Consider the following 62,371-nt stretch of genomic DNA (forward strand, 5'->3'; position numbering starts at 1 on the left):
CTCCCGCTCCCGCCGCCGCCGCCGCCGCGCGCGATTCTCTCGCTGTCACTTAGGGAGGCTCAGCGCGATTTGCGGCCTAATCCCCCGGGATCGCTCGGCCGCCGCTCCCCGAGGGGCCGCCAGATTGTTCCCTTCATAATTGATTGACTCTATTTGCCGGATTGGGACTTCAAAGCGCCAGCGGCGCGGGGGCGCCTGGGAAGGAGCGGGGCCCGCGGCGGGTCGGCGGGCTGGGCCGGGCGAGGCCCCTGCCCGGCGGGCGCCTTCCACCCCGCAGCCCCGTCCTCGGGCCCGGGAGGCTGGAGCACGAAATGGGCCAGCGATGGTCGTGACGACGGCGACGCGGACGGCGCGGATGGCGTCGTGACCGCGGCTGCTGGCGAGGTCTGGGCCCGGCGCGGTGCTCGGCGCTTCTTGAGCCCGCGCTTCAAACCCGCCCCAACCTCGGAGCCTGCAGAGTATTAACATCTCCCCATTTTACAGGCGAGGAAGCGGCTTCAGAGAGCGCTCTTCCTTCTCGGAACACCGTCTGTGGGCGGCGCTGTTTTCGGTTCTGGGGATCCAGCTGGAGCCAGACTGACCCTGTCTCTGCCTCCAAACGGAACTTTATTCTAGTGAAGGAGGCAGGTGGCCACGCAAGACACAAGTCAGGAAATACATGAAGAGAAAACAAGGCAAAGGGCTGTGCGAGTGCCTGGGGAAGGAAATTAGACTGAGTGCTCAAGGAAAGCTGCTTCTTCAGGAGGGGCTGTTTCACCTGAAACCTGAAACCAAGCGCGTGAAGAGCTGGGGGACCGGCCTGGAGCCGAGGGGAAGGCCCCGGGGCAAGGGCACGCCCTTAGCAGGTAGTAAAGCCGACGGGAACCCTCCAGAGTCGAGAGGCTGAATCCCATTCCCTTTTCCACCTGCCCAGCCTAGACTAAGCACCATCTTCAGCACAGGCTGAGCCCCTAGCAGAAAAGTCCAGACCCACTAGCACAGGCACCTGTCCAGCTCTACACGGCCCAGTGCTCGCTCCTCCTGGATTGGCCTATCAGTGCCGGAGCCCCTGTGCTTCCAGATCCCATTGATCAAAGACTGCCTTGGTGGGCAGCCCTGCACCCAGAGCCTTTTGGGGCCTGCTGCTTCCTCCACTCCTGAGGAGACAGGGGCAGGGCAGGGGGTGGAGCTGGAGGGGCCCCATACCCTGCCCAGCCATAGCCCAGCTCCCAGGAATCCCTAGCCCAGACTCGGGAATCCCCAGAAACGCTTAATTAATTCTTGATTACCCACTGTCTCTGCAGCTGCCATTAGCCACCGCCCCAGCCTGGGCCCAGTTAGGCCATGTAATTAAATTAGCGTAGGGAGAACACTTCCAGGCTGGAGCAAGGTATTCCTCCTGCTGAGCCTCCTAGAAGTTGGGGGGGCGGGGGTGCCGAGGAGGAAGGCTCAGAAACACCAAGGGGAGCATACAGGGTCACACAGTGGGGCTAGAACTGGGGCTGCAGTGGAACGCCTCGAAATTAGTTCTGGCCCCCCTCATCCCACCTCTCTTGAGACCTCTACTCTCAGCACATATTTTAAACCTTAAGTGTCTTTAAAATGACAAGAGATTTGCTGCTGTCCTTAATTAAATTTATGCCAATTCACGGAGCTTTTGGAGAGATGGATTTGGGACAGGGAAGGGGAGAGCCCGATTTCCATGGGGTAGGAAGCAGGAGACAAGGGGTTTGAATCACAGAGGCACCTCCCACCTTCAGATCAAAGGGGTGGGGCAGAAGGAGGTGAGAGCAGGAGGGTGGTGACAGGGGAGGGAGAGGAGGGGGACGTTAGAAAATTGAGGCTCTGGCCACAGGAGCTCCCTTAGGGGAAGGTGGGCCATCCCTTTCTTTTTTTACAAGAGAGACCAGAGAAAGTAGCCTAAAAGAACGTCCTGAGGGTGGAAATGGAAGCCATAAACCAAGGCAGAAGGGGCTAGGGAATTGGGGCCTACACACAGTGAGGAACACCTCGCTGGAGTCTCTCCGGCCACATCCCAGGAGCCAGGCTTCCCTCCCTGCATCCTTCCCTCCCTCATCCTGGGATGTGCTGGCTGACAGCCCTCCCTCCCCCAAACCCAGCTCCTTGTCACTTCAGAAAATCAGAAATAAGCCTTAGTGATTAGAGGGAGACGTGAGTGAGATGGGGCTTAGAGGCCCAGGCTCAGGGAGGTGTTAAGAGGCGAGTGGGACTCAGAGTATTAGGGGGGCAGAGCTAATAGCTTCTCTGGATGCCCCTCCCCCCAGGACTGTAGTACTCAGGGGAGGAGGGGGAAGGAGAGGGGGAAGGCGAGAGATGGGAAGATGTGGTGAAGAGAATGGAAAGAAGATGTGGAAGAGGAGGAGGCAGGGAAAGAGAGGAGCTGAAGGAGGGAGAGGGGAAGGCGGCGGTGGAATGGAGAAGGAGGGAGTGAGACACGGAAGTAAAGGTGAAGAGAAAAAGTAGGTGAGGAGAGAGAAGTACAAATTAAACAAGATGTCATGGTCCCTATTTGGTTGAGAAAAAAAAAAAATGTTATAAAGCTAATACCCAGTGTTGATGAGAGTAGGGACATGGACACTTGGGGTTCACATTGGCACAGCCTTGGAGGGTCTGGCGGCGGAGGGCATTTTGGCAATAATCATCAAAATTTTAAATATGCGTTCCCGGAGGCTGAGCAATTCCACATCTGGGCATCTGTCCCACAGCCACACTGGCCCGTGTGCAGGGCGGTAGAAGGACAGAGATAGTTGCTGCCAGGATGCGGTGCACTGAGCAAGGACCGAATGCATGCATCATGGTTCAGCCGTCCCGTGGAAGACTAGGTACCCAGGAAGAAGGAGGAGCTAGATCTGCGGGCACTGACACTGGAAAGACACAGCTCGTGTGTTGTTCAGCCACCAGAGCAGGTCATTAAACAATAGGAATAGGAGGGTCCCAACTGGGAATGTTAAAAAAAAAAAAGCACTTAAAACTATGTGGGGGATGTGTGTGTGTAAATGTATATATACAATCGAATGTCTGGAAGGAAGGAGAACCTCCAATTACTGTAACGGGGATTTATGGGGTAGGGATGGGGGAGCATTTACCTTTTCACTTTGTATTCTTTTGCATTATGTTTTTTAAGTTGTTTTTTTTATTTGTCAGAGAGGGAGATAGTGAGAGAGAGCACAAGCAGGGGGAGCAGCAGAGGCAGAGGGAGAAGCAGGCTCCCCGTGGAGCAAGGAGGCCAATGCGGGGCTTAATCCCAGGAACCGGGATCATGACCTGAGCCAAAGGCAGACGCTTAACCGACTGAGCCACCCAGGTGTCCCTGAATTGTTTTTAGAATTAGTTTTTTTTTCGAACCATGTATTAGTTATGTACACTTAAGAATAATGATTTTCTAAGAGGGGTGAGGAAGGAAAGGCGGGCAGGGGAAAGGAAGGGAAGAAGGTGGTTAGGGCCAGCGGGAGAGCGGTGGGAAGCAGGCTGGCCGGGGCTGGAGTAGTGGTGCATGGTGGGGGGTGTTTGGCCTCTAGGAAGGAGGGTGCCTCCCAATCAGGCAGCACCCCAAAGTGCCCAAACACATTACTTACCCCTGTCCCCACCACAGAAAATCTGGCTGAGGCCTGAGTAATTGAAGGCTAATTGGGTTTTAGGCTTGTTAATGCTCCTGCAGATGTTTGCACGGAGGAGAGCCAGTCGATCCGGATAAATGACTCCCCGTGGGACTCCAGTGCAGGAAGAGACACTAAGGAGAAAGGGAGGAGGAAGCAGAGTTTTTCAGCTCACTCCAGCAGGGTGAGGGGTGTGGGAGGGGGTACTGTGCCCAGGAAAGCTGAGGAGCCCTTGGACTTTGTGGAGGGAGAAGCTGGTCCAGGGAAGTTCAGGCCCTAGTCCGGGCAGGATTCTGACAAGCAGCAGGGAGGGAACCCGGGACTGGTGACCCCAGCCAGAACCCTACACACTGCAGCACGGGGGTGCCTGTCTCCAAAGGGATGTAGAGGGTAAGTCTACCTGTGATAGGCATGGGGGAACCACTAGAGCTTCTGCCCACACCCAGGAGCAAGTGATTTGACTCACAAGGAAATGGGGTCCCTTTCAGAACTAGATCCTGGGCTGTGCGGAAGGGCACCCTGTGACCCAGGCCCTTCATACCCTCTGAAGCATCGTGTACCTCCAGGCCTACCCCACAGCCCTCCCTCCCACAGTTCCCATCACTGCATCCTGCTCCAGAGCCTTTCAGCAAGGAGGCAGCTTGCCTGCTGGGCTGGAGGGTCTCTGAGGCTCCCCATTCTCTGACCAGTGGACATCGTTGGCTTCTGGCTATTGAGCCTTTTGGGGGCTCCTGACTCTAGCATAAACGTGCAGGCAGCAGGGACAGGGCCAGAGGAATGGTTGCCTCTCTGGGTCTCCCTGAAGAGACCAGCTGACGCCAGAGCCCCCAGGAAGGGCAGCCAGGCCCAGGCAGCCAAGGAAGAGAGGGAGACTCTTAGAGAACATGAAGAGGTTTTGTTCTGCAAAGTTCCTGCTGTGGGGGGAGCTCCGTGTGCTACTTGGGAGCTGGAAATCCCGACTCTGGAGGAACCCATGGTGAGGCCCTTCCCCCCGTAATCCCCACCCTCCATAATCCCCTTCTCTCCTCCAGGGGCCAGAAATACAGGATGTGCTTTTAAAGGATCAGCTGCACATTTGTTTTCTCCTCCTCCTTCACCCCCTCCTCCTCAGGCCTGACTCGGGACTCAGGCCCCTGTGACAAGGCAGGGAAACGTTTAATGAGTTTGTACCCCCGAGAGCGCGGTGACTGACAGCCGCCCCGGGGGTCACCACTCTTCCTGTCCTGGAAGAGGATGCAGCAGCTGCCGGGCTCTGCGTGTGCGTGTGCGTGCACTCCTGTGCTCCCCGTGCATGCGCACCTGGGGCTCGGGCCGAGGGACCGGCCAGGACCACCCTTCCTGAGAACAGAAGCTGCTTCGAGGGTGTGGGGAAGGGGGAGGGACTTGGGGGACTGCTTGGGGTCCTGTCCAGGGGTGCCTCTAGCCACAAACCTCAACCCTCCACCTGGTCTCCTCAGGTCACCTTCCACACACTCCACATAGGCCAGGCTGGTGGGAGGGAGGCCTGAGGCTGCCCACAGTGGGGTTTGAAGGAATTGGGGGGCATGGTCGATGTGAAGGCCTGAGTCTGCATGGGTAATGAGGCCAGGGACCGGCTTGTCAATAGCATTTAAGTACTTTTCTCCCATTTTCAGGCCAGACTGAATTATTTATTCGTTTCTGGTCAATCGCTAGTAATGTTATTAGCATTTGTCTATCAGAGGTAGGAGACAGAGTGGGAGTGCTCCCCTGCAACTGACCCCCGCATCCCAAACTGACTCTCAGAGGTCAATCCCTCCAGTTCCAGTTCCCTGCCCCTGCTCTCAAGTTACCCTAGGACCAGAATTTCTCAGAGGCCCTGCATCCAGAATGTTCTCTATCCCCACGTGTCACGGCGTCAAGCCTCATGGAGCTCGGGAGCCAGGTAGTGGGCGTCCTTCCTATTCTTCTCATGCACACCTGGGTCATTAGTTTAGAAAGTCAGTCCTCCCGCATTCAGGCATCACCCCAGCTGGCTGGGCCCTTGGAAGGCAAGCCAGGCCTGGCAAAGGAAGCTGTGGATGGACAGTGTAGTGGAAGGCCCTGAGAGCAGGCCGTCGGTGTAGGGTCCTGCCTCTTCTCTTGGTCCACAGCCTGCTCTGCTTCCTCCAACTCAGCGCTTAACATGCTGTCCTCCCTTCCTTCCCCCTCAGACCAGGACCCAAGTCAGAGTTCTACTTCTCCCCTCAGTCTAGGCTCACAGGAAGCGACCTGCCTCCCCCCTCAGATTAAACTCTCAGACCAGGGTTCCTTCTCTTTCCTCAGTCAGCTCTCCAGACAGGGGAGCTTGCCTCCTCTTTCAGGCCAACACCCCAGGCTGAGTCTCCAGGGCAAGACCTCCCTCCCCGCTCAGTCCACAAGACTGCCTACACCAGTGAAACAAGAGGCCCCCTCCCCCGCAGGATTCATCCTCAGGGAAGGGACTGCTGGTCCTTGCCTAGCTGAGCTGTGGGCCTCTAGTTCAGGAGCTCCTAAATTCAGGACCTTCAGTGACCAACCTAATCTTCCGTCCTCAACCTTGTGACTTAAGAAAGCCAGCGAAGGGTGAGACTTCCTAAGGAGATCGGGGAGAGAATGTGCAAGGGGCTTGCTGAGGCTTGCTCTGGGGAAGAAGCCTCGGAAGCAGTGGGAACAGGACTGGACAGAGGGAGAGGGCCAACCCCCGGTGCAGTTGCAACAGTGGCCTCAGCCAGTCCCATGGGAAGCTTGAGGTAAGGGGCCAGAACTTGACTCCTGCGCTGACCAAGCATCCCGCCGCCTACCCCGAGGGAAAGGGCACAACTTTGGGTGAGGCAACTGAGGCCCAGGCCCCAGTGAGGAAGCTGACCACGAGCCACGAGTAGCCAAGCCTCGGCAGCTGCAGGAATGAGGAGGCAGGGCCTGCAGCATCCACTGTGGACTTTTCCAGCACGGGATGGATGGGGCAGGAGGAGTCTCGCTGGGATGGCTCAGTTTGTGGAGATGTGGGTAGTTATAAAAGTTGGGAGGGTGGCTACACAAGGCAGTTTGGATGGGCACAGCAGGATGAAAAGGTTTGGGGTCACAGAGAGGGCTGGGGTAGTGTGAGGGACAGGGCAGAGATGGCGCAGGCGGGGACACCAGTGGACCAAATTTTGGAAGACAGAGGTGGTGAGGGGGTCTTCATGCTGCTCCTGCCTGGCTCGGCCAGGGCTTGTGAGCTGGCCAGGTCTAGGCAGCTGGAGTAGAAGGAAGGCCCCTCCTCAGCACGGTAGGCTCCTCAGTCACTAAGCAGGATTAGCCTCCTCTTCCTCAGGAGGAGGGGCTCCGCTCCGGCATCAGCTACCAGCTCTGGCCCTAATCCCCTTCGCTTTCTAATCCACCCACGACTTTCTTAGGCATTAACGTTGGGCTCTCAGCTCCCTAAGCACCACCCTGAAGATGGGAGCCGGGCTCTGAAGGGAATTAGGCCAGCCTCAGAGGATGGTTGTGCAGACAACTGGAGGGAGGCCGAGAACAGCCCCCACCCCAGCCTCTCCTCCTCTGCAGCTCATCCCTACCCCCGGCCCCACCCCCAGACAGGGTCCAGAGCCTCCCAGGGGTCTCTTCCAGCTCACTGCTGGAGTCAGGCAAGGATGGAGGGTGGAGAAGGTCTGAAGAGGAAGAGGAGCCCCCTAGCGTGGGTGCTGAGTCGAGAGGTGGTGTCAGACAAGGATATGAGGGTCACTCACAGCCTGGCAAGGGCAAAGAGATAGGAGAGCTCAGGACACTCGGTGCCACGGGAGAGACTGAAAGGGTAAACTAAGATCAGATTGTGTAGGGCCTTGGATGCCAGCTGAGGAATGGGGACTTTACCTTGGGAAGAGTAAGGAGTCATGGTGGGATTCAGAGCTGTTACTTTGGTGCCTGTGAAGGACTGGTGGGGTGGGGGCCAGAGACTGGGGGTGAGGAGGCTCCTGCTGTCGATGCCAGCTACAGGCACTGAGACCCAGTGAGGACACCCAGCCAAGGTCACCCAGCTTCGGCTCCCAGCGCAGCGCTCCACGTGGTGGCGGGGACGGGTGCAGCCCCGGGCTGGTTCAGGGGCTCTATGAGTATCCTGGGGGGGCAGCGACCTGGTGGTGCCCCAGAGGCCAGGTAGAGCAACAGCCCATTGGCTGTTGGACGCTGCCTTCCAGGGCCTCTTAATAACCTTTACTCCATCCCTTAGAAACAGGTTGCAGCGACTACAGCAGGGGACAGGAGTGGCCTGGTGGGCAGGACCTTCACCTGCCCCAGGACACCTCCCTTTAGGGCTAAGTGATCTGCAGATACTTTGGGGGCGGTAATGAGTATTCATTAAACCAAGTACGTGCTAAAATTCTCCTTCCCGTACCCCTCGGGCTGGGCAGCTGTTGTTTGCCCATTTTGTGACGGGTAGAAAAATGAGGCTCCAAGGGCAGTCACTTTCCCTAGACGCACACAGCTAGTGACAGCCCTGAAACCAGGGAAGCAGAGAGGGCAGGACAGCCATTCACAATCCCGGAAGGCAAAGCAGTGCAGTGGTTACAAGGGTAACTAGTGACGTCTGACGGGTTGGGGGTTAAATCCACGCTCTGCCTGCCGACCGCTAACTGGGCAACCTTCCAGAGTTTCTCAGCGGTCAATGGGTTAATAATGCCAACTCGCAGGAGCCCTACAGGGAAGGCACGGGAGGGGGAGGCGGGGGGGGGGGGGGGACAAACACAAGGGGTTCGAGGGGGGGCCCGGGTGGGGGGGCACAGGGCTGCTACTGTTGCTGCCCAAGGTCACTGAGGGGACAGGCAGAGAGGCGGAGGCTGAGTCCCAGCTCTGTTCGCTTCTTGGCTGCACCTTCCCAGAGGTAGTAGCAAGCAGCTGGGGTGCCCAGACTCCTCGAGGGGGTTAGGCAGTAGGGCAGGCAAGTAGAGCAGGTGGTGGGATGCTAAAAGGCAGGGAGGTTCATCAGGGCAGGTTTGTTAGGCCCTCCCGGCAGGCCCCTCTCATTGGGCCCTGCTAATGAGCTTCCACTGGATTATCCGCTCCCACCTCCGCTCCGTTTACTCTGTCAAATCGAGTTTGCATTTTAAATGGGAATTTGACAAGACGGGCAATTTGTCTGCTGACGAGGTTAATGGGTGTTAGCCCTGCAGACTGAGGAGGGCGAGCCTATGCCCCAGCACAGCCTGGCCTCTGCCCAGATCAATGACCCTCGTTGCTCTTCCTCCCTCCATTGCAGCCACGCTGGGCTTCCCGGGGGCCAGAGGCTGTCCCTAGCTGTCTGGCTCACCACCTCCAGGCAGTCTTCCCAAAAGCACCGGGCTCTGGGCCACCGTCCACTGCTCAGGCTGATGACATTCCCCTCCTCCTAGATGGAGACGGGGCTCCTGAGGGCTGGGCCGTGTCACCCCTCTCAGACTAAGAGCCGCCCGCCCCTCTCAGACCCAGGTTCCCAGGGCAGAGCCAGGTTTTTCCCTCACAGCTGGGCTCCCAAGGGCAGGGCAGTGCCTCCTTCCTGCTCCCCCTTCCACCAGCCTCGCCCCTTTGTGACTTGAAATGGAGCCAGGAGGGCTGGAATTGCCACATCCTGAGTCTCAGTGCTGGGATATGGGCTGGTTGGCAAGGAAAGGTTTCAAAGCCATCACCTCCATGCTTGGGACCCTGTCTAGATCAAGCCCCAGTGTCGGGGCTCACAGGGGAGCTGAGGAACCCTGCTGAGACTTCCTGATGGGCCGCCAGTTGACCTCCCCCACATGGGACCCTTCCTTGAGCCTCGTCCTCCCAGGCTGAGCAAGAGCCCAGGTTCTTGGGACCCCAGCCCCAGGCCAGAACAGCACCAGACCAAGGTGGGCTCAGGCTGTGGAAGATGATGCCTGCGCTCCCCCTCCTCCTGAGGGCCCAGCGCCCTTCCCCGCCCCAGCTAATGTGCCACAATTACCTCCTAAGTGCCCAAACAAATGTGGCTGCTGGGGAAAGTGACACGGGCTCCAGGTGATGGATTCGTGCCATCGGGGAGCCGGGCGGAGCGGGCCCCGAGCGGGGGGGCAACACTAATATTGTATCAGCGTCGGCGCCGGCGCCACGAGCCGGTGATGAATATGTGTCACTTTACACGGCGCGCACTCGGGGGCCTGGCTGCGCAGGCATGGAAAATAGAGTGTCTGGGATTAATGATATTGAAAATGATAGAGAGCAGATTGGAAATGGCTTCGCCCGCCCGACCCGCGGAGATGGAAACGTACCTCACAGCTATCTGCCCGGCCGGCCCCCACCTGCCCCCCCCCACCCTCCACCAGCCACAGAGGCCCACGCACGATAAGGATCCTGCGTTGTGTTCCCACCGGCAGCTCCTTGGGATGGCACATATGGGGGGGACACACCTGTGAGCAGAGACACAGGACATCAAGGAAAGCTCAGCTTCTGACTGACCTTTGACCTTGGTCCCAGGTAAGCCTGACCCCAGTCACCCAGTGAACCTTGACCTTGGCCACAGACCAAGTCCTGACCCCAGTTCCAGCTGAGCCCTGCCTCTGGCCACAGATTGAGTCTGGTAGAGCCTGAGCCTCTCCCCAGACCAGGAGGGCTGGGGCAGGAGAGAAGGGGGGGGCAGGAATGAGGTGGGAATGTGCAGATCACTCAGCATAGTGCATCCCGTGCTGGAGGGCAGCTCACAGCCCAGTGGGTTACCCCATGGTGTGGACTCCTGAGTCAGTAAGCAAGTGAACAGGTGTCTTCTCCACTGATGTCATTTTAGTGCTTAATGATGTTGGTAAGTACACATAAATGCGTATTTGTGGGTACGTGTGTTTGTGGTACATCTGTTCACAACTATAGCTGTAGGGTGTGTCGGCAGGAATGTGGGTAAGGGGCTTGTCCCTCTGCATGCCTCGGTGTGTTCTGACAGCCACGGGGGATTCGGTGTGTGCGTGTGAGTGTGGCTTGTCTTAGGCCACTCTGTACAGGGGTGTGCGAGGCTGAGTGTGTGTGTGTGTGTGTGTGTGTGTGTGTGTGTGTGAAGGTGTATGTACGGTGACCCACAGATGGAGGGGTGCTGCTGTGTGGGCTCTAGTAGAGGGAAACCCTTCAGTGAGGCCTGACCCTGTTTACAGGTTAAATTCCCAACATCAGGGCAAGATACCTCTCCCTGTTGGAATGGAATCTAGTCACTGCGATTTCAAATTTGCCAGGCGGACAGCAAACCTGAGACCACCAGCCTGGCCTCGACATCCATCCCAACCCAAACCAAGGCGAGGAGGGTGCATCTATACCAACATCATCCGCTCGTTCATTCACTGGGCTCATAGCGTGGTACTTACTATCTTTGAGGAACAGGACAATCATGGTTCTGACTTCATGCCAGGTCCGGCCACCAGAGGAAACAGACACTAAATGAGTGAACAGATAAGTCAACAAATAATGACACAATGTAAAAAGTGCCACAGAATAAATATTCAGAAGGCCGCCATAGAGTTAACGGGCTGACCCATCATTAGATGGGGTGGCCAGGACTGGCTCCTCAGTGCAGGTGACATGGAGCTGAGGGATGGGTGCACCAATGAGTGCAGGAGGGAGGTCAGGGGAGCGGCAGGAGGGGGTGGTGCTGAACAGCCGGGGCCTCTGAAACCAGGGTGAGTGAGGAGTTTAGGTTTCGCTTCCAGTGGGGCGTGGAGCCATCGGAGGGTTGAACCAAGAGAGTGACATGGTCATGTCTGCATTTTTAAAAGAAATTAGAGGGGACCCCCATGGGGCTCAGTCAGTTAAGCGTCTGCCTTCGGCTCAGGTCGTGGTCCCGGTGTCCCTTCTGCCCTTCCCCCTGCTCCCCTCTCTCTCTCTCTCTCAAATAAATAAATAACCTTAAAATAAATGAAATTAGAGGTGTTGAGAGTCCAAGCAGGACACCTTCCGGGGGTTCTGGGAGCAGCTCGGGCCTGGGGTCCGTGTCCCCCCAGCACCACCAGCAGCTGCCCACAGACCATCATTAACACCAGCAGCAGTGGCAGGAGCCCTAACCGGTGTTTCACTGAGACCCTCCTGGCGGCGTCTGGGCACTTTGGGTTCCCTGTGCCCACTCTCCCCAGTCCTGCCACACCAGCCCCATCTGGACCCCTCCTCTGCCTCACTCTCCATGTCCATCCCCTGGACATGCCTGTTCCCCCAGACCACCTGAGTCTTCCCAGCTTTGCTCTCACCCCAAGAACCAGTCCTGAGAAAGCTAAGAGCTCCTATGAAGCTACGAGTGTAGGAGGGGGCTTCACACTGGCCTAGCGGCAAGAAGCCAGGTCCTGGAGCCAGCCTCCCTACCCCCCACCCGCCCCCACTCAGATTCTCAAGGGAGAGGCACCGCTTACCCTGAGTTGTGGGAACTCTGAACACCACCCCCCTCCTGCCAGTGTATCCGTTAAGGCCAAGTACACCGTAAGGCAGGGGGCTCACCTCCCTGTCTCTCTGTCCCCTTGGCTGTGAGCCACTGAGGAAGGAATCCCAGGTGTCTCCTTCGCCACCAGCACGGAGAGGCCTGTGGGGAGCGTGTGGAGGGGAAGGACTCGCAGCAAGTCCCACTGGGGGGAGGGCAGAGCTGGGTGACCCGACTCCACCCCCAGACTCAGCACCACCACCTCCTGCCCTGGCCCCCCGAGTCCCTGGCAGGCAGCACCCCGTTGGCAGCGGCTTTTGCATTTGGAGGAGGTGGGAAGAGGGGGCTGTGAGCCCTCTGGGGGCTGCTACTCTCTCCCTCTCTGCTTCCATCTCCTGTCTTCTGCTTGCTGCCTTCCCTCTCAATCTCTCTCAATCTCTCTTCATGTCTCTCCCTGCTCCGTCCTCTCCCTCCTTCCCTGCCTCTCTCTCCCTGAGTCATTTGCGGAGCGGAGATGGCCTAGCCCATCTGGGAGCGAGCGCGCGGCCGGTGACGGAGGCGCAGGTAATAGCCGAGTGGAGGAGAGAGACGGGGAAATTTATGACATTGAAAATGACTGAGAGAGAGTGTGTGTGTGAGTGTGGCAGAAGGAGCAGGAGAGGGTGGAGAGGGAGAGGGAGGGAGCCCTGGCGCTGGCTCGCTCTCTCACACACACTCCCAGCCCTACCCCCCTACCCCCCTCCCACCAACCTTGGAGAGGAGAGGACATGGGGGAGTGGGCTGCCAGTCCAGAGAAAGAAAGACACACAGACAGACAGACAGACAGTGGGTAGGATACAGAGGGCAAATGGGAGGAGGGGAAGAAGAGCAGGTGAGAGGAGACAGATCAAGGCTGAGAACCACTGTGGAGAGGTGATCGCGTCTGGCTGTGGGGCCTGTTTGTCTCTGTCCTGGCGCCCCCTTCAGGAGCTCTGGTCTGAGGGGAGGGGAGGGGCGTCCCCTTGGCATATGGTCGCAGGGAGTCTGGAATCTGAGCTAGAGATTGTCTAAGAGATGATGCTCAGAAATGGCCAGAACATGCTCCAGGTGACAGGGCGGATCTCCTTCCTCCCAGCAGGGCTATTTCCCTGAAGGTCCTGGTGTATGGGGAGCCAAGAAGTAGATGGACTAGATCTTGTAACCACCCCCAACAACTCCTCCCTCTGGATGCTGGGAGGCAGGGAAATGGCCAGAATGACCTCCCCACATCCTCTTGAAGTCAGAGGAGAATGTTTCCTTGGGGTGCTAAGCCCATAATCCCCCCTGCCCTGGCCACCCCTAGACCACCCAGGATGTTACTGAAGACAAGAGTGATTAGACATCCTTGAGAGAGCTAACCCCCCACCCTGACCTGTGGCCACCCCAGACCCACCAGGCCACACTCCACCTGCCCTGTTCAGCCCCATTCTTCTACCTCCTGGCCCTAATGCTGCTGAGTCCCCTCCTAGTCACTGTTTCTTAACCCAGTGCTCTGTTCTCGGCTCAGATTCCTTCCTCCTCTGGGTCTAAGTTTCCCCATCTACAAAATGGGGATAGTAACACCTACCTGTGCCTCTTCTCCTTTGGTCAGGACTCAGGGTAGACTCTGGTCCACCTAAGTCTTGAGATTCTTCTCCATTGGAGAATGTGGGTCATCTTAACTCCCCAGGAGCTCTCAGCAGTGCTGGCTGACTTTGTGGGTGAAGTTGGAAGAAATAGGACTCCCCGGCATCCCCACGTACACACACACACACACACACACAGAGAGAGAGAGAGAGAGAGAGCGCTATCTCCCAAGAAGCTGATATATCAGGTACTCAAAGGGCAGAACCCTCCATGCCCAGGCTCATGCAAGAGGCTGAAGCCTAGAGAAGGTGGAGTGTTGCCCCAGTCATAAGCTGAGAAGGTCTGAACCAGGCCCCCGTCCGTCATAAGCTGAGAAGGTGCGAGCCCGGCCCTGGGCTACTAGCCCAGACCATGGGCCAGGCCCCTTGTCCTGCCAAATGTGGGCAGAACAGGTAGCTTAGGGCTCTGAGAGACCTTGCCCACCCCTCCCAGCAACTTGACTGTGAACAGGGGCCCAAGGTCACTTTCCACTCCACAGCTCTGCCCCTTTCTCCCTGCCTACCTTCCCCTGAGGCCCCATCCCTCCCCTGTCTTCTCCTTCTTCCCCTGCTCCGTAGCCCTCTCCCTGAAAAATGTCTTGGATTAACCCCTCCTAGCCCAGGGCATCTGAAGAGGTGGTAGATAGAGTGCAGTAGTTGAGAGCACAAGCTTTAGGGCCAAAAAGGCCCACATCACTGCTCCGCCCCTCGGCTAGGTGCCCCTGGGCTCTTCATTTAATGTTTCTGAGCCTTATTTCTTCATCTGGCAAATGGAGCTGTAAAGGTCTGGCTCCAGGATTCCATGGCGAGAATCCCGTGAGATCCTGGGTGTAAAGAGCCTAGCACAGAGGAGGGTCGGCCAATGCCCAGGCTCTGACAGCTGGCCCTCTGGCACCACATCTGTTTCTTAGCTTTCTGCGGCACTTGGAGGCCTAAGGGCGAGAGCTTAGGGTGGGGGGGGGGGCGGGGAGGAAGCCGTGGCAGCAGCTTCAGAAGACTCTGGCTCACGTAGAAGAGACAAAGCCCGAGCGACAGTGGGAGAGATGCGGGTGAGCCCCGAGAGGCACTTCCCTATTCTGAGAGCCAGGAGGAAGCCATGTTTCAAAGGGCCCGTCCAGTGTGTTCCAAGGCCCATGTCCTCATGCTAGAGGCAGCTCCAAGGCAGCAGCGCCACTGTCTGGGGAGCAGTGGGGGAGGTGAAGAGTTCACTGGGCCCGTGGGCTGCGCTGGCCTCGGGCCTCCCACCCAGCCCCCTTGCCCTGGCCCGGCCCACTGTGGCCGCATAAAAGGTGACGGATGGTTAATGGGGGAGATAACGGGATTCATAAGGGAAATTTATCGGTCACTCTGGTGGTATAAATATGTTTATAGCAGACCAAGGGGAAATGAAGAAACCCCAATAAATCATTGTGAAGCCACCAGCCACTAATAGGCAAGCGGTCGCGGGAACCCCAGCGTTGGTGCTTGCAGACACCCCCTCTGGCTGCCCGCTAATGGCACGGGAGGGCCGCAGACTTGTCCGGCCAGACGCCCGGCCCACGCCATGAGGGGAGCAGGACCCCGGGGGCTGCCTCTGCTGGACCTGAGCTGTCCTGCCCACCGGGCAGCCGTCCCTTCAGTAGATCGGGGCGCATTCAGACTGGGAGGGCTGAGCGAACAGGGCAGGGGACACACTGGGCCTAGTCTGGGAGGTCCCGCGTGGTGTAAGGGTTAAGAAAGCTCTAGAGACAGACCTGGCTTCGACCCTTGAGGCTATCGCTTCCCAACTGCAGCCTCTCTTCATGTTTCCCTTTCTGCAAAGTGACTTCACATCATGGGAAAGTGTTTGGGAGGAAGATACGGAGAATCCAGGATGCATGGCAATTGGCACCTTGTAAGCCTCAATCAACAGTAGCTGCTCTGATTCTTCACTCTCCCTCTTGGGAAAGTGCTATGCACACGTGAGAACGTTCTTAGAAAGTGAATAGCATGGTCCCCGTGTTCGAGATTAAGGAACTTGAGGCTCAGAAGTTAAGGGGCTTGCCCCAGGTCACACAGCTAGAAGAGAAAGGCTTTGTTTAATACCCCAGCCCAGACTCTTCCTTGTGGCCCAGTTTAGACCCTGCTCCTTCTTCAGAGTTCCTGGGGGGTCCCCTATCCCCACCCCTTCCAGGAGAGGCCTAGGATCCCAGGGACCTGGAAGTACAAGCCCTGGGGGCTCCGGCAGCAACTTACTGGTGCCGGTGAGCTAGGCCTCAGCTCCCCCCACCCCACCCACCACCAGCCTCGGTGCCCCTGCTCCTCCCCTGCATTGTAAGGGCTGGACTCAGTTGCTGCGACCTCCCCCAGCCCCGGGGCGGCTGGGAGCTTTCCACGTGATCTGTACAGAGTGCTTTACACTCAGCCTTGCTCTCCAAACTCTGAGCCTTGGTCACAGCCTCAGTCCAAGCCAAGGTCCCCTCTAGCGCAGCTCACTCCTCCCTTCACTCATTCAACACTTAGGTAGCTCCTTGTAGCTCCCTCCAGAGGGCCTAGGTGGGCAAGGCCCTGCCCTTGCCACACTCAGGGTCTGGTGGAGAAGGGCCTGGATCGTGGACTAGAATGGGGTGTGTGCTGGGCTGAGGCAGGCACAGGGGTCAAAGAGGGAGTAGGAGCCCAGCGGGGCAGAGAGGACTTCCAGAGCGCACTGAGGCTGGCTTCCCCAGCCCTCTCTCCATGCTGGGGCTCTGCAGACACCCCCAAGTCAGACTCTATCCTCACTTTGTGCCTGGTCCTCACCTCTCCTCCCTCTTCTCCTGATCACGCTGGCTGGCTCACCTCCACACTGGACAATGCCACAGCCTGCTCCCCAGTTTCCTGCCAGAACTATGCTCCCCACTTTCCCCCAGTGCTCCAGCCAGCAGTCCAGTCCCCCCCAGCCCTGGAGGGCTAGGGTGCCCACACAGACGGGTGGAGGGGAAACAGGGCCTTTGAGGTCCTGTCGCTCCCTCCCACCCCCACCCCCACGCCCCCACCTCTGACTCTCGGTTGAAGAGGGATCCAAGCCGCCTTTGCCTCTTCTGAGTCTCTGCGTGTTTCTCCAGACCTCTGTCTCTCCTTCCCGTCCCAGTTTCTCTCTCTCCCGTCTCTGCGGGTCTCTGGCCCTCTGCTTCTCCCAGTCTCTCTCCCCGTGGCTCTCTCCCTCCCGGTCTCGGGCTCCATCTCTCCCCGTCTATCCCTCCCGAGGCCGGGCGGGGGAAATCGCTCCGTAAATAGGCGGATGGCCCCGGGCGCTCCGGGCGCAGACACTAGTTTTTAGAGCCGGTAATTGACTCCTTTCAGTTGATAATTCATGGCTTGCATATGCGCTTTAATGCGGGCGCCGGGGGAGGTGCGGCGGGCGGGGCGGCCCGGGCGCGGGGCTGGCGGCGAAGCGGCCGGGGAGGGAGCCGGACTCTGTTGGCCAGGGTACGGGAGAGGAGGGGGCGCCTCCGCGGGGCTCTGTCGGCCCCGGCCACCCGAGACCGCGCCGGGTGACGGAATTGGTGTGCGATGGGTAAGGTGGAGAGGCCCGGCCGGTCCCTGGGCCGGTGGGACGACGCGGGGCTGGCTGGCAGAGCCTTCCAAACGAAGAGGGGAGCGGGGAGACACGCGGACACCACCCCCCCCGCCCCGTGCAGCCACCGGGGAAACAGAGGCCCGGAAAGAGGATAGCTCTTACCTGCATCTCACAGCACAGAAGCAAGACCAGAACTCAAGACAACCCCTTCCCAAATCGTCCTAGCCAGGGGCCTCAGTGCCAGCCTTTGTGGACACCCCCTCATACTGGAATTCCCCTGTTTCGGAGCTAAATTCCCCCCCTGGGGCGCCTGGGTGGCTCAGTCGTTAAGCGCCTGCCTTCAGCTCAGGTCATGATCCCAGGGTCCTGGGATGGAGCCCCGCTCCCTGCTCAGCGGGAGGCCTGCTTCTCCCTCTCCCACTCCCCCTGCTTGTGTTCCCTCTCTCGCTGTGTCTCTCTCTGTCAGATAAATAAAATCTTTAAAAATAAAATAAAATAAAATAAAATAAAATAAATAAATAAATTCCCTCCCTGGAGTGACCCACCACCCTATTGCTTTCGGGCTCCTCCAGGAGCTGGCTCTTTCTGGTGAACGCTGGACACTCAGCAATGACTCCCAGGCTGGGGAGGGGACCTCGAGTCCTCTCCCACCCGGCTGTCACCCTCTGTGGATCGGTCTCATCCTGTGGCTGTGGCAGATGTAATCATTTCCATCTCACAGAAAAAGCAGTCTCAAAGAAGCTGGGAGACTTCCCCACTGCCCCGGAGGAGGCTGAGCCAGAAGCTGGACACCTGCGCGCCCAGATCAAGCCTTCTGCAGTGGAAGTAACAGGAGTGGGAAGGGGAGAAGGAGGCGATGCCCTGTCCCTGGACATCCCATCCGCACCCACCCACCCACGGCCTCAGCCACTATGGGAAAGGGCGCCGAGGAAGCCAATGACCTGCCCACAGTCACGCAGACAGGGGGTGACTTCAGCTGAAGATGGTGCTGGCAGGTAGTGAGAGGTTACAGGCCAGCACAGGAACTGGAGCTGGAGCTGCGGAGGAAGGCAGTTGTTGCCCCAAATTTCAGCTCCGGAGAAACAAGAGAAAGCCCAGCCTGGAGGAAAATCTGGCCCGAGGCTAGGCTTCCCATTTACTGGGCCCCTTGGGCTGGTATCTGCCACTCTTTCCCCAGGCTCATTTCAGACAAAAATAGAATTCTGCCCCCTATGTCTTATAATCTACTAAAGTTTAAACCACCAGCTTATTCCTATGTTCGCCAATCTCGGTCTCCCCGCCTCTAGTTTTCCCATCTGTGTTTGGGAAAGACCTGGAGACAGTGCATCTGAAAGCTGAAGGCTATGGCCCGCCTGGGCTGTGTAAAGCTCAATGCTGCCCCCTGGTGCCCAAACTGTTTGCAGCCTGTAGGAGTGAGAGAGGAGGCAGGAGGGACTTGTAGAAAACCTCTCTGCCCCCACCCCCCACCCCAACCATGTTCTCCTGGCCTGTTAGACCTCCCTCTTATGGGGGGAGAGAGGACAGAGCCGGAGCCCTACTAGCCCTGTTTGAGGAGAAACCATGAGGTTCCTTGCCCAGCAGAGATCTCAGGCTCTGTGGTAGAGCCTGGAAGAGGTAGAGGCCCCAGTCAGCAATTGCCCTGTCTCACCTGCCCCTGGACATCCCAGATGCTTCCTTCTGTGGTAGGTGGAGTCAGGACTTTCCTTCGGGCGTGATTCCTTCGTAGTTAAACTCTCAGGTCTTTTTCTGCCTGAAATTCCATCATTTGGGTTCAGAGGAGGTACTCAACAAATGTAGGATGGATGGCTATATAGGTGGATGGGGAGGATGGAGGAAATCTATTCCTCTGCATTGAGGTTTTATCTCCAGAAAGTCTCTGCTATCGAGCACAGGGAGGAATGAGTCCATTTGTTTGCCGAGCTGGCTGGAAGTAGGACTGCAAAGAGGAGTGAGATACAGAAAGGGTAAGCTTTAATGGGGAAGGACCTCAAGAGAGTTCAGATGAAAGGACGGTCATGGGAGAATTGGGGGGGATCAAAGAAGGCTTCCTGAAGGAAGTGGCATTTGACTCAGGGCTTGAAGGACAAAGAAGACAGTGAAGGTGTTTGGGTGGAGGGAACAGTGTGACAGGTACAGAGGCAGAAGTGCGAAGTGTGCTTGTGGTGACAAGAAGACTCCGGGTAGAGGGAAGAAAGGGAGGCTGTGCTGTCGTGGACGCTGTGGAGGATCTTGGGAGCTGCTGAGTGTCAAGCCAAGAAACTGGCGCTTTGCAGGCTAAGCACTGGACTGTGAGCTTGGGTCTGGGTCCCAACCTAGGATCAGTTCTGACTGGGTTTCACTCTCTTGGGCCTGCTCTTTGGAACTTTCTCTAGACAGCAGTGGAAGTCATGGCAAGTTCTTGATCAGGGAAGTGCCTAGAAGTCACAGGTCACAGAATAGTCACGTTGACAGGTACCATGGACCTCATCAGATCTAACCCCTTCGATTTGTAGATGAGAAACCCGAAGTCCAGAAAGGGGAAGTATTTTGCCCAGCATCACACAGCAAGCCAGTGGCAGAGCCAGGACTTGGACCTGGGTCACCAGCCTCTCTGTTTGGGGCTCTTTCCCCTCTGCTGCGATCTGGGATATCATCTGGGGGACTGAGCTGGAGGAGAGTAGTGGGAGGCAGAAGGCCACCAGGGGCTACAGCCCCACCTAGACCAGAGATCACAAGGCCAGCCAGCCAGAAATGTTTATTGAGCCCTTCACCTGTGCCCCATCTTGGGCCAATCTGAGGAGTCCGTGTATTGAGTAACCATGCAGAAGGACAACAAAGAAAAGGAATCTGGTGGGCTTCTGGGAGGAGGAAACATGAGGCAGATATAGTATTCATGAGAAGAGGCATCAGGAGCAGACTTGGATGAGGATGTAGGAAGGCCTCCAGGAGGAGTGACCTAATCACTCAGGTCCCCTGTGGTTCTTGGCCAAGGTCTCCACCTCCTTCATGAACCGGAGACACAGCTCCTCCTCCCACGGCAGAGCAACGCACTGCACAGCCACAGGAAGTCCCACGGATCCTTGTACCGCCTGCCCAGAGAGAGGGTGGGTGGGCTTAGAGCCTGCTCTCCGTTCAGAGGCCCCGTGCCCAGCCTCCCTCACCACCCATCTGCATTAGTCCAAACATCTCATCCCCAATCTACATTAAGGTAGAGATATCCTGGATCTCAGAGTCCCAGGCTTCCTCAGTTCTCAGGGAAACCTGGAAAAACTATTCTGACTTTATCTGTCTCTAGTTCTCCAGGGTTAAGATGCAAAACTTGCTCCCTGTGCAGACAGCTGACTGCAATCATGAAATAAAAAAAACAAGTATCCACCCAATGTTCTCAGCCAAGGGAAGAAGAATGTGCAAATCCCTGATCCAGAGCCCGGTCATACTTCTGCACTGAAAGAGGTACCTTGACCCCAAACGCAGACTCAGGAACATGGGGACTGAACCCGAGTGTCTGCCATGAAATCCAAACATACTTAGAGGCATTCAAACATGTTTCCATTGTTTTATGATGATAAGATACAAGCCCTTATCTGTCTCTGTCACGAGTCAAGTCAACTGGCTTCAAGTCCGGGCTCCCCCCGCTTCACCTGCCTGCGTGGCGTGGCGGCAGGGGTCAAGTCTCTTAACCTATGTGCGCCCCCATTGGCAACTTCGTAAAACCTCCCAGGACAGTTAGGGGATTTAATGATTTAATATATATACAGCACTTTTAAACAGTTCCTGGAACAGAGTAAGAGCTCAAGACACATTAGATAGTGTCATTATTATTATTTTCTCAGAATTCAGGTCAGCAGTTCCACTGGGTAACTCTAGCACTAAAATCAATTTCCAGAAAAGTAAGTTACTTAATGTCTGACTCAGACACATACCTACTTTTCAGAGTCAGTCTCTCTCTCCCTCTCTTTCTCTCTGTCACCCAAGACAGGGTTGTTATTTTAGATCATGCATTAAATATGCACATGGAAATATTTCCTTTTGTGAAGCCACCTCTGAATTAGTAATAGTAGCATTTATTGAACACTTCTTATATACAAAGCCTTACACTGATTGCTTCACTGTTTTTCCATTGAACCTTTAGGACAACCCTGCAGGGTAGATATTTTAATTCCCATTTTCCTGGCAAAGACGTTGAGGCTCAGAGAGGAGGAGTGTCCAGTCCAGTTCCCTAGTAAGCTCCTAACCAGCAGCATTTGCTCCACTCTTCCTGCCTCTGGGATCAACTTTCCCTACGGAAGTGTCAAGAAGCCCGTGGTTTGGGGCGCCTGGGTGGCTCAGTCGTTGAGTGTCTACCTTCGGCTCAGGTCATGATCTCAGGGTCCTGGGATCGAGCCCCACATCGGGCTCCCTGCTCAGCGGAGAGCCTGCTTCTCCCTCTCCTACTCGCTCTGCTTGTGTTCCCTCTCTCACTGTGTTTCTCTCTGTCAAATAAATAAATAAAATCTTTAAAAAAAAAAAAAAAAAAAAGAAGCCCGTGGATTTGTAAAGTATCCTCCCTGGACAAGGACAGAGGCTGACTTGGAGCTCAGAGGGTGTGTCCTCAGAGATGGGGTGAAACTGCCGCAGAAGTGATAAAGGGTAAACAGTAGGAATGACTGGCCCCACCCCACTCCCACTCGCTCGGACTGGGATGGAGGCAAGACTCAGTCCTGGCTTGTGCCCCTGGGGGAGAGGTATGGAGAGGGAAACTGACCTCCCGGAAAGACTTGTCAGAACTGTCTCCGTAGTATCCCTTGTAGAAGGCCAGTTCCTCCTCGTCCTGAGCGTCACCGCGGTGACCGGCACCATGCCAGCGGGGAAGTTCAGGACATTGTACAGGCTCCAGTAGGAGGGGACGTCTGTAGGAAGATCCCTGCCAGCCCAGGTCAGGGGACGAAAGACACAGGTGGGGGAGAGTGTTGGGTGAGCGCCCCCTCGGGGTCCTTCTCGGAACTGCAGCCCTCTGGGCTTGCAACGTCGCCCGTCTGGGGCCAGGAAACCACCTGACCACGGCCTCCTGCCCGCCCCACAGTGGAGGGAAGGAGAGGATGGATGCTATTGAAGCCTTCCTCAGTGCCAGGCACTGTGCTGGCCTCTCTCCGTTACTGATTCCTTGAGTCCTCTCCAGCCCTGTGAGGCGGACTTGGCTCTTCCCTGTGTATAATGAGGAAACCGAGGTGGTTGCCAAGTTAGCTGGGTTTTCACAGACCACACGGCTGAGGATGGCTGAAGTGTGCAGGGAGGGCAACCCTGAGTTAAAAGGCAGCTCCCCTGCAGCAGCCACCTGTTTGCAGGGAATGAGTGACAAAGAAGGGGCGGTGATGTCAGCAGAGGACATGGATGCAGGGCCGGGTGTGGGATGTGCTTTTGGGCAGCCACTGTGGGGGGGCCCAGGGAAGAGGAGTCCAGGCTTGAGGTGGGTTTTCATTCTGCACTGATAACACTGCTGAGGCCTGCACCTGAGCTGGGCAGGGGCCCCAGTATTGGCCCAGAAACTGCCTTGTGCCGAAGCTTCACTTCAGGGGGGCTAGGCCAAAGCCACCTTTTTTTTTTTTTAAAGATTTTATTTATTTATTTGAGAGAGAGAGAATGAGAGAGAGCACATGAGAGGGGTTAGGGTCAGAGGGAGAAGCAGACTCCCCGCCGAGCAGGGAGCCCGATGCGGGACTCGATCCCGGGACTCCAGGATCATGACCTGAGCCGAAGGCAGTCGCTTAACCAACTGAGCCACCCAGGCGCCCCAAAGCTACCTTTTAAAGTGGGGCAGCAGGAAGCCCGTTAAGGGTGAATGCACACGCTAAGTGAAAGAAGCCAGACCCAAAAGCCTCCTTCCTTCTGATTCCATTTATATGAAATCCCAGAAAAAGCAAAACTATAGTGACAGAAAGCGGCTCAGTGGTTGCAGTTTGCAAGGATAGGGTGAACTGCAAAGGGCCATCAGGGAAATGTGGTGGATGATAAAAAATAGTCTATATTTTTATTATGGTGGTAGTTATACAGCTTTATGCATTTGTTAAAATTTACCAAATTACACTCTGAAAGTCGGTGGGTTTCACTGCATGTGAATTATATTTCAGTAAAATTCGTTTTTTTCCTTTCTTTTTCTTTTTTAAGTAAACTCTATGCCCAACAGGGGGGCTTGAACTCATGACCCTAAGATCCAGCGTCCCATGCTCTACTGACTGAGCCAGTCAGGCGCCCCTCAATAAAATGCATTTTAAAAGTGAATGGAGGGGCGCCTGGGTGGCTCAGTCGTTGGGCGTCTGCCTTCGACTCAGGTCATGATCCCAGCGTCCTGGGATCCCTCCCCGCATCGGGCTCCTGGCTCAGCGGGGAGCCTGCTTCTCCCTCTCCCACTGCCTCTCTCCCTGCTCATGCTCTCTCTCTCTGTATCTCTGTGTCTCAAAAGAATAAATAAAATCTTTAAAAAAAAAAAAAAAGTGAATGGAAATTGGGAGTGTCCGCTCACGGGTACAGGGTTTCTTTTCAAGATAACGGAAATGTTCTGGAATTAGATAGCGGTAGTAGTTGCACAGCATTCTAAATACATTCAAAACCACGGAATTGTACACTTTAAAATGGTGAATTTATGTTATCTGAATTTTACCTCAATTTAAGAATTTTTTTTTTTTTAATCGTGAATGGTGACAGAGGTCAAGGCCACAGAAGCTGTGGCAGGACTCTGAAGTCCTAGGCTCCGGGTCTCAACCCCATCAGGACCCAGATTCGTCTCACCTAATGCCATGCTAGAATGGCCTGTAGAGAAGGCAGGGGTCAGCACTGGTGTCAGCAGAACATCCAGGTCCAAGGCCCTCCACTTGGCTATGAACTCTTGCTGATACTCCTGCAGGGACAGTGAGGGGTGGGAGGGGTAAGACCAGCAGAAGTCACTGTTTGCAAGACAAGGTCAGGTGCTGCCAAGCCCAGTGGCATTCAACATCAGGAAGAATTCCCAGGCTGTGAGATGCACCCTAAGATATCTGGGGGGCGGGAGGAGGGGTCAGGGCCTTCCCAGGGGCTGAGGTGAAGGGATGGGAAGGGGAGTCTCGGGCTGCAATTATTTGGGAACAGCATTATCATCCTGGCCCCAAAGAGTCTAAATTAACCTCCCATGTCCCCAAGCCTCCCCATCCAGGTATAGCCCACCCCCAATCTGGCCACTCCTGTCACCACCCAGGTCTCTGCTGCCCCCGCTCCAGCAGTCCCTTGAGGTCTCTTCAGGCACACATCACCTCCACTGCTGTGTGATGTTCCCACAGTTTTTTGGGAGTCCTGGGGGAATAAATAAGACATGGAAGTCCAAAGGTCAGCATGGGAGGACTCCCTTTTATACAAATTGGGACATTACAACCAAGAGCTAGAGCCTAGTCTCCATGCAGGCTGCAAATCAGCTGATGGGCTGGGAATGACCCTGTGTCTTGTTCACTGACCAAAACACCTTGCCTGTCCAGTGCTCCCAAGAGTCCACACTCTCTGGTCAATGCCCCCCCCACCACCACCACCAGCCACAGGGACTCACAGGCTCCCCCCAAAGCTACAGGTTCTTCCCCTAACCTGAGGCCCCCAGTCAGCCCTCAGGCTACTCCAGCCCCAATTCCAACCTTAACCCCAACCCAAACCCAAACCCAATCTCAACTCAGGCCCAACCTTTACCCCAGCCTAAGCTAATTCTAGCCTGAGCTCAGAGCTTAACTCCAAATCAAACCCCAGCCCCAAAGTAGCCCCAATCTCAACCCCACTCAAAAGCCTAAATTTAACCAGTGTCAGATATAACCCTAAAAACCTAATTAGATCCCAAAGTCTAAACAGCCCTTGTCCCCAGTGGATGCCAACTCTAGCCACATGGCCCTTACTTAATTCCCTCCACCCCATGGAAGATGCCTGTGAGCTTCACCTGAGGAGACTAGCACTCACCCCATTCCACGAATCTCTTTCAACTTCTGGCTAGCTCGGGGCTCCTAGAGATGGGGAGAGAAGGAGAGACCCACTCAGAAACCACAGGGCAACACCAGTCTGCCCAGAATTGGGGTCCAGAAAAAGCAACTCTGCAGAAGCTTCTACTCCTCCAAAAGCCTTTAGCCCCCTCTAGGCCCCCACCCCCTCTCTAAAACCCCTTCCTCTTTCTGAGATGCACCCCTCTCTCTAAAAGCACCGCTCTCTTTTGGCCCCCTTCAGCCTTTTCAGTTTCTCTTCTCTGAGCCCCCACTACTCTCTGGGCCCCATTCTGAGTCCTTCTCTTCTGTGGGCTTCTCCCCTCCTGAATGCCTCCCCCACCTTCGGCCCACACTCACTATGTACTTCAGGATATAGGCCGAGAAACACTTGAGAGAGTCTGGCAGGTGGAGCGTGTTGATCATTGTCTTTATGCAAGGGTCCACAATGTCCCCCTCACTGAGGAACCACAGACACGTATCTGGTCAGTCACAGCATTTCAGCCATCGACTGGCTCTCATCCCCACCCAACTCCCACTCCAGAGGGAAGCCATGGAAGGAGGTGAGACCCAAAGAAACACTTCTGTTCCCACCAGCACCACCCCTGGAACACGCACATCCTGAAGACAGGGCCCGGGTTGCTGACTTGCTGTTTAAGGTCACACAATTAACCAGAGGCATCCCACCAGCCCAGGCCCACACAGTCCCTTCCTAGGGCTCAGGTCACCACCAGCCCTGTCCCCAGCCCCATGCCCTACATCTGAGTCCTGACAAACGTACAGCTTCTCCAGAAGGGTGGCCCCTCCATTGGCAAACAGACCTCCCACGAACAGGTGTTCAACAGCATACTCTATACGGGGGATGGAGAAGGGGATGACCTGGGAGACAGAGGCTGAGTCAGGGCCTGGAGCACTTCCCACCCCGCCTGAGAGTCTCTGCATCCCTCAGGATTTAAAGAGAGGATAGCACATCACCACCGGTCTCCATCCACCTGAGCCCCTCCGCTGCCATGACACTCCCTCACCCCCCGCGGAGACGCCATGGCATTCAAGCAACCCTCATTTCCTGCCTGCTTCACTGTGATCCTGCCCCAGCCATGTGTTCCACATATGTGAGCTCATTTAACCTTCACAGCCACCCCGTGTGGTAGAAAACTGAGGCTCAGGGGGGTTATGAGACTGGTCCAAGATTACATAGGTCCATGTGTCGCCAACCAGCAATTCTCAAAGGGGAGGCAGGACCAGGACAAGCCAATGGGTGTGGGAGGCAGGGGTTGGGGGTGGGGGAGGAAGGGGATTTTGAGGACAGGGATCTCCTCACAGCCATTTGATAGACGCAACAGAAACCCAGGCTATAAGAATTATGGGAGTGAGTCCCTGAGTCACCATCCCTGAAGGGGGAAACTGCAAAATCTTGATGCCTTCCTCACACGGTGGGCCCACCCTGCCCCCACCTGCAGTCCATCAGCTTTCTCCAGGAAACTTAGGGGAAACACAGTGATGTTAGCAGCTCAGACTCAGATATAACTTCTTTTCTCTCCAAGAATGGCCCAGCCCAGCATCCTCACCAGTCTGGCTTCCCTCCCAATCCAGGCTATGCAAGCCTACCTGATGTCCTGCATCCTGGAGCGGCCTGGAGGTGAGCCTCATGGCCCTGGCCATGCCAGGAGTTGGCTGCGTGAAGCCATCTGATTCACAGTAGCCAATTCGAAGGGGCTGGTTACTGGAGTATACCTGTGGGCAAGAAGAGCTGGGCGGGTCTCAGAAGAGACTGAGGCCTCTTCAAGAGCCAGACTGGGACCTTGGGCCACAGCTGTCTTCAACCCAGGGGAATCTACAGAAACTCCCTAAGACCCCCTTGGAACCTCTCTATATACTTTCCAGGCTCTAGGTCCTCTGGTGAAACCCCTGGAAGGGCAAATGGATGGGGACATGATTGAGTGGATGAGGTAGATAGGCAGATAGATGGTAGATAGATTCATGAATGAGTGGATGGGCATATGTATGAGATGGTGAATGGGTGGGTGGGCAGAGGATCGAATGGATAGATGGGTGGGTGGAAGAATGGGTGGTTGGAATTGAGGGGGAGCAGGTAAGTAAGTAGGTGAATAGACACAAAGACCCTTACGCTAAAAAACAGCCAGGAGAGGATGGAGATGGAGAAATTAGTAGAGGCAAATAATGGGTGACAGAAAATGATCACAGGTTGATTGCATTAGGATGTGTGTAGAGATCAGATGAGTAGACATCGACTGAATGGTAGACAGAGACTCTCCCTGTGGAGAGGGTTCTAGAGCAGATAGGGCTGGGTTCAAAGCCCAACTCTGCCAGTTACTAGCTATGTGATCATAGGCAAGTCACTTCATTTCCCCTCAGTTTCCTTGCCTGTAAATGAGAAGCACAATGCTCATTCTATAGAGTGAGTGTTAGGATGAACTACAAAGAGCCTGCACATAGTAGGTACTAATAAATGTTGTTGAATAAACTAATGAATAAATGAAGCCTGCCAAAGCTGGCAGGGCCTGGAGCAATCTTCTGGTCCAACCTCTTTATTATACCACTGGGGAGACTGGGGCCTAAAAAGAGATGTGACTTGGCCGAGGTTACCTAGAGGACTGGAAGCCCAGCTTAACCAGATAGTGGCTAGATGAGTGGATGGATGGGGAGACTCTCTAAACCATACCTGCTGAGTGTTATGTCTGTGTGTGTGTTGGGTCTATGACGATGGAGTCCCTCTCTGGGGGCAGTATTAGCTATGGGTCCAAGCAGCAGAGAGGCCAAAGCAGCTGGTGTCCAGCCGAGATGGGAGGTGAATATGACTGAACATGTGGGCTTCTTGGTCACTGTACCCTGGGCTGGGAAAAGCAGTCTTCACAGAAGATGGTCAGATGGTAGACATGTCAATGAGGAAAGAAAGGAGGGGAGAGGTGGGAGTCCTCCAGGCCTGCTCCCCAACCCAGCTCACCTCCTCCCTGAAGGGCATGAAAGGCACAGTGGGGTCCAATCGGTGCATGTCTTCACTTAGCAGGGCTCGCATACACAGCACCAGGCTCTCCACATCCCGGGCCATAGGGCCAGCCACTGTAGTCACTGAACAGAAAGGAGGCAGATTCCTCTCATCCTTTCTGCTCTGGGGACCCCCACGGCCTGGCCTCAGAGGGTGGGGCCCAAGACCATGATCAGGGTCAAAGGGTCCTGGGGCCAACCTGGGTCAGGGGTTGGGGACAGGCAGAGTTGGCACACCAGCCAAAGCAGCTTGGTGCCTGACAGGAGACTCTTAGCTGGGGCAGAACATCAAGAGACAAGTAGGAGAGACTAAAGCTAGATAGTAGGAAGCACTTCTCACTGGACTTGGGGGAGGCCGGGTGGGAGCCATGCTATCCCTTCAGATTGCTTTATCACCAGTGGGGCTAATCTGTCTGAGATAGGGGCTGAGTGAAATGTCCTTGGGAGGAAGGCTGACAGGTTATCTTTGAATGGGTGTGGCCCCGGGCACAGCCAGTTGACCTGATTTCTTGCCTTTGACAGCAGAGGCGATTCCGGAGTAGCTGCAAAACCCCGCCCCCCCAGAGTCCCGCTCAGCACTTGAAGGGACTGGCCTGAGAGCCGAGCCTTTAGTAGCCAGCCAAGCACTCCCCCAGGACCCAGCACCCAGGAAGAGGAGCTGCTTCAACCCTGCCGTGACCCCTACTGCCCACAGCATTAAGTCTGATCTCTTTGACTGCCTTCAAGGCTCTGGAGTGTCAGCTCCCTCCCCAGCGTACCCTTCTAGACCTTCCACACACACGTATTACTCCAGGCAAAGTAAGTTGCTCACAGTTTACAGCCTTCTAGACTCTACACCATCTCTGCATATCCATCCTTCAAAGCCAAGCTCAGATTCTGCCTCTTCCAGGAAGCCTTCCCTTCCCTTCCCTTGCCCTGCTTCTGAAAGTTTAAAGTCTAGGCTTTTAATAAATCTCTGTTGAAGAAAAGGTCAGCTTCATCCTGTGAATTCCCACAAGGCTTTGACCCTCTCTTAGAGCCCCATCACTTTCTGACTCAACCATTTGCATGTCTAAAAGCACTACAAGGGCAGTGACTGGGTCTGAGAGTGTTCTGTGTCCCCAGCACAAGGGCCACCACAGTGTAGGTACTCGGCAGGGGCAGGGGAGGCTGAAAGGTGGGTGGATGAAGGAACAGAGGCAGTGGATGGATGGGGAGATAAATGGATGAGTGAATGAATTAACAAATGGAAGGAAGAATGTGTATAAATTTGTCAAGGGCTGGGATATTTGTCCTTTTGTTTACCGATATATCCCAAGTACCTAGTACAGTGTCAGTCACAAAGTAAACACTCAATAAATATTTGTTAGATAAATTAAATGGTGGATGAATAGTGAAATTGACTGATGGATAGAAACTGGGATTATGATTGCATAGGTGGATGAATAGGCAAAGGATGGATAGATGGGAAAATGGATGGACCAATGAGTGACTAAGGGAACAGGTAGGTAGATGGGTAGATGTAAAGACAAATGAATTAATGAACAAATGAATTAATGAATGAGTGGAAGGTCTTTTCTACTGCCACCTATACCAGACATGATGTGCTGATCTGGGGCTGAAGCAGGAGTTATTTGAAGCCCTCCTAACTTTAGCCACTTCCCCTAGTACTGAGGTGAGTGGATAAGAGTTGATGTGCCAAGCAGGCCCCTCTACTCCCCCAGACTTCTGTTCCCCTAGGCTGGGCTGAGCCCCCCCTCCCCCCATCACCAGCACCAAGTACCTGAGGTGGTATCCCGTGGTCCGGAAGCCACAGACCCCACAAAAGCTGGCTGGTATGCGGATGCTGCCAGCAGTGTCGGACCCCATGCCCAGGATGGAACTCCCTTGTGCCAGCATGACTCCCTCACCCCCTGAGGAACCCCCAGGTGTCTTCTTTAAGTTCAGAGGGTTCAGGGTCTGTCCATAGATGGGGTTGCTGTAATAAAAGCTGACGGAAGCAGAAGAAAAGGGGCTGGGAGGTGAAAGTTTAACTGGGGAAACGTCCCTCCCTGTGTAGAGACTGACCCCCTCAAGAGTCAACCCCGGGCCCGCTTTGGCTCCCATGCTCCTCCCCAGGGCTGAGCCCTCCTAGGCTCCTTTACGGCTGAGGTGAGGGCCCACTGCCACAAGGAAGACCAAGAGTGGACACCAACCACAACTCCTAACTTAAGGACAGGAGCCCCCAGCCCTGCTGTCAGAATTGGGAACAGGTTCCTCGCAAAAGTAGGTACGCTAAATGCTACGGGAGAGGAGAGAAAAGCTGGGGTAAACACAGAGATGAAACTCTTCAGAACCTCAGAGCCTGAGGGCCTGTAGAGACTATGAAGTCCACCCACACATTATAAGATGAGGAAACCGAGGCTCAGGGGGCAGGAAAGACTTGCGCAAGAACCTCGGTCCTCACGGTCTGCTTGAGTGGCCCCCACCTCACCCTCTGCCCTGAATCAGGACTTTAAGTTGCTGTCAGTCCTGGGCCCACCTCCAAACCCAGCCCCGCCTACCCACTTCAGAGACCTGAGCAGTGTCTGGGGGATGTTGGTCTTAACGAAGGGAATAGCTCCCTGAGCCTTGAGCACTTTCACAATGACCCCATCCTTGGCCGCAGGCTTCTCCAGGAACTGGGCCAGGCCACACGTAGAGTCATGGCCCTGCAAGGAAGTGACATTAACTCCAGCCCATAGGGGTCAGGATGCAACTGCCCAGTGGACAGACTCTCCTCCTCACTCTGCTCCCACTCCACGCCTCTGAGACGCATGTGCTCAGAGAATTCACCCAAGTGGCAGAAGACCATGGTGGGTCAGAGCCAGACTACTGGGTTCAGATCCCAGCCGCCACTTTCTAGTTGTGCATCCTTGATTACATAACTCGCCCAATGTCACACACTCAGACGCTCACAGGCTCAGTGACGTATGGGCACACACACATACGTGTACGCATGTGAACCCGGCCCACCCTGCAGTCATAGGTGTCCTTGAGGCTGATGGGAGCCCCATAGAGAAGGCCTCTCTCAGTCTTCTTGAGCTTCTTCAATGCCTGCAGTTCCTCCTCACACTCGCCCAGGAAATCCGTCAGGCAGTTTACCTTCTTATGTACCTTCAGGGCCTGAGCAACATTGAGGGAGACCAGATAAGGGGCTCAGGTTGAAGCCAGACGTGGGGTACTCAGTCACCCAGCACCCTGACTCAGAGCATGACTGGGGCATGCACCCCCTCCCAAGCCAGCGATAGTGCCGTGATGTTACGCCGGCCCCCACATCCTGTGAGGAAGACACAGGTGACAGCCCCCACCCCACTCCTGACCCGACCCCCACCTCCTCTAAGTAGCTACAGAGGACGCTCTCCAGACTGAGCTCTCCATCCTGCAGCTTCTGGGCCAGACTCTCCAGGGGCAGCTCCAGGATGGCCTTGGGGTTCAGGGAGGGTTCCTGTGGAGATGGGAGGGCAGAGGTCAATGACTGATTCGCTCTAGTCCACTCGCACATCCTCAACATCACCTCCTCACACCCCACTGGATACGCAGTTGCACACCCATCCATGTGCTCAGCACACGCTCCTGGACTCATCCTTAGCATGAAGAACATTTCCTGATCAGTCTCCAGGTTGGCATGAAAGTCCTGGATGTTCCCTCTGTCTCTGCCTCCCCAGTGCCCAGCCTGGGCACAGAGGAGGGCCTGCCCCCTCATGTTGCTACCCAGAATGGGCACAACAGCAGTGGGCATGACTCTATCTGCATGTTCTGGGACTCAGGGGTTATGGAAGTGAGGTTCATCTCTGTAGGGTTTGCCTTCAGGGGGGCACCCCGACATCCCAACTTTCCTTCCTATCCAGCCTTCCCACTCCTGGTGATCTGACCTGGGGAAGGACATCTTAGTGCCTGAGCTCAGAACTCCCCCACCTGTATGCCACAAGGACTTTCAGAAGGGCCCAGACACGGATCCCTCTAGAATAGAGTGGGCAACTGGCTAGAATGCACCTCAATGGCTGCATTGTGGCTAAAAGGAAATCCTTCTGAGTCACTTAGCAAAAAGCCACTCCCACAAGTTTCCCACCACACCCAGCTGCCCTAGCGCCTGCCATAGGACTCTGCCCTCTCTTCACAGTCCAGCAGGTAAAAGGTTAATGCCCGGCCCAGCAGGGACCCTCTAGGCACAGCCCCTGATTCCCTCAAGGACTCTGAAGAGCCAGCTTGAGCTCATCCCTTGCCCTGCTCCCCCCAGCCCTAAGGAGCCCCAGTAGAACCCTCCAGGGACCCTCCCAGCACACGCTGACCCACAGGCACCCATCAAGACTACATGTCAGCCCCCAATTCCTACATATCTACCTGGAGAGATGACACCCCTCTGGGCAAGTGCCCAGTGTCCATCTGGGACCCTAAGGTTACCGCTCCCCTGCAGTTGTCCTCACATGGCCACTTGTAAAAATGGGAGCCTCTCAGGGAGCTGGGGAGAGGTGGGGAGAGCAAGCAGAGGGAGTTAATGGCCACTGGAGGCGGCTGCTGGGACTGCCCCTCTGCTGGCATGGCAGGCACTCCAGTGACCTGGTGGGATGGGCGGGGCTGCCAGGGGCCCAGTAATACAGCCACCGACCCAGTTAGTGTCCCTTCCGTAATAGAACAAATTCATCGAAACTCACTAAACACCCGTCCAGCAAGGATAACATTAGTTTTATTATTACTACAGTGAGAGCTAGTGAATCGTGTAAGACTGATGAATCACAGACCTTACCCCTGAAACAAATAATACATTATATGTTAATAAAAAATAAAAATAAAAAAATAAAGTGAAAGCTCTCACTTAGGTAGTGCTTGCTGTGTACCAGGCACCACGTAAACATTATGAACTCACTCGACTACTATCATTATAATCATCACCCCATTGTAGAGATAAGGATGTTAAGGCACAAAGGAGTTTTTTTAAAAATAGATGCATCAGGGGCACCTGGGTGGTGCAGTCGGTTGGACAACTCTTTTTTTTTTCTTAAGATAGACTATTTTTTTAAGATTTTATTTATTTATTTCCAGAGAGAGAGTGAGAGAGAGAGAGAGCAAGAGCACAAGCAGGGGGAGTGGCAGGCAGAGGGAGAAGCAGGCTCTCTGCTGAGCAGGGAGCCCGATGCAGGACTCGATCCCAGGACCCTGGGATCATGACCTGAGCCGAAGGCAGACGCTTAACCGACTGAGCCACCCAGGCGCCCCTTATGAAGGCATTCTAATAACAATGTTTATGACTTAGCTGACAACAGAGATGCTTGATTAATAGAATCTCAGCATTAGAACAGCTAGAGGACTGTGAGTATAACTGCTACAGGTTTGGCAGAAGCCAAGCAAGGACTCGATACAAGGAGTGACATCGATGATATCGACAGAAAGTCTCTATTTAATGAGACTACAAGTCACCTAATGACTCTCAGTTTATTGGGAGAGCTTTGAAAGATAGGGAAATCTTCCAAAGATGTGAGCAACATCAAAAGATCCCCACAAGTTTTCTATAAATTAACAGATCACTTGGAAATTATTAGGATAAGTTGATAGAACTGAGCCTCAACTTATTTCACTTTCAAGTCATTTTAACATATACTTTGGTTTAGAACAAATCCCCCTCCTGCCAAGTCCCACGGCTCCACAGCCCCATCTGGCCTTCTCCGCACTCACTGGTGCTGCCTCCTATCGTGGTTTAAAAATCAAAGAAAATATATTTTAAAGTTGTTAGTTAATTGATGTGTTATTAATATTTCCAAAGCAGTTGTGAAACATGTTTAATATCATCAAAACCTTCAGCCGTCAGGGGGGCTCATGTCCTCCTGAGGTGACCAGAGCTTCCTAGCCAGCAGCCTTCAGCCATGAGCAGCCCGTCCATTTACCCCAGTGACTCTGAGTATTATTTTCTATGCGCTCTACAGAAACACTGCCTTATCTCAGGCTCTTCTCTCTCCGGTACTGTCTTTCCTCTTCCTTCCTCCTTTTGGAAAACTCCTACACATCCTGTAAGGCTCAGCTCCAACACCACCTCTCCATGAAGGCTTCCCCACCCAACCCTCTCCAGATGGACCAAAGCCCTTCCTGCCGGGTCCCAGAGTTCCGCGGGCATTTGGCCCTCGCCACGCTCAGCTGAGCTGCCTCCCATCACAGTCTGCATAGCTCTGTTCCCACCATGCTACCCTCAGACCGGGAGCATCTTTAATGCAAGTCGAAGTCAGATGTCAGATTCATCTTGATTATGAATCTGTCTCCAAGGCCCAGCAAAAGGCAAGACCAGAGGAGCCCTCTGCAAGATGTTGCTAAGCTGAACTGAACTGGATTTGTTTGAACCCCGCCAGGGTTTGACCTATGTCTCAGCCTCCTTCCTCCCTGGGACATGAAGCTGGACACCTGAGGCCCTGAGGGTATCCTTGGCAGAGGGGAAGGTGCCCAGGACGGACCTGTGCAGCTTTGTTGGGAAGAGAATAGGGTACTGAACGCCAAGAGGTCTGTAGCCTTGGGGAGAAGCTGGAGACACCAGGGATGACCTCACCCCAAACCCCTTCCACTCCTCCAGCCAAGCAGACGCACACCCCCCGGCCAGGTACCCAGCCCAAGAGCTCTACATACCAGATGCCCACACATATACCAAGCAGATGCCCAGAACTACACAGAAGCGGATGTCCTCACACGTCAGACGCCTGACCACACAGGCACATGCTCAACCAAACATTCAGACCCAAACCAGCCACACATATCTACATGTACACACTCCCACCTGTAACACAACACATACACACCCAGCCAGGCACACCCACCACAAGCCCATAACCAAACACAAGCAGCACACAGCCCGGCACACCGCTCAACCAGCACACAATAAAAAGCCAGCAGGAGGCACCCATAAGCAGGTTCTGGTGTGCGCAGTGAAGGAACCCAAATACACCACCGTGCACGCGCATGCGCGCACACACACGCGCGTGCACACGCACACGAATCCTCTCCATCACACTGATTCACCACAGCAACCCCATTAGCCCAGATTTCCTGCTCACCAACCAGGGAGGGGCAGCTGCTCTCTGGGGGCAGATTGATTTATCCAACTAATTAGCCCCAATTAATATTAATACACATTCTCAGGAACTGCAGCAGCTCGGGCAGAGAAGCTGCCCCTTGGGGCCATCAATCACCATCCAGGGGACACTCAGGAACTCCAGAGCATGGGGATAGCACCTCAGGCATTATCCCCAACCCCCACTCCCAGAGCTCCCAGGGAGTCTGCCACCATCAGCCACAGTTGGGGACCCTAAGATACCATGAGCCCACCCCTCGTAGGGCAGTTGGGGAGCCCAGGAAGGGGCTGTCACGTCTTCCAGGCCCCACAGCAGACCCCAAGCACCATGGAAGGTGGGCTGCCTCTCCTTCCCACCCTGCTCTCTGCTACTCTAGGCAGGACGTGCTGCGGCACCCCCAGCTCAGTCCCTTCACCTTCAAGTCCCAGCCCAGCCACGATGATTGACCCAGTGCCTTGAAATGTCCCCACCTAAGCTGTCAAAAGTCCCTTTTAAGACACAGAGCTTCCTGGGAGGACCCCATCTCCAGTGACCACCCTGTGCTTTGCACGTATCAGGTGCTCTCAAACATTTGCAGAACCCGGGGGCAGGGGGATGGGAAGGAGAACGTGTAGACCAGGGTTCCTGTGTCAGTGGGGTGTGGGGGTACTCAGGGGCTAAAAGAGACCTGAAAGAAGACCTCCTGCCTCCAATTGCTTCCATCATTTTATCTTATTTCTTTTCTTTTCTTTTTTTTTTTTTTAAGATTTTATTTACTTATTTGACAGAGAGAGACACAGCGAGAGAGGGAACACAAGCAGGGGGAGTGGGAGAGGGAGAAGCAGGCTTCCCGCGGAGCAGGCAGCCCGATGCGGGGCTCGATCCCAGGACCCTGGGATCATGACCTGAGCCGAAGGCAGCCGCTTAACGACTGAGCCACCCGGGCGCCCCCCAGTTTATCTTATTTCAACAAAAAGCTCAAGTGAACACCCGCCACGTTACTGAGTCCTGTGCGGGCACTGGGAGAACAAAGAAAACCCATGGCCCCCAATCTCAATGGGTTGGAAGTACATGGATGGAGGAGGAAATGACAGCAATACAAAAAGCCAACATGGGGAGAGCTGGGGGTAGGGGGCTGCCCCCCGCCACAGGCTCCTTGTCTTCTGAAGGGGATGGGGCAATGGTCCCGAGGTGGGACCCGCCTATTGGGATGGAGGGCTGGGGGGCCTTCGGGAGAGGCATCAGCTCCCCTGCTGCCAGAGACGCTGGGCCAGGGCCTCCATCTGCTGCAGTGCCACCCCCCTACGCTTCTGTGCCCCGGGGATCTTGTTCCGTGCTGGAGCATGCTGCCAGAAGACCAGGGCAGCCCCCAGCAGGGCCAGCAGGAGTACCAGCAGCCAAGCTACCCCAAGCATCACGGAACCTGTGTGGATAGAGCAACTGTTTCCTCGAGGGCCCTGCCTGCTGGCCGGCCAGCTACATGCTCGAGCGCCCTCCCACAGCCTGCGCATCAAGGGGCAGAGGCCAGCATGACCCTGCACGGGGCAGAAGCCAAACTCCTCCCACCTAGTTCTTGGCCCTACCTGGACTTCCTGGGGACAAAAGCCCTTGTGCCTCAGGCAATGCAGAACAAGAGGCTTGGGCAGAGACCAGCCTGAAGAGGAGCCCAAGCCTGCAGGTGGGCAGGGGACCAGGCTCTGATCGGACCTCCTCACACAACTTCTCCCCCATCCTGCCCCTCAAACACCCCACCAGAACCCTGGTCTGACCCGTGGCAGTTCCTAATGGAGTTGTCCCTGGGGGTTCCTGTTTCTTCCAGGATAATTGCCCACCCCCTGAACACAGTTCACAGGCTATATAGAGGTGGATCGAACAGGCTCACTCTGGAGGGCGTCTGGGGCCCAGGCAGAGAAGAAAGCAGAGACCCCAGGGGGAGCAGGCATCAGCCCCAGGGGAGATGATGCCAAGAAGTGAGGACCGACACAGGCAGGCAGAGCCCTCACCCCTGCTTCTGTTACCCTCGCTGGGCTCTCATTCCCGACTGTAACGCAAGGCCACACTCGGGATCCTGGGATTCCAGCCTCCCCAGTCGATTGGTTCTCCCTTCCAGACTCACATCCCATCTTCTCATTGTTCCAGGAGCTCCCTATAGGCCGGGGGAGCAGTGGAGAGGAGTATGAGCCTAGGGGGGGTGAGGGGGCACAAGTGGCTTCCTGGAGAAGAAGCAGAAACAAGGGGAAGATATGGGGCAGCGGAGCAGGAGGGACTGGTTTGGGAGCCCTCTGGCTCTTGCTGGATCTTCTGGCCCAGTCCTGTCTCAGAGGGAAGAGAGGAGCGACCCATCACAACTGAGGCTGCCAGTCATTGGGACCAGGAGTGGTGGTTCCACCCTTGAGACTGGGACGTTGGAAGCAGAATTGGTGGAAAGGAGATGTTTGTGGTTGATAATGTTGAGTCTGAGCACCTGAGGGTCGCCCAGGGCCAGATGTGGAGTTGGCAATTGACCTGTTGGTCACGACCCAAAGGGTAACCCCAAGGTCATCCACCCTCTAATACTCTGTGTCCTCACCAACAGGTCTCTGGAACTAGCCCCTCTCATTGGCAAACTCCCCAGGTCCTTCCTCCTCTTTTCAGACCATTTCCTTCCCCCGTACCAAGGCCTCCCTCGCTAAACCCTGGCTCTCCCCTGATGGCTCAGCTCCCCCAGGAAATCTAGCATCCCTACCCCTTACAGCACCCTAAATCTTGCTACATCATCCTTTCTCAAGTGGCACCCCTCCATTAGCACATCGCCCCATTTTATTTCTTCATCGCACTTACCATTAACTGAAATTATCTTGTTTACTTATTCCTTACTTCCCTCCCTAGAAAGTAAGTTCCATAAAAGCAAGGACCTTGGGGCGCCTGGGTGGCTCAGTCATTAAGTGTCTGCCTTCGGCTCAGGTCATGATCCCAGGGTCCTGGGATCGAGCCCCACATCGGGCTCCCTGCTCCGCGGGGAGCCTGCTTCTCCCTCTCCCACTCCCCCTGCTCGTGTTCCTGCTCTCGCTATGTCTCTCTCTGTCAAATAAATAAATAAAATCTTTAAAAAAAAAAAAAAAAGCAAGGACCTTGTCAGCCCTTTTCAAAATGCCTGGCACAGAGCAGGTGCTTGGTAATACTTTTTAAATGGCGGAATGATAGGTGGTTGAGCCCTTCATTCCCACCTTTTCCTCTACGTGTTTCTGCTGGCTCCTTCCTAGCAGCATTTAACATGCTTAAGTCTCTCTCATAAAAAAAAAAAAAAGAGGGGGTGCCTGGGTGGTTCGGTTGGCTAAGCATCTAATTCTTGATTTCAGCTCAGGTCCTGATCTCAGGGTCGTGATCTCAGGATTGTGAGATTAAACCCTGTGTCAGGCTCTGCACTGGGTGTGAAGCCTGCCTGGGATTATCTCTCTCCCTCTCCCTCTGCTCCCCCTTCCCCCACTCACTCTCTCTCAAAAAAACAAAACAAGCATTCACTGGGTACCTACTGAGTACCAGGCACCTTGGTGGGTACTGGACACATAAGAGCAAATCCCACGCACCCCGACCCCAAATGGCCTCCCCGGCCTAAGACACCCAGGGTTACCACTCTCAAACTCTGTGGTGGGAAACTTGAGGAGGGGGCAGCCTAGGCAGGCTGGTAGGCTCTGGACTTGATTATGTGGGTGTCTCTTAAGGGTATGGCAGATCAGATTGCCCTGGTGTGTGCCTGGAGTGACACGCCCCAGGGTCTTTCCTTGGCCCTGATCCGATCAATATATTTATTGGTGACTTAGATGAAGTTAAAGAGGTCTAGTGCTCATACCTGTGGATGGACAAGCTGAGAGGCAGAGCAGAAAGAGTGGCCAACGTGGCCAGGATCCCAAAGGCTCTCAATAGGCTAAAGCCCTGGGATGACCCTAGAAGATGCTGCTTAACAGGGACAAATAGCAGGTATTCTCACAGTGTCCTAAACTCCAACGATCGCAACCCCAGGGAGAGGAAGGGAGGGTGGACGATGATCTGACAGAACCTCCTGGAGATATACACCTAGCAGAGGAGCCCCGTGAATGGACCTTACTTCTGTCTCCAGTGTTTGTGGTCACCGAACCCAGAACCTGATACCCTGGGATGTTTAGTGCATGTGCTTGGGATGACTGTGCAAATGAGCAAAGTATCTTAAGTTTGGCTTAGTGGCTTCAAATCTCTGTGCAAGTCTCTGGCCTTGGCCAAATTAGCAACCGTTTCTAAACTTGTTTCCCCACCTATAAAATGGAAGTAATAATGCCCATTTTTTCCAATGGGATAATGGGTTATCAACTCCACAGGCTAACAGATGTTGGATTCTATTATTAAGACACGGCCCCTGCTTTGGAGTATGGACAGAAGCACAAAGAAGTGTTCCAAGCAGAGGGGACCCGTATAACACAAAAGCTCTGAAGCAGGTGCCACCAGCTGGAGATGATCCAGAAACGGAAAGGTGCTCGTGGGGCTGGAGCACAATGAATGAGAGGAAGAGACACGCTAGAGGCTGGAGAGGTAAGCAAGGGCCATGTCCCGCAGAGCCTCGTAAGACACAAGGAGGGGACTGGATTTTATTCTGGGTGGGATGGGAAGCCATTAGGCCTTGAAACACGTGACTCGATCTGATTTACACTTTCAAAGCCTCCCTCTGGCAACTGCATGGAAAGTGGACCGGGGAACAGGTGCGGATGGAGGCAGGGAAGCCCAGTTAGGTCACCGCACTGTCCAGAGGACGGGAGGAGCAGGACTCGAGTGCTAGGTAGTGATGGAGACAGAGCACAGTGGTCCCTCACCGGCTGCAGTGCCCACCTCCACCGCCCCTCAGCAGCGTTTGCCTCCTCGTCTAACCTTTCCCCAAGCCCTGATCCCCCAGGGAGCAGATGTGTTTGTGTTAATGTCCCACCACCCCCATAAGCCCCGGAGCCTCTCAAGGATGGGAGTCAGGCCTGCTGGAGCACCAGCACCGGGGAGCACGGGGCTGGGCAAGGCCACGCTGGGGCTCGAAGGGTGACGCGGTGAAGCAGGGAAGGGAAGAGGACAGGCACCCCCCCTACAGCCTTGTGTCTAAGAGCACAAGGATATCAGTAACCAAAGAGAGAACCAGGGCAAGAGAAGGAAAAAAGTAGAGGCAGGTGGTTTTATGGAATGACAGGAGACAAATTGACACAGCAGTTCCAAGGATTCAGGACAAAATCAAACAGCTACCTGGCCATTCCCATCTGGGCGTCCATGTGGGTTGGGCCTTCTCTGGTCCCTCACCGGCCGCAGCGCCTACCTCCCCCGCCCCTCGGCAGCATCTGCCTCCTCGTCTAACCTTTCCCCAAGCCCTGATCCCCCAGGGAGCAGATGTGTTTGTGTTAATGTCCAACCACCCCCATAAGCCCCAGAGCCTCTCAAGGATGGGTCAGGCCTGGTAGAGCACCAGCACCGGGGAGCACGGGGCTGGGCAAGGCCATGCTGGGGCTCAAAGGGTGACGCGGTGAAGCAGGGAAGGGAAGAGGGCAGGCGCCCCCCCCTACAGCCTTGTGTCTAAGAGCACAAGGATATTGGGGCGCCCGGGTGGCTCAGTCAGTTAAGCGTCTGACTTTTGATTTCGGCTCAGGTCATGATCTCAGGGTCCTGGAATCCAGCCCTCCCCCACTCCCTCCCACCCCATTGGGCTCCCTGCTCAGTGGGGAGCCTGCTTGAGGATTCTCTCTCCCCCTCTGCCCCACCCCCCCACTTATGCATGTGCACTCTCTCTCTAAAATAAGCAATCTTTTTAAGATTTTATTTATTTATGGGGGGGAAGCATGAGTGGGGGGAAGGGGCAGAGGGAGAGGGAGAAGCAGACTCCTCACTGAGCAAGGAGCCAGACTCTGGGCTCAATCCCAGGACCCTGGGATCATGACCTGAGCCAAAGGCAGACGTTTAACCAACTGAGCTACGCAGGTGCCCCCCCAATAAATAAATCCTTTTAAAAATTAAAAAAAAAAAAAAGCACAAGGATATCAGTAACCAAAAAGAGAAACAGGGCAGGAGTAAGAAGCTGGGGGGTGGGGCGGGTACAGATGATTCTATGGAATGATATGAGGCAAAATGACACAGTAGTTACAAGGAATCTGGGCAAAGTTCAACGACCTGGCCAGCTGATCTAGGTGTCTGTGTTAAGTTAGGCCCTCTGATCAGCCCTTCGCATCTACCCTGAAACCGGTCCCACTGAGGCGGGGACACCACTGTCAGACAGTGCAGGGACCACTGGGCATGTAACCCGGAAGGAAATGCCCCTCTGAAGGAGTAGGAAGGTCAGGAAGGAGAAGGAAGCCTTGGGAAGGCAGCCTGCCCTGAAAAGAATTTGAAGAGAGCCAGGTAGAACCAGGGGTGTGCCTGACCCGAGGGTCAGAAACGTCCTCTATGGTAAACAGGGGAGCTAGGGCTGGGGCCAGGGGAGAGTAAGCTTTGCTTAAGGGGACCAAGAAGCCCCCAGATTAGTCACAGGCAACACAGTCGTGTAAGAGGGAGGTTGGCAGATGGGGCAAAGGTGAGATTCTGAGCAGAGACTGCTCACTTCCATCCCAACTGTCAATTCCCAAACCACCTCTCTCCCTACCCCTGGGCCATGGCCCTAGCTCAGGCCCCAGGCCCCCTTCCCCAGACTAGGATCATGGAGCAGCCTCCTTGTCCCTCTCCAGGCTCTGTTCTACCCAGTCTACTCTCTTCGCTGCATCTGTGTGATCCTTTAACAGCTCCCCATTGCCCTGAGACAGGATTCAAATTCCTGAACTGACGCCCAAAGTCCACCTTGATTTGGCCTCCACCTACATCTCTGCTGCTTCTCCTTTGCCCATTCAAAACCTCTGTCTACTGAACTCATCATGGTCTCTGGATGTATGGCTCCTTCTCCCTGGGATGTCCTTACTCCCATCTCAGCTTCTGGGAACCTTCCACACTCAACCCAGGTCCTCCTCCTTCAGGAAGCCTTCCTAGAACAAACCAGTCATTGGCTGGCCCTGTGAGTGCTCTCTACCAGATCGCCCTGTCTCATGCTCCCTTCCCGAGGCCTAGGGCCCCCTCGCCCCCAACAGCGCCACCTCATGGCCAGCACTCCAGACTCCCGGCTGCCCTGCGCCTAGCCCCGTGTGGGCCACTAAGGACAAAGATACAGCATTAGGGTCCCTGCAGTCAAGGAGAGCCAGTGTCCTGAGAAAGGCAAACCCTCCCACAGATGCCCACCACACAGGACAGACTGGAAAGAAAGAGTCCACCTATTCCAGGGCTCAGAGGAAGGAGGGAAGGCCTTCTCGAGAAAGAGGGATCTGAGGAGGGCCTCAAAGGATTTAATGGCAGAGGAGCAGAAAGGGCAACCTCGGCAGAGGGAAAGGAGCAAAGAAAGAAGAGAAGGGCAATGCCTAGCAAAGAAGGTCTTAGTCTAAGCAGGGGGAGCGGGGGAGGGGGAGGTGCTGGGGCTGCAAGGCTCCTGTGGGGGTTGGGAATCAGGAGACTGCCAAGGCCAGAGTAGGGCTCAACCCCCAGTGCCCTAACAATGCCAGCCAGAAAATATACAGACTAGAAACATTTCTTGACTGTTAATGGGCCTCTGCCCATATCTTACCCACTGGCTGCCACATGGGAGGGGGGGTGTGTGTCAGGGCAGAGGGAGGGGACCAGAATGGGGAGCAAGGTCCAGACTCAGGGGGTCTGTGCTTCTTGTAGGGGATCGGGGGAGGGGGACATGGAGGTCTCTGCCCCCGGCTGAACATTTCCTCCCAGGGCGGCCGCTACGCCCGGACGAGGCTGGGTGCAGATCGAGACGGTCTGGGGCCCTCCGGAGCCAGGCGGCAGGCAGGCAGCAGTCAGGATGGCCGCTTCTCGGGGCTCATCAGTCGCTCCACCTCCCGCATGAACCGCAGACACAACTCTTCCTGCCACGGCAGAGCCACACACTGCACGGCCACGGGCAGCCCCACGCTCTTCTTCATGGCCTGCAGGGGACACAGGCATCAGGGTGGAAGGCGGTGGAGGCAGGTCCCCACCAGGGACCAGGATGCACCCCAGCTGGAGAGGAGGGGCAGCACAGCAGAGCCAGGCTGCAGTCTTTTGGGGGGTCTCGCATCAAGGAGGGCCGGCAAGGGGGTGCCTGGCTGGCTCACTCAGTAGACCATGTAACTCTTGATCTTGGGGTTGTGAGTTTGAGCCCCATGTTGGGTATAGAGCTTACTCAATGGGGAGGGGAGGGGAGGGGAGGGGAGGGGAGGGGAGGCAAGGACTACTGGTGCTTATGCTGCTTCTTTCCCAGCAGCCAGAGTTGGGTGTGGGTGGGCGTCCAGGGGAAGGGGGGGCCCAGGGGCCAGGCCAGGCCCTGTGGCCTCACCTTCCGTAGCGCCTTGTCCCAGATATCCCCAAAGTAGCCCCTGTAATGCTCCATCCGGGCCTCATCCTCTGCGGTCACCGAGGTGACAGGCACCACCCCCGCGGGGAAGTCCAGGCAGTTGTAGAGCAGCGTGTAGCTGACGGCCCCTGAAAGGCACCACAGGCAGCTAGAGCGACCCTGCGAACCTCCGCCCGGCCCTGGGAGATGGCGCCCTGCCCCCACCCCAGGGAGAGGCTCTCTCCCAGAGCCCAGACTTGAGTGGGTGACAAAGCCCAGGAATCCAGATTCCCGGCAGGCTGGAGAGCCTGCTGGAGCTTGCCCTGTGCCTCTGCCCAGGAAGCTTCCCCACCTGGACCGTTGTTCCTATTTTTCTTGGCTTTTCTAAATCCCACCAGTACTTTAAACCCCACCTCCCCAAACTGTAGGCTCCATAACTCAAGACCTCCCACTTCAGTGGTGCTCAGGACAGGGAGCCTGTTCCCTCCCAGAACATCCCAGATGACTCCCATCTCTCCAGCCAGTCGGACTGTGAGCTCCCCAAGGGCGGGGCCTTCCCCAAGGGGTGCAGTCCTCCGCCAAGGCTCCTCTTGTACTTCCCGGCAGCCTGCGGGCACTGGGCTGAACTCACAGAAGAGGAGAAGCAGGTGGGAGTGTCCGAGGTGTGTGCTGGGGCAGCAGACCTCACCTGTGGCCTTGCCTGGGGCATTCAGGTCCAGAGCAGGGCCCAGCATGGGGGTGAGCAGCACGTCCAGGTCCAGCGCCCTCCACTGGGCAATCACGGAGTTGCGGTACACCTGGGAGGATGCCAGCACAGCAGGGGGAAGCCCTCAGACCCAGCGCCTCGCAGGGACTCTTCAATGCAGGGACTGTGGCCAGAGTGGCTCTGGCCCCAGCACCTGGCCCCGCATCTGGACTAAGCCACACTGGGATGGAGGTCCTCGGGGCACACAGGCACAGCTGCTTCCGGGAGACCTCCATTGTTCTACGTCCCACACGAACTGCAGACATTCATTTTGCCTGCCAGGGCAAGGCCACGTAGTTCCCAACAGCACTGGGGCAGGGCGGGGGGGGGGGGGGGGGGGGGGGGGGGGGGGGGGCAGAGAGGCATCCAGGACAGGAGCCGCAGACTGACCCAGCCCCCAAGGGTGAGCACCCAGGCGAGTGAGGATCAGAGAGCAGGGCCCGAGGAGACCAGTCCCGGGAGTGGAAGGCGGAATGACAGGCCACTCCAGGGGCCCAGGGGACCCAAGGCTAAGAGACCCCACTGGCAAGTGCCCTGTCCAGCTCCACCCCATACCCCGCCCGACTCTAGTCTAGGGGCTCTGGCCTCACCTCGATCTCGTGCTGCAGTTCCCAGAGCTTGCCAGCCGACCTGGGCAGAGGAAAGGAGGTCACTGCCCATCAAGGTCACAGTCGTGGGGAGTAGCAACATCAGACCCCTACTCTTAACACCTCCCAGATCTCACTCCTCCATGGCCCCTTCTCAACTAGGGGAGCTCCAAGAGGGAAGTAGCACGGAAAGAAGTTCAAATCCCTAAGTTCATGTCCTGTGGAGAAAATCACGCCCCGAGAGGGATTTAGACTGTGTCACTTAGTGACTTTACAGCAGAGCCAGGCCCAGGTCAGGCCCAATTCGCAATGACCCTTAGGATACCAGAGAGACCAGAGCTGTCAAAGGTCCTAAATGCCTGGCAGCAAGAGAAGAGGCAAGTCCGCAGGATGTCAGGGCCTAATAATGAGGCCATTTATGGCCTGCTTTTTCCACCCGGGCCACTGAGGGGGCGGCAGGACCCAGTGCAGCTCAGTTCCCGTCAGACCTCCAAGAGCAGCATCTCTCACGGGTTCCCCAGTAATCCCCTCTCTCTTGGGCCTCCCCGATGCTTCCTTTCCTGGTCCTTTCTACCCTCACCTCGCCAGGTCTTCTCCTCCCCACCCTGTCTCATCCCGTGATCTCCTTCAGGCCCCTCCCCTCTAGCCAGACCTGGACCCTGAGAAGACAAACTTCAAGGTCCCATCTGAAAGCCACTGAGGTTGCCACCCCGGCTGGGCCACTTCCAGCCTCAGAAGTGACTTCCCTCAGCTCCTCCCGTCAGAAACCACTTAACCCCAGGTCAGGGGACAGGGAAGAGGGGGGCAGGATCTAGGCACAGGAAATGTCCTTACCGGGGCTTCATGCTGTTAAGAAAAGCTGCCACCCTTGGGAGCTGCCAGAGGACAAACACAGCGTCAGTGACTCAGTTCTGGGCTGAGTGCAGACAACAGTGTTCTTCAGGCCAAGCTACCTGTGCCTCTTCCCTCTGTCCCTCCCCCAGGCCCCCGGGTAGCACCTCCTTCAGCATGCGGCTGGCTGAAGATTGCAGGGCATGGGGAGAGGACAGGAGTCTGGGTAGGGGCTGGAGAGAAGAGGAGGCCATGCGTGCCCAAACCAAGAGAGGCTAAGGCAAGGGGAAGAGCCCCAGAGGCTCCGTCCCAGCCCACTGCAGCCCTCCGCTCCTTGTGCCCTCACCAGAGGCTTCAGCACGAAAGCCAGCAGTCCTTTCAACCACCTTGGCATCTTCAGAATGGAGATCAGGTCCCCCAAGCAGGGGTCCACGAAATCACCTTTGCTGGGAGACAAAGGGTCCAATCCAGCACTCCCTCCCCAGGCCTCCCTCCTGGCTTGCCCCCACCCATAGCACCCGCAGCTCAGTGTCAGCTATTCCGTGACACCCCCTCCACTCCCTCCTCACCAGATTCTGGCAACCACTGGTCTCCAACCCCTTCATCTGCCTCCTTTCATTTTTTTTTTTTTTTTAAGATTTCCTTTTTTTTTCATTAAGTAATCTCTACACCCAATGTGGGGTTCGAATTCACAACCTCAAGATCAAGAGTCCCATACTGTATGGACTGAGCTAGCCAGGCACCCTTATCTGCCTCCTTTTACTTAGTTTTTATTTTTTTTTTAAGATTTTATTTATTTGAGAGATCGAGAGAGAGAGAGAGAGAGAGAGTGCACATGAGTGGGGGGAGGGCAGAGGGAGAAGCAGACTCCCCGCTGAGCAAGGAGCCTGACATGGGACTCGATCCCAGGACCCCGGGATCCTGACCTGAGCCGAAGGCAGACACTTAACTGACTGAGCCACGCAGGCGCCCCTATCTGCCTCCTTTTAGACATGTGACTTGTTTCTGCTGATCGTTTGGGACGCCTGGACTCCACTCCATACCCACTGGAGCTTCCCAAGGCAGGACTCCGCGTCTCCCTCCCTGGCACACTCAGCTCAAAGCAATAAGGACTCAGTGACGGCAACATTTCCCCGGCGGGGGCCTGACACTGAGGGCATCCCCTATTGACGCCGACGCCAGCCCAGAGAGACAAGTGGAGCCGCCATGACTCTTACTTCTGAGGCTGTCTCTAGCTCTAGAGCTCAGAGAAGGGTCTCAGGAGGCCGACCCGAGGGCTTCATTCCCAGGGCCAGAGTGAGGGGCAGCCCCTCCTGCTGAAGCCTGGACCAAAGTCAGCTATAAGAGGAGGTCCAGTCAGCCCAGGCACATCAGCAGGGGGTGCCTTCAGAGGTCTTACACCCCTGTCAACCCTTAAGGACTGAAAGCTTCTAAGTGGAACCAGCTTCTCTAAACATGAGCTCTGGGGCGCCTGTGGGGAGCTCAGTGGGGAGCCTGCTTCTCCCTCTCCCTCTGCCTCTCCCCCTGCTTATGATCTCTCTCTCTCTCTGTCAAATAAATAAATAAAATCTTTTTAAAAAAAGAGCTATAAAAAAATAAACTGGGGGCGCCTGGGTGGCTCAGTCATTAAGCGTCTGCCTTCCGCTCATGTCATGATCTCAGGGTCCTGGGATCCAGCCCCACATCGGGCTCCCTGCTCTGCGGGAAGCCTGCTTCTCCCTCTCCCACTCCCCCTGCTTGTGTTCCCTCTCTCGCTGTGTCTCTCTCTGTCAAATAAATAAATAAAATCTTAAAAAAAAAATAAAATAAAATAAACTGCAAAGTCCCTTAAAGTAGGTCTGATCCAACCCACCCACTCTACAGAAGAGAAAACTACTCAAAAGGCGGGCCCGGCTCAAGTTAGAAGAGCCTGGAGTCACAGCATGACGTCTAGACCTCTCCTGTCCTGCTTCACCCTGCCCTTGTCTCTCAATCTTTCCCAAATAGACAAGCAACCCCCCTGCCCACCCCCTACCTCCCAATGAGTTTTCATCGGTTGAGCGCTGCTCAATCCAGCCTCCCGTCGAGCTGGCACCTTTCTAAAGTGCTAGGGACCTCCAGACTCCAGCTGCACAGCTAGAGGGGCGGTGAGCTCCCTGCCCACAATACTCTGACCTTCTTTGTGTTCAACTGAGGCCTGTTCCCCCATCTTCTCCCAGAGCGGCCCATCCTGGGAGTAACAGGACCCAGCTGCTCTCCCTGGGTCTACCCATGTCCTGGACCCCACCCCAGACCCCAAAGTCCAACATCACTCACAAGTTCTGCAGGAAGCTGTGGCCTCCATCACTGAACAGCCCACCGGTTGACAGGGTCTCCAGAGCACGGGGTATGTTGCTTGGCAGGAAGGGAACCAGCTGCGAGATTGAGGGGTGTGAGGCCCCAATACCTAGAAACCCTTGGCTCCCACAATCCCCATGCTGCCCAGGCAGCCCTGAGGATGGACCGGACCAACCCTGCCGCCATGGCAGCCCTCAGTGGAGCCACAGAGGCCGCCTTACTGACCCATGAACATTCCCTGAAAATGCACATCGTGAGAGAAGTCAAGCCACACATAAACTTGTCTCAGATGAGCAGACTAAAACCCATTGGCCCACCAGGATGGTGGGAACCTCTGGACAGCCGTGCACCATTGTCTGTGGTTGACGGGAGCCTCCCAGGGCAGCGCTCACTCATCCCCAGCACAGGGCTGAGTTCGCCATCCATCGCGAAACCTAACACTCATGATCAGCCCTCTCTCCGCGGGTCCCACAGCGACATCGCTCCCGTCCCAACCACAAAGCAATCAGGGTGAAAGGACACCGGGGACCAGTGGCAGCCACGGGTACCAGGAAGGTTTCCCTGAAGGAGGGGCCATACCAGGGCTTCGGGGTCCCCACGGCCATACCGTGTGGCCAGCAGCCTCAAGGCTCTGCTTGGTCTCCAGCACGGCCCTCTTCATGGCCGGGGTGGGCATGGTATACTTGTCAGTCTCATAATACCCCACACGCAGAGGCCGAGAGCTTGTGTAGACCTGGGGGGCAAAACCCTGGAGTCAGAATCAGGGGAAGAGAGAGCGGCCCAAAGTTGGGCTCCCAGAGATCAGAGAAGCTGCTCAGCCCCAGACACAGCTGAGAGGTTGCAACCTGGATCCCCCGAAAACTAAGTGCCTGAGAGACCGGCCCTTTCTGCATCTGACCCTTTCACAAAACCCCTTCATAATCACTCTGCAGAAGGGGCTGGAACAGATGAGGATTCCCACTGGCCATATATGAAACTGAGGCTTCGGGTCTAGATAGGGAGCTAGGCAAAGCGGCCTGGAGTGGGGCTGGGCTCGTCCCAGTCCACCTCGTGCAGACTGACAACACTAGGTCCAGAACCCAGGTACCCTGTGCCCTGAGTTGAGGCCCCCCACTGCCTGTTTCAAGACTGGCTCCCATAATTCGTTCCAGACCGCATCACAGGGACCTCATCTTGTCCTCTCCGACCTCTCAGGAAGGGCTTCTGAAACCACTGGGTTGTTAGAATATCCTCTGCCAAGGAGGGGGAGCTCACACCATCCCGCCGAGATCTCCTGCCTGCCAGGAAACACCCTAGTTCTCCCTCAAGTGGTTCTCGGGCTGAGAAGGCAGTCCTGTCTCAGAGCCGGCAGAAAAGGCTGAGACCAGAAGGCGGGACCTTTTCTCCCCAGAGGCCCCCCAGGCCAGTCTGAAAGGCCCCGAGTCGCCACAGGCGGGCAAGGGCTCCATCTGGTGGCTGTCTGTGGAGCAGCAGCTGAGCCTGGCTTCAGAGCCCTGCGGGTGGTTTTCAAGAGACAGAGCCTCCAAGGCCTGCGCACGCTGCCTGGGGCTGCTCTCTGGGCTCAGGAGCACCAGCAATAACCAAACTCAACCCCACGCCCATCCCTAGCCCTGCTCACCTCCTCCCTGAAGGGCAGCGGGGGCACGGTGGGGTCCAAGCGGAACATGTCCTCACACAGCAGTGCTCGCAGGCACAGTGCTAGGCTTTCCACGTCCCGGGCCATGGGGCCAACTGAGAGCTGCACTGTGGGGGCAGGGAGGGGAAAGAAGAGAGATCACCCTGCTCTAATGGGCTCTGGGGCCGGGTCCAAGCGAGGGCTGGGCCATGGCCCAGGAGTGTGAGCAGAGATGAGGAGGTAGGAACTCAGACCTAGACTAGCCTGGGAGTCAAACACTGCCCCCCCGGAGAGGGAGAGGCAGGGGTAGAGGTGGATCAGGCAGACCCCCCCTCCTCCAGGGCACTGAGGGAACCCCAGACCTCACCTGCTACCTGTCCATAGACACAGCCCTTCAGGCCACTCTTGCTGGATAAGAAACACAAGATGTTGGAAACAGGAAATGGTCACCCTCCGCCCAACCCCAAACCCATACAGCAGCTTAGAACTCTCACCACTTTGGAAACTAGGAACCAAAGCCAGTGGTGCTGGGACGCTCCCCGCCCCCAGCAAAACCCCAGTGAGGGAATCCCTCCCTGGGGCCTAGAGAGGTTGGGAAGCTCCTTCCACCCACCCCCCACACCATACCTGATGCGGTTGGATGTGGGCTTGAGGCCACAGATGCCACAGAAGGCCGAGGGAAAGCGGATGCTGCCTCCAATGTCAGTGCCTAAGCCCAGCGGGGAGCCCCCAGCCCCAATGAGGGCGCCTTCACCCCCGGAGGAGCCCCCTGGGGTTTTGGAGGACTTCCACGGATTCAGGGTCTGGCCAAAGAGGGGGTTACTGCAGTCATAGCTGGGGAAAGCAGGACCGGGTCAGCCCGGGTCACACTGGGGCCAGCGCCCCCCCCCGCCCCGCCCCCAGGCCCACCTGAACATGGACTGAGGGACGTTGGTGTGCACGAAGGGCACAGCGCCCTGCAGCTTCAGCACCCGCACGACGACGCTGTCACAGTCTGCGGGCGCGCTCTCGTTCACGCTCAAGCCCAGCGTGGAGTCCTGGCCCTAGACGGAGGGACAGGCACCAAGAGGGGTGTGGTTGACGGCTCAGGGGGGCCCTTCAGCGGCAGAGGGTCCCCTCCTCCCGCTGTCTCACAGGCCAAGACGGGGCACACACCTAGGGCCCCTCTCAAGGCCTCGGGACCCGATACTTCCTCCGAGGGCCCGGGGTCACCCAGGAGGCAGAGCCGGCTGGCAGGGACAGGGGCACGGGGTTGGAGTCCGAGAGGCGGCAGGGCACACCTTGTAGCTGAAGCACTCCTTGAGGCTCACAGGGACGCCATAGAGCAGGCCCCGCCGTGGCGCCTGGGACAGCTGAGTCTCACAGTCTGCCAGGTAGGTGGTCACACAGTTGGTCCCTTTGTTTACTTCCCAGGCCTGGAGGAGGGAGAAATGGACACAAGGCAGAGTGAGATTGGCCTTTTGTTTTTAATTGTGGTCGAATATACATTATATAAAATTGGCCTTTTAAAGGACACCCAGAGAAAGGGTAACCAGCCACATGGCCCAGAGCCAGGAGCACAGAGAATAATCTAGGGCCCAGCAACTCACCTCACTGAGGACATCTAGCCCCAGCCTCACCCTGGCAGTCTCTGGCCTCAACCCCAAGATGGAGAGAGTACTTCCAGGGCCAGGGCACAACCAAGGTACCCAAAGGAGCAAGACACTGGCTCGGATGCTCCCCAGAGGGGATGAGCTGGGAGGAAGATGACCTTTGGCCTCTAAGCCACATCTCTGTCAGTGAAGCAGACAGGGGCAGATCCCCATCTCAGGTCATGCTGGGAGTCAGCACAGAGCAGGGCTAGACCCAGGTTCCAGCTTCCCAGAGGCCAGCAGGTTTTTTTCCTGCCCCAGGCCTGGCCCACACGGCACCAGCCAAGCCTCCCCTCCCCCCAGAAACTCTTGAATCTGATAATCAAGTCACATGGAGGAGTGACTGACTGATACCAATCATTTAAAGGGGTGGGAGCTTGCCTAAAAGGAAATGATGCACTAACGGGGACCACCTGCCCTGGGGCCTCTCCATAGCCCTCCAACCACACTCAGCAGTGCCCTATGGGAGGGCAGGCCAGGGCAGAACGATGTATGGCTTTCAGCAAATCCTCCTGTCCCTGTGAGACATCTGAGGAAAATGGGTGTGGGCCCCGCTGCCACACCTCGGCACATGAAATCTGTGGCTGATTAGGAAGGGCAGCCACTTTTTAGGGACACCGAATGAGGAGACAAAGCACAGTCTGCTGAGCCTGCCAGTGTCCCCTGGGGCATCCAGTGCAGGAGCTTGGGGTCCTCCCTGCGTAGTCAGGCTCCCTCTCCCTCCCCCTTGCTCAGCTGGCTGGGCTCACCCCCGCTGTCACCCACGCCCATCACACTCTGTTTCAAGAAACCACAAGCAAGGCAACTCATAAAGCACAACTCTTTCCTCCATTTCATTTCAAACAGATGCCTGGAGCACTTACTACATGAAAGACATAGTGTCCAGCACTAAGTACGAAGACAAATGAGACAAGCTCTGTCCACAAGGGGCCCGCGTTGACAGGGGAAAGAGGACAAGGCGAGCGCAACAAGGCCAAGAGAAATGTGTTAAAAAGTGAACGCTGAAGAGGGAACCCTAACTCCCTGGAAGAGGGCCTCCTTCTCTGAGCCCAGAAGGTTCAGCCGGTGGTGGCTGTTACCCCAAGGGGGGCAAAGAAGAGGGAGAAGAGCCTTCCAGGAAAAGGGAATCCTGCACAAGGCAGGGCTCGGCGTGGCAGGCTCTGGGTGCCAGGGAACCAGCGGCAGCTATTGCTGCCCACCCTCTGGAAGGCCTTGGCCAGACAGGATGCTGGAGACTGAAGAGGAGCAGAAGAGCAGAGTCTGAAGAACTGGAGACCTGAGAGGGCATCCGGCAGGAGGCTGGCGCTCCATGGTGGAGGGAGACGGTGGTGGAGGGCCAGGGTGGCTGCTGGGGGCATGGGGACAAGGGGTTGGACTGGAGAGAGCTATAGAAAGAGAACAGACCACACTTGGTGACCAAGGGGGTGGAGGTGGGAGGGAGAGGGAAGTCTGGGCTGCAAGCCAGGCTTCTAGCTAAGACAACATGCTCAGTGTCGCCCCCACACAAACACACACACAGAGGCAGCTCCTCTCTCTCTCTCTCTCTCTCTCTCTCTCTCTCTCTCTCTCTCTGTCTCTCTTTCTCTCATGCAGCTCCTGGCAGCCCCTGGCACTGTGGCCCCCCCCCCCCCCCGGCCCTCAGAGAGACAAACTCCAGGCCAGGTTTTCCCTACAGCCTTTGCAGAGAGAGGGAGGTTCCCTGGCAACAGGGCCTTACCTTTCCCGTGTAGGTGTAGAGTGCCGCCTCAGGCGACAGCTCCCCACTGTGTAACTTCTGCACCAGCTGAGTCAGGGGCAGGGCCAGCAGTGCCTCTGAGTCCAGGTCAGGGTTCTGGAAAGACACCTCAGGTGAGTACCCCCTCTCCCCACAGGCCCCAGGTGCCTACAGCAGACACCCGTGGCCCGGGCCCCTAGGTCCCCACACCTGCCAAAGCAGATGCTCACTGTCACATGCCAATCCATGACAGACATGCCCACCTGCAGCTCTGACACCAGAAATGTGGCCCAGCCTAGGCAGGTCCTTGTCACCTATGGACAGTGCAGATGTATCTCTTCCAGAAGGTTATCGGAGGGGGTGCCCCGGAAAAGGCCATGCCCAGGCTGATTATGAAACCATTACAAACCACAACCACTAAGAGCTGCCTGTAGGCACCACGCTGGTGCACTCTGTATGTCGATTAAATCTTGTTCCATTCCCATTGCACAGATAAAGAAACTAAAGCATCCAGAGGCCAAGTGCATCACCTAGGACCATACAGGTAAACTGTAGTTCTCTGCCCACTCAGCATAGGCTGTCCACTGGCTATCCACCCGCACCTAACCACTCCACCCCTGGCAGGGGAGGCAAAAAAATAAAAAAATAAAAGAAGACACTGTCCTGGGTGGTTGGGAGGTGGTTGGCAGGAGGAGGATCTCTGAATCACAGCCACCATTTCGTAGCCCCACTCTCTCCTGCTCTCGCCAAGGTCACCAGGGCCCTCCTCTTGCCAAATCCAAGAGATACTTGATTCTGTTCTTTGCTCCATGTCTCACTGAGAGATTCAAAGGTACTGAGACCACACACTGGCTCTCTTCAACTTCCTCTGCTTTTCTCCAGCTTCTCTGCTACTTCTGTCATCCATTTATTCAGTCAGTCGACAAATATGTTCTGAGCACCTACTATGTGCCAAGGACTACGTTAAGGCCAATGAATTTAGAGGTAACCAAGACAGACAAATCCCTGCTTTCAGAGAGCCTGCACTCAAGAAAAGAAACAAGTTAACAAATGATGGACAGCTCAGGAAAGTGCAAGAAGGCAAGTACACACTGCTGTGATGGAAATAACAGAGGACTGACTCGGATGGGATGGTCAGGCCTCGCTGGGAGGTGACATTTCTTTCGGCTGTGATCTGAACGATGAGAAGGAGCCAGATATGGGAAAAGATTCCTCTTGTTCCCTCTTTGAGCCTGGAAGAAGTGAATCCTTCTCTCGTGGCCTCCAATCCAGGCTCTCCACCTGCCCCCCAAGCCTCCTGACCCAATCGAGCTCTGGTGCTCACGGGCTATTCCCATTGCCACCCACCCCTGTGTCCTTCCCCCTGAGCTCACTGCTCCCCCACTTTCCACTGGTTCCTGCTCCCTGTACCCTTGCTCAGGGAAGGGCTGTCAGTCTATCCAGGGAGGAAAGTGAGAAAAAAGGAGTCATCCCAGACCCCTCCTTCTGCCTCCCACCCGCAGCCAAACCCAGTCAGTCACTGTGCTCACTAAGTAGCTCTGGAAAACAGCCACTTCTCCAACCCCTCTACCAAGACCCTCACCGCTGCCCAGCTTTCTCTTCTGGCTCACACAGGGGCCACCTAAGTGGCTGCCAGGCCCGAGGCAGGCACCGCCCACCCGCCCTTCCTGCCAGGCCAAACAGTGCAAAGCCAGTCAGGACTTGCCTCTCACCTGAAGGTCCCTGTCACACCACAAGCCCCAGAGGCGTGCCAGGAGGTGCTTCCAGGCAGCTGTGAGACTCCTCTGCACCCCTCCCTGAGACACCACCTACTCACGCCCTCCACACACGCCCACCACACAACCTTGGTACCCTGGCCTTAACAGAAAGAACACTCTACCCCCTGCCCTTCATTTGTTAAACAGATATATTACTTACTTGGGATAATATGTATCTACAGATATATAGATATAATACAGATATATATATATAGAGATGTATTATATATATATATATAATACAGGGAGCCACAAAGAAGAAAATGAATCATGATCTCTCCACACACACAAGATAATCCCTGGTGATATATTTTTTAAAAAGAGACACAAAATGAAAAATGAACATTTACCCCACCCACCCCGAGGACCACCCTGCCCAGTCCCTCTTCTGAAAAGGAAACCATAAGGTTTCTAATGAACCCTTACAGGGAAAAAAAATGTTTATGAAAAACCCACCGTGTATGTAATTATTTTTATATATTCTGGCTTTGCACAAAGGAATCATACCATAGACACATTACTTACTACACCTTGCCGTTCTCACTTCACAATGAAAATAGCAAAATGGCTTTTTTTTTTCTGATTATATAAATGTGCCCACTGTAGAAAAGAATGCCTAACAGTATGGGGAAGAAAGTAAAAATCAGCGAAGAGCCCCCCGCACGAGGGTGATTACCACCAACAGTCTGGTCACCACCATTTCCCACCTTGCGACAAGACACCACGGAGTCCCTGTGCGTTTCTGCTCGACACTGTCAGCAAGCTCCCTCCATTCTCAGCACAGATTTTAACTCTGTCCTTTGTTCTTGCGTGCGGATGGCTGATGACACCGTTGCTAACGGTTATTTTTAAGTCTTCAACTAGTTATCAGGCAGCTGAGACATTTCCTCTTTCACAAGACACCCAAGAAGGCCTGCACCTCTGAGGCCAGTCCACAAACGCGGGGGCGATGACATTTGAATGGAGAATGCAGAGATGTGTACAAACAAGTTCTAACAAAGCACAGGGCCACCCCGTGGCAGTCTTTTTCAAGGGAGGGACACCAGAGCTATCGCCGAACCACTGCTCCACCAGCTGTTTTTCTCCTTGAGGACCTTACTGTCCTAATTTCCAGGATCCTCCGTGGTCCTCCATGTTTTTTTTTTCTTTTCTCCTCATGGTTTTTATCATGTTTGTTCTATTTCAAGATATCTTTTCCATTGGGTCATGTAGGCCACGGATCCTGGTCTCAACAACTGATTCGACTACTGAATCATTTTGCTTTAAAGGCAGGCTTGGAGAAGGCCAGGAGGTGGAACCACGGGTCAGACCCAACAGAAGGAAGCGGCATTTGTGAAGACCAGTGGGGTTCTGACAAAACGGGTTGTAAGAGATGTGGGCAAAGGCACAGAGGTGTGAGAGGTGCTCTGGTATGTCTCTCCCAGCCATCATATTCTAGAGATGCTAGTCCTCTCTTCAGTCTAGAAAAGATATTAAAATTCATTCGGGGGCAGGGTGGGGGGAAAGAAGTGGGCAAAGAGTTGTTACAGATTAAGCCTCACACAGTCAACAGAGAGTTACCAGAAACAGGCCTTACTCTAGAGTTGCTCAAGAGTCGAGAGAGGTGAACGATTTTGTGATGATTCAAGAGATGCTTAGGATCCCCAGCGATGCCTGGGAACGCTGGAGGTATCTGGGCTCCCGGCTAGCTTCATCAGCAGTCTATCATGCTGGGGCTGTACCACCAGCTGCTCGATTCCTCCAGGGCCTGCCCAGAGCCCTGCTTACCTCACTGCCCCTTGCTATTTGGGGCTGGGCCAAAAAAGCCCCAGAAGAAAGGCTGCTGAGACAGCCTCAAAACCCACATCCCCATCATCCTGCGACTCCAGAGCCAAGCAGAAAGGCATTTGGGGGCAGGAAGGAGGAAGGAGCTGGTCCCAAGTTCCCAAGGGATTGAGTTCAGCTAAACCACCTACCTCTTAACTGCCCCCAGGGCCTTCAGAGCTACTGTTGTCAGGACCCCATCCCTTTGCTGATTGTTCAAACCAGTGAAACTACTGAGATAGTTCTTTCTCCTCTACAATCACCGGAAAGTCAAAAAGTAAATTTCACAGTTCACCCACTTGGAAGAGCCAAGCTTTGCCATTCTGAGGCCAGGCTTTCCTGCCCCAGGGAGGGTGCAAAACAGCATTTTGTATTTCAGAGCCAAAACTTCTATCCTGGAAGGTTTTGTTCTTAAAAATAATGAAAGTTTCTCCAGACGGAAGCTGTGTAGATGCTGGTGTTTGGAGCTGAAGTGAAGGAAGACCCACCACCCTTCTACAGCCTCACGCTCCTGCCAGCAGGTAGGTTTCTTGTGACGAGGAGGGGAGTTTAGCAGGCAGGAACTGTGGGCTGATCCCTGAAGTTGCCCCCAACAGTTCTTGCTGGTAGAACCGGCTGGCTGCAGTTCTGGCAGTTACTCCAGAACGGGGGCCTCGGGAGCAGCGGAGGGTACTGGGCTGAGCCCAGTAGCATTGCAAGGATCCCTGAGTGGGATACCTTGGAGCTCAGCCAGAGAAGGGGGACTAGACAGTGAAGAACTTGGGCTCAGGTAGGGTCAGTGGCCAGTCTGGATTGAACATCTAAAACCTGACTGACGGTGGGCTTTTCAGCCAGCTTGATGAAAAGAGGCTGGAACCAGATACATATTTATGTCAACAAATAAATAAATATGACATATCCTGGCCCCGGAACAGTGTGAAGTAAATTCATAGCAGCTAAAACCTCACTGTGATCGAGGCTTCACCCTGGGCCTGGCATCCTAAGGCCCGGTCTCCCTACCTAATATCTCCCCCTGCTCTTCCCTGCTGGAAAGAGGCTGGAGAGTCCCACTGGGCATCTAGGTTCTAGTTCCAACTCTGCCCCAACTCTAAAATCACTTGCTGCCGCCGAGCATCTGCTAAGTGCAATTTTCTGTGACTCCTGCCCTGGCTCCTACCTAGGCACATCCTCCTGACTCCTGTTGTGTCCCCAGTCACCTGGAATGCTTTCCCACCTGTCAGATCTGAATCCTATCAAACACAAACCCTCACAAACAATCGTGGCAAGTTTTTCCTCTCTCAGTACATAAGAACATCTCTCAGAATTTATCATTTTGACTTCTAGCTGGGTCCAGTGTCTCAAACACCTGGAGTGAAAGTCCCCTCCTCTAGGTTCCTCCCTGGCGCCTAAACACACACTGAGCGGATCCGGAAGGAGAAAAGCTTGTTGACAGATCATCCAGGGAAGGGCTGGAATTACACCTGCTCAAGGAACGGGACCTATCACGGGTTAGAACGACACCTGGGCGGCAGGAGCTGGGGAAACTATTCCAGCCCGGCTCCCTGGTTGCACCTGGGCAAGTCCTCCCCTGGCTCGCTTTCAGGATCATCACGCACAACCACTTTGAACTGTGAGCGCTCCAGATTTCCTTGGCCATCCCTCTCTGATTCCAAAGTCCTAAACCCGAGCATCCTAATGGTTCTCGGGCTTGCATTTTAGCGTTCTAACAGGCTTGAGATTCTTTGGTACCGAGCAAAGCTCCTCCTTCTTTGACCCGGTGCGGCGATGTCCTTTCAGGACCTGCTCTGGCCCTTTCGTCTCCCTGCCTCTCCCCTCAGCTGGCTCTACCTGACTCGGAAAGAGTACGGAATGCATTAGGGCGTGGAGAGATTCCGAAAGTAAAACCTGCGCTGCCGGCCACCTGCCTCTCCGCGCGCCAGCGCGCCTGAGAATGCTGCTAGTGATACCTCCTCCCTGTGCCTCCCCCCACACACCGGACCCGAGCGGTCACCTGGAGGCGGAAGCGCTGCGCCGCCTTGTCCATGGTCTCCAGGGCCGCCTGCTGCCTCTGTCGCGCCCGGGCCACCGCGCCCCGCGCCGGCCGGTGACTTGACCAGCGCAGGGCCACGGCCGCCGCGACGAAGCAGCAGGCCAGGGCAGCCCCAGAGGCGCCAGACAGCGCGGCCCACAGTTCGTCCAGCACCATGATCTCCCGCCTCCGACCGATGCCAAGAGCGACAGATGCGGAATCAGCACGCGCGCGTGCCGCCGCAAAACCCGGCCTGGATCCGCCTAGGATCCCGCGCCCGCCTGCACAGAAGAGGCGGGAGGAGCGCGGCGCGGCCGCTGGCCCGCGGGGAAGCGCGCTGTTGCCTGGCAGCCGGCTTAGGCCGCCGGCGCGCAACGGTCAAGGTCAAGCCCGCACCCGGCCAGCCGGGAGGGGTGGGAGGGGCAACGGCTTCCCCCGGGCGCCCTCGATAAGCCTCCGCCCCACGCACGCCACAGCCGCAGCTCCCGAAGACGTGACTAGCGGGAGCCCCCTGCGGAAAAGGCCGGCCAAGAGGACAGGGAGCCGCGACCGACTGACTGGGCTCGCGGACCTGATTAATCCCCGCAGTTTAGAAGCATCTTTCCAGGAGACCCTCCCCAGGTGCCCACCTCTCCCATGCGCGGGGCTTCCAGGGGCACCAGGCGGGAGGGGCCCAGGAAGTCCCCTAGGGAGCCCACCTGCTGCCCCTTCCCCTTTCCCAACCCTGGGACCCCATGTCTCTCTCCCAGGGCTCTTCTTCATGGCCAAACCACCCATCACTTGTCCTTTTGCTCAGCCACCTCCTACAGACTGACTTTCCCTAAAGATTCACCCTTCTCCAGTCATGGGCGCTCCTGGATTTTACATCCAGAGAGCAGAGAGGACGCCTGACCAGGAGTCTGGGGACCTGGCACTCTTCATTAGGGGGATGGGGGTCTTACATACACAAACAAAATACTCCCATCCAGGCATCTGTCATAGGACTTTATGTTTATGTGCTTTATCTCATTTGTCCTCCCAACAGACCCACGAGGAAGGCATTTTATTATTCTCATTTTACAGCTGAGGTAACTGAAGCCAAGAGGGGTTAAACGACCTCTGTGGGTCACACACATGGCTGAGTGGGGACTGAAACTCAGCTCTAGTCTCAAGCCATTGCTCTTAACCATCAAGCTTTACCACCATTACGGCTCCTGGAAGTGAAACTCTGTGCGACACAGGTGCTTTCTGGCTGGAAATGCTGTCTGCTGAAACACTCTGCTGGTACTCCAGCTCTATGTTTACTTCTCTGAATCTGTGCCTTAACATGTAAAAGAGGGATGGTTAAAATGCCTACCTCACAGGATTGTTAGCAGTATGTGAGGTCCTGTACGATGGGTGCCTGGCACATAGTAGGCTCTCCATAAATGTTTATTGACTGAATGAAAGGCCCACCTGTGAAGAGCCTAGATGTGTTAAACTTAAAACTGTCAGTCGGGCGCCTGGGTGGCTCAGTCAGTGAGTCTACCGTGAGTCTACCGACTCTTGATTTTGGCTCAGGTCAGGATCTCAGGGCCGGGGGATGAGCCCCACCACCATTGCCACACTCAGCTCAGAGTCTGCTTGAGGTTCTCTCCCTCTCCCTCTGCTCTAAAATAAATAATGAAAAAAAAAAAAAAGGGCGCCTGGGTGGCTCAGTTGGTTAAAATAAATAATGAAATAAATGTTTATTTATAAATAAATAAATAAAGTATCAGTTATTTTAACAGCAAAATGGTTTATTCCAGAATAGCAGAGAGTTGCAACTCCTGACAACCAAGCCAGGCCAAAGCCACAGGCAGGTCCAGGGAACAAAGGAGAGGACAGCTCTTTTACAGAGGAAAGGGGTAAGTTAGGAAGGGCTATTAGAAACAAAAAGTCCAGGGGCACCTGGGTCATTAAGCGTCTGCCTTCGGCTCAGGTCATGATCCCAGAGTCCTGGGATCAAGCCCCGCATCGGGCTCCCTGCTCTGCGGGAAGCCTGCTTCTCCCTCTCCCACTCCCCCTGCTTGTGTTCCCTCTCTCGCTGTGTCTCTCTCTGTCAAATAAATAAAATCTTTAAAAAAAAAAAAAAAAAGAAAGAAACAAAAAGTCCATTGGAGTAAACTGGGAATATGAAGTATAGTGGCTTTTCATTGGCTGAGTTATGACATTCTCCCTTTGGCCAGCTGTTGCTGGGGGAGGAGAAAAGCTTTTTTTTTCTTCCAGCTGGGTAGTAAAATAGTGTGAATTTGTAAGGTGTGTCATTTCCTGTTGGGTCTGCAATTGAGTGACAGGGCGTGAGAGCTCTTCCTTCTGGCCTGGTGACTGCACTTTAAATGAGGTTTCCTGGGGCACCTGGCTGGCTCAATTGCTAGAGCATGCAACTCATGATCTTGCGGTCATGAGTTTGAGTCCCACATTGGGTGTAGAGTTTATTTAAAAAATAAAATAATAAACGAAGTCTCCTGTTATGAGTTTTCACACATGTATTGGAAGAATCCAGACCTGAGGGTCTTGTAAGTCACTGTAAGGCAGCAAGTCCTGGACCAATTCTAAAATACAGGTCATGGTGGGTGGCGACTTCACTCCTCTGAGAGAGGATCTCTTCACCTTCTGACATACTGTGGTTTGATTCAAAAGACTGCCACTGAGCCCTGCTTCCATTTGATAGGCTTCTTGCTGTGACCTGGGGAAACTGAGGCAAGAAACAAACCTCAGATCTGGCCTTGTGGAGCTCAAGGTCTGGTTGGGAAGGAAAAGACATGCATAGACCAAGAGACAAAAGATATACTTTGGTGGAAATGCAGAGATCATACTGCATAAACCCAAAGAGCCTTTGGATGCTGGGCTCTTGGGCTGAACAGACCTTGGGGAAGTAGACAGTACAGACGTATAAAGCTTGGCTCTGAAGCTAAAGTGCCTGGCAACCCATCCCTGTTGTGTAACTGTGTTTTCTTACCTGTAAAAGGAGGACAATAATAGTATTCCCCCTCCCCCAAGTCTCTAGTACTATTATAAGAATCAGATGAGTTAAGGCACCTAACACAGTCAAAACAGGACCTAACATACAGTAAGGATTCCATGCATGTTAATCATTATATTATTGTTATTTATTATTAAAAAAAAAAAATAGGGGTTTTCTGGCCTGAGGAGCCCACGCTCAGGAACCAGACTGCCTGAGTTTTAATCTTAAGTTTGCCACTTGCTTACAAAGTAACCTTGAATAAGTCACTTTATCCTCTCATGCCTCAGTGTCTTTATCTGGAAAACGGGGGATAACACTAGGGACTACCTCACAGAATTGGGAAGATTCAATGAGTTAAATCAAGGAAAGAGCTTAGAACAGCACCCGGCCCATTATAAGAGCTCAATAAGCATTAGTTCATTAGTAAGCAGGAATGTGATGCAACCCTACCAGTGTTTGGGGAAGGTAATATGGAGGAGAAGCGGGAGACAAAGGCCATGGAAAGGAAGAGCAGGCAGATTCGAGGATCCAGAGGGGTTGGGTTTCCAGGGCTCCGCCTTGTGTTAGCATCTGTAAATCAACACCATACGGTTCTGGGAGCCACACGGCAGGTACCCGCACGCAGGTGGTACAGTGCCAGGTGAGGTGCTCTTACTGACAGTCCCTCAGGCAGGTGCTGGTGGGTTCCCTGACCGGGATCCTGGGGGTCCTCCCCCATTAGTTGGTCACCTTCAGCAAGTCATCCTTGTGTGTCCTCAGTTGTTGGGCAGACCGGTGATACCCTGCCAAGTCCCCTTGGAGGTGGGAGCAGGGCTGCAAGAAGGGGAAGGAGAGCTTGCAGAAGGGAAGAGAGCTTCTCCGATTCCAGAGGGTTTAAAGTCTGTCTTTGTTCTGGGGGTGAGAACACAGAGTGTGCCCCTGTTGTCAGTAACTGCTCTACTTCTCCGTTTTCCTTCACGGGGGTGAGACTTTCCTCGGTACCGAAGGGGT

The 62,371-nt window shown here is 55.3% G+C and overlaps 2 protein-coding genes across 2 annotated transcripts; both read right to left on the reverse strand.

Annotated features, from left to right (window-relative positions):
• Positions 1-20,000: 20,000 nt before the first annotated feature.
• LOC116638548 (fatty-acid amide hydrolase 1-like) lies at positions 20,001-36,450 on the reverse strand. Its single transcript, XM_032414638.1, is given in 15 exon segments — positions 20,001-20,129; positions 21,785-21,855; positions 21,858-21,929; positions 23,806-23,914; positions 25,362-25,461; positions 25,783-25,880; positions 26,610-26,735; positions 27,967-28,091; positions 28,509-28,549; positions 29,770-29,976; positions 30,543-30,676; positions 30,981-31,130; positions 31,339-31,452; positions 36,107-36,198; positions 36,342-36,450. Coding segments are annotated over 15 exon segments (1,677 nt in total).
• Positions 36,451-42,622: 6,172 nt separating this feature from the next.
• On the reverse strand, positions 42,623-58,843 carry LOC116648040 (fatty-acid amide hydrolase 1). The gene is made up of 15 exons (XM_032429817.1): positions 58,399-58,843; positions 52,852-52,965; positions 50,784-50,918; positions 50,413-50,546; positions 50,131-50,337; positions 49,871-49,911; positions 49,507-49,631; positions 48,496-48,621; positions 47,868-47,965; positions 45,919-46,018; positions 45,576-45,616; positions 44,745-44,784; positions 44,098-44,206; positions 43,413-43,558; positions 42,623-43,023 (listed from the first exon to the last, which is right to left on the reverse strand). Exons 1-15 carry the CDS (start codon positions 58,591-58,593, stop codon positions 42,895-42,897), a joined length of 1,740 nt encoding a protein of 579 aa, XP_032285708.1. The 5' UTR covers positions 58,594-58,843; the 3' UTR covers positions 42,623-42,894.
• Positions 58,844-62,371: the final 3,528 nt, after the last annotated feature.

This window comes from Phoca vitulina, unplaced genomic scaffold, assembly GCF_004348235.1.
Source record: "Phoca vitulina isolate PV1807 unplaced genomic scaffold, GSC_HSeal_1.0 scaffold2, whole genome shotgun sequence".
Lineage (NCBI taxonomy): Eukaryota > Metazoa > Chordata > Mammalia > Carnivora > Phocidae > Phoca > Phoca vitulina.

Bases quoted from the DNA above. Each gene is read 5' to 3' on its own strand.
- LOC116648040 (XM_032429817.1), bottom strand. From the start codon at position 58,593: ATGGTGCTGGACGAACTGTGGGCCGCGCTGTCTGGCGCCTCTGGGGCT. The intron at 45,617-45,918 runs GTGAGGGCACAA...GTCCTCTGGCAG, and splicing joins CTTTCGTGCTGAAGCCTCTG to CTCCCAAGGGTGGCAGCTTT. The intron at 44,207-44,744 runs GTGAGGCCAGAG...GCATCCTCCCAG, and splicing joins AACTGCAGCACGAGATCGAG to GTGTACCGCAACTCCGTGAT.